The sequence below is a fragment of the Triticum aestivum genome, chromosome 5A, assembly GCF_018294505.1.
Source record: "Triticum aestivum cultivar Chinese Spring chromosome 5A, IWGSC CS RefSeq v2.1, whole genome shotgun sequence".
NCBI classification, from domain to species: Eukaryota; Viridiplantae; Streptophyta; class Magnoliopsida; order Poales; family Poaceae; genus Triticum; species Triticum aestivum.
This window is the reverse complement of record NC_057806.1, coordinates 393,944,749-394,016,837: the sequence shown is the minus strand read 5'-3', so window position 1 is coordinate 394,016,837 and position 72,089 is coordinate 393,944,749. Positions and strand designations below refer to the sequence as shown.

Below are 72,089 nucleotides of genomic sequence, written 5' to 3'. Positions count from 1 at the left end.
CCGAGCAAGAAGGCTCGCCTGGATAAAGCGGCCGAGGAAGACGCCGTCCCTGAACCTGGTAAAACACCAGATCTTGAAGCGGCTATTCATGAAGATATACCCAATGATCCACCACAGCAGGATGACGATTTTATTGCTGAAGAAATGCCTATTGACACCTCAGGCCCTGTCAACCAGCCCACAAGCCCCATCCGGATTGAGAAATCCACCAGTCCATCAAAGCCTACTGATAAGCCAACGGCCCCAGTGCAAACCGGCGATGCCAAGGATGATGAGGTTGTCATTACTGGCATTGGTCGCACAGAGCCAGGCAATCCCATTGCTTTATCCAGACACACTGCCAAGGAAGAATTTGCTGCCATTGGCAAGGGAAAATGGAATGCCGATCTGACAACTTATGCCGCTTTGAACGCCCAAGATCTCCATTCCGGCTATCTGAACCGGCTATACACCAGCCGTGACTATGAAGCTGGTCTGGTTAATATGATGAAAGAGAAATATGAGGTAACTTCCATATGCTTATCTGTGTATGTACTTCAATCTGTCAACTCTCCTAGCCCCCAAGGGCCGGTTTAGAATCTCCGTTCAAACCGGGACTTGTCAATGCAGACTTCAATGTTTTCTGAATTTGCTGATATAGCCCCCAAGGGCCGGTTCAACTTAGTGTAGTTAAACCGGGACTTTAGGTAATCAAGATTGTAGCAGCAGTATTAACTGAACAAATAGCCATTAGCCCCCAAGTGCCAAGTTGAATACTTGTATTGAGCTTGGGACTTTTCTGAATAATTGAAGAGCAAATATGCATTAGCCCCCAAGTACCAAGGGCATAACTTGTTATGTGGTTGGTACTTCAATTCTTGTACCGTTATCTAAATCGTATGACTGTCTATATGCAGGCTGAGCTGAACAAAAGGGAAAACCAAATCGCTGATCTGCAAGAAAATCTGAAGTGCCAACAAGCTGAAACCTCCAAAGCAAAAGAGGAATTAACCAGCGCTTTAAGCGCCATGGAACAACTTAAGGAGGGCTTCAAGAAGGAGCGGGCGGATTGGGCCACTGAAAAATCCACTTTAACCAAACGAGCAGAAGATGCCAAGGCTGCACTGAAACCGGTGGTGGACGAACTGACCAGCATAAAGCAGCAAGTGCATGCCATGACCGTTGCTATCTTTGGTAAGCTGGTTTGATTTTTGGATTGATTCGGCCGTCTTATAGAGCTGCCGGTTTGTTAACCCTTTGTAATATTTCAGGGACGCGCATTGATCACTTGGGGTCAGATGTGCGAAGAAATTGAAAGCCGCCTACACATTGATCGAACAACTGTACACTGGTGCACATCGGATCATCTCTACTGCATCCCACAACAATCCGGCGCCCACTTTGATTCAGGACACTCTGAAGAGACTGTCGATGCTTCCTGCCCGGGCTGAAGAGCTGAAGAAATCTGCTGCTCGAACTGGTGCGATCAATGCCTTAATCTGGGCAAAAGCTTGGGTGCCGGATTTTGATCCTGTTGAAGCGGCTCAGGGCTATCCCAGCTTGAAGGAAGACGGGTCAGAGTTTAGTGAAGCGGATCTGCGAGCAATAAACCGGGAGGTGCGTCCGCTAGCTTGTCAATTGGTTGAAGAAGTAGACTTGTCTCATTATCAAGCCCAATATGACAACCAAAACAAGCGAGTAGTTGCACCAATTCCTGAAGTGGAAAATCTTATCCCTCCAATCCGTAAGCATACTTACGCTCCTGATATTGAACCGTCGTTGCTGATCCATGATGAAGCTGTCTTTCAAGCATTAATGGGAATCGACTGGAGAACTATTGATTTCCAGCCGCTGGGTAGAGAAGCTGAAGTTGAAGCTGCACGGGATGACCCACAACCATCAGGCCAGGCTGGTGATCAAGCTTGAACCGGAAGCCGGTTTAAACTGCTTCTCCTTTGCGAAAAAACAATGATCTTATTTTGGGCACTGTGTTGCCTTGTAATAGGCTAGCCGATACTCTTGATTTTGATATGCCTTTGTGCATAATTACTGCAACTTGTTCTTCCTTTGGGTGATGAACTTTCCAAAGTATTTTCTGCAATACAAAAAATCTTAAAGTGCCACCGCGGTTGTACCGTCAGGCGGAGTATGATGTCTGCATATGTGAAATCAAAATATCTGAAATTTAAGCATATGATCAAATCTTTGGGATACATAATACCTGCCATCGTTGGGCATGAAGTTGGCTTGCCTAATCTTGAAGCGGAGGTTTATAAACCCACACTGTTGGAGGAGATAGCAACTCCTGTATATATATAATGCCGGTTTCCCATGTAAACCGTGCCGGGTTATAATAAAACACCGTGTTACTCCGTAATAGGATGTTAATAAAAAGTCAAACCGGGCAAATAGTCTCCGGATTAAAAATGGACCGTGTTCCGTCAATTGACAGTTTGAACCGGTTTAAAACTTTGTCGGTTTAAAAAACGCAACAAAAATAAAGAAATATCTATCAAAGAAAATTGTGAAGCAAAGGCAATAATAAAACCGTTTGCAAAAAGAGGCTTATTTGAGCCGATCAGATGGCGTTACCATGGTCGGACACGACCAAGCTCCCGATAGGTGTAGCTATGGTTCAAGTCAGCCAGGTCCCCAAATGAAACTGTGGCATTTATGCCGATCAAGAGGCGTGGCAATGGTTCGGGTTCGACCAAGCCCCCAAGTGATTCTGTGGCCTTAGGACGATCAAGAGGCGTGACTGGTTCAGACTTGACCATGTCCCCAAGTGATCTGGTGGCTTTCGCCTATCAAAAGGTGTTGCATTGGTTTGGATACGACCAAGCCCCCAAGTGATATTACATGATGCTTTGAAAAGCTAACTCAAGGGGTAAACCAGAGGCCGCTTTAGAACAACTCCGTGTAACCACACATGATGTAAAAGAACAGATACCCCACTTTAGCTGAGGTTCCGGTTTATTATATTAATCATAATATATACATCGTCGTAATATGCACATAAGTAGAGCCAATGGCTCAGGTATAGTAAGGCCGAAGATGAGCTATGTTCCATGGCATGTTGGTCTCCTCCTCTGATGTACGTGAGTCTTTATGCTCTCGAATATCGATCAGATAGTATGACCCGTTGTGCAGATTCTTGCTGACGATGAAAGGTCCCTCCCAAGGTGGGGATAACTTATGCATATCAGTCTGATCTTGGATGAGCCGAAGCACCAAATCTCCCTCTTGAAAGGTTTTGGTTCTAACTCGGTGACTGTGATAACGACGAAGATCCTGTTGGTAAATCGCCGAGCGAGCAGCTGCTATGTCACGCTCTTCATCCAACCGGTCCAAAGCATCTTGCCGTGTTGTCTCGTTGTCCGCTTTAACATAAGCCGCCACACGAGGTGAATCATGACAGATATCACTAGGGAGAATCGCCTCCGCTCCATAGACCATGAAGAATGGTGTGTATCCTGTTGATCTGTTGGGTGTGGTATTGATGCTCCATAACACAGACGGTAACTCTTCTACCCAACAACCCGGTGTTCTCTGCAAAGGAACCATAAGCCGGGGCTTGATGCCTCTCAAGATCTCTTGATTAGCCCTTTCTGCTTGACCATTGGACTGTGGGTGCGCTACGGATGAAACGTCAAGCCGGATGTGCTCCCGTTCGCAGAACTCCTTCATGGCACCCTTGGACAAATTGGTACCATTATCTGTGATGATACTGTGTGGAAAGCCAAACCGGAAAATCACTTTTTTGATGAACTCGCCGTGGCCGCATCACACTTGCTAACAGGTTCTGCCTCCACCCACTTTGTAAACTTGTCAACCGCCACCAGGAGGTGGGTCTTCTTATCTTTGGACCTTTTGAAAGGCCCAACCATATCCAGCCCCCAAGTCGCAAACGGCCAAGTAATTGGAATCATTCTCAATTCTTGAGCCGGCACATGAGCACGTCTTGAAAACTTTTGGCAACCATCACATCGTCTGACCAGATCCTCCGCATCAACATGAGCAGTTAACCAATAGAAGCCATGGCGGAACGCTTTAGCCACCAAAGATTTTGAACCGGCGTGGTGACCACAATCTCCTTCGTGGATCTCACGGAAAATTTCACAGCCTTCTTCAGGAGACACACAACGTTGAAACGCCCCTGATACACTGCAATGATGCAACTCGCCATTGACAATAGTCATGGACTTGGACCGCCGGATTATCTGTCGGGCCAGAGTCTCATCCTCTGGTAACTCGCCCCGGTTCATGTACGCCAGGTAAGGAAGCGTCCAATCTGGAATGACATGAAGAGTTGCCACCAATTGAGCCTTCGGATCAGGAATAGCCAAATCCGCTTCACCAGGGAGCTTGACCGACAGGTTGTGCAGCACATCCAGAAAAACATTGGGCGGGACCGGTTTGCGCTAAGAGCCCAGCCGGCTTAAAGCGTCCGCCGCTTCATTCTTCCGTCGGTCCATGTGGTCCACCTGATAGCCTTTAAAGTGACCTGCAACAATATCCACCTCAAGATGATATGCTGCCATGAGTGGGTCCTTGGAATCCCAAGTGCCAGACACTTGTTGAGCCACGAGGTCCGAGTCACCGAAGCACTTAACTCGACTTAGATTCATCTCCTTAGCCATCAGGAGACCATGGAGTAAGGCTTCATACTCACCTACATTGTTAGTACAAGGGAACATTAAGTGGAGAACGTAACAAAACTTATCACCTCGTGGGGAAGTTAATACGACTCCAGCCCCCGAGCCTTCCAATTGCCTGGATCCGTCAAAATGGATGGTCCAATATGTGTGATCCGGATTTTGTTCAGGTGCTTGCAGTTCCGTCCAATCATTGATGAAATCAACAAGTGCTTGAGACTTAACCACCGTCCGAGGCACATACTTCAACCCGTGCGGCCCAAGCTCTATAGCCCACTTGGCAATCCGGCCAGTCGCTTCCCGGTTCTGCATGATATCCCCCAAGGGAGCAGAACTGACCATCGTAATGGGGTGCCCTTGGAAGTATTGCTTAAGCTTCCGGCTTGCCATAAAAACTCCATATACCATCTTTTGCCAATGCGGATACCTTTGCTTGGACTCAATGAGTACCTCGCTAATATAATAGACCGAACATTGAACCGGATGCTCCTTGCCTGCCTCTTTTCGCTCCACCACAATAGCCACACTGACCGCACGAGCATTAGCAGCAACATATAGCAGCAACGGCTCCTTGTCAATGGGAGCGGCGAGCACAGGCGGATTGGCCAATTGCCGCTTTAAGTCCTCAAATGCTTTATCAGCAGCAGAACTCCAGACGAATTGATCCGTCTTCTTCAACATCTGATACAAAGGGATTGCCTTCTCACCAAGGCGGCTGATAAACCGGCTTAACGCGGCAATCTGGCCTGCCAGGCATTGAACATCACTGATACACTTCGGTTTAGCCAGGGAGGTGATGGTTGTGAACTTCTCCGGATTAGCCTCGATTCCCCTGTTGGACACCAGAAAACCCAATAACTTGCCTGCCGGTACACCAAAGACATACTTGGCCGGATTAAGCATCATCTTGTACGTCCTCAGGTTATCAAAGGTTTCCTTCAAGTCGTCAACCAGAGTCTCCTTCTCCCTTGACTTAACCACGATATCATCCACGTAAGCATGTATATTACGGCCAATCTGCTTGTGAAGACAATTTTGTACACACTGTTGATAAGTTCCCTGGGCACTCTTGAGCCCAAAGGGCATAGACACATAGCAGAAGGCTCCAAAGGGAGTTATGAATGCCGTCTTCTCCTGGTCCTTAACTGCCATTTTGATCTGATGATAGCCAGAATATGCATCCAAAAAACTCAAACGCTCACAACCCGCTGTAGCATCAATAATTTGATCAATACGGGGGAGGGCAAAAGGATCTGCTGGACAAGCCTTATTAAGATCCGTGTAATCCACGCACATGCGCCAGGTGCCGTTTTTCTTAAGGACCAGCACCGGATTGGCAAGCCACTCAGGGTGGAAAACTTCAATAATAAAGCCAGCTGCTAAGAGTCTGGCTACCTCTTCTCCAATTGCCTTGCGTCTTTCTTCGTTAAACCGGTGGAGGAACTGTTTCACCGGTTTGTATTTAGGATCCACATTAAGGGTGTGCTCAGCGAGTTGCCTCGGTACACCTAGCATGTCAGAGGGCTTCCATGCAAAAATGTCTCGATTCTCATGGATGAACTCGATGAGCGCGCTTTCCTATTTCGGATCCAAGTGGGCACTGATGCTAAACTGCTTGGACGAATCGCCAGGCACGAAGTCAACAAGCTTAGTTTCAGCTGCCGATTTGAACTTCAGGGCCGGATCATGTTAGCAATTGCTGCATTTTATGATTATGAAATTTGGCAAATGGATGTCAAAACTGCATTCCTGAATAGATTTCTGGAAGAAGAGTTGTATATGATGCAACCAGGAGGTTTTGTCGATCCAAAGGGAGCTAACAAAGTGTGCAAGCTCCAGCAATCCATTTATGGACTGGTGCAAGCCTCTCAGAGTTGGAATAAACGCTTTGATAGTGTGATCAAAGCATTTGGTTTTGTACAGACTTTTGGAGAAGCCTGTATTTACAAGAAAGTGAGTGGGAGCTCTGTAGCATTTCTGATATTATATGTGGATGACATATTATTGATTGGAAATGATATAGAATTTCTGGATAGCATAAAGGGATACTTGAATAAGAGTTTTTCAATGAAAGACCTCGGTGAAGCTGCTTACATATTGGGCATTAAGATCTATAGAGATAGATCAAGACGCTTAATTGGACTTTCACAAAGCACATACCTTGACAAGGTTTTGAATAAGTTCAAAATGGATCAAGCAAAGAAAGGGTTCTTGCCTGTGTTACAAGGTGTGAAGTTGAGTAAGACTCAATGTTCGACCACCGCAGAAGATAGAGAGAAAATGAAAGATGTTCCCTATCCTTCAGCCATAGGCTTTATCATGTATGCAATGCTGTGTACCAGACCTGATGTGTGCCTTGCTGTAAGTCTAGCAGGGAGGTACCAAAGTAATCCAGGAGTGGATAACTGGATAGCGGTCAAGAACATCCTGAAATACCTGAAAAGGACTAAGGATATGTTTCTCGTATATGGAGGTGACAAAGAGCTCATCGTAAATGGTTACGTTGATGCAAGCTTTGACACTGATCCGGACGATTCTAAATCGCAAACCGGATACGTGTTTTTACTGAACGATGGAGCTGTCAGTTGGTGCAGTTCTAAACAAAGCGTCGTGGTGGGATCTACATGTGAAGCAGAGTACATAGCTGCTTCGGAAGCAACAAATGAAGGAGTCTGGATGAAGGAGTTCATATCCGATCTAGGTGTCATACCTAGTGCATCGGGTCCAATGAAAATCTTTTGTGACAATACTGGGGCAATTGCCTTGGCAAAGGAATCTAGATTTCACAAGAGAACCAAGCACATCAAGAGACGCTTCAATTCCATTCGGGATTTAGTCCAAGTGGGAGAGATAGAAATTTGCAAGATACATACGGACCTGAATGTTGCAGACCCGCTGACTAAGCCTCTTCCACGAGCAAAACATGATCATCACCAAGGCTCCATGGGTGTTATAATCATTACTGTGTAATCTAGATTATTGACTCTAGTGCAAGTGGGAGACTAAAGGAAATATGCCCTAGAGGCAATAATAAAGTTATTATTTATTTCCTTATATCATGATAAATGTTTATTATTCATGCTAGAATTGTATTGACCGGAAACATAATACATGTGTGAATACATAGACAAACATAGTGTCACTAGTATGCCTCTACTTGACTAGCTCGTTGATCAAAGATGGTTATGTTTCCTAACCATAGACATGAGTTGTCCTTTGATTAACAGGATCACATCATTAGGAGAATGATGTGATTGACTTGACCCATTTCGTTAGCTTACCACTTGATCGTTTAGTTTGTTGCTATTGCTTTCTTCATGACTTATACATGTTCCTATGACTATGAGATTATGCAACTCCTGTTTACCGGAGGAACACTTTGTGTGCTACCAAACGTCACAACGTAACTGGGTGATTATAAAGGTGCTCTACAGGTGTCTCCGAAGGTACTTGTTGGGTTGGCGTATTTCGAGATTAGGATTTGTCACTCCGATTGTCGGAGAGGTATCTCTGGGCCCTCTCGGTAATGCATATCACATAAGCCTTGCAAGCATTGCAACTAATAAGTTAGTTGCGGGATGATGTATTACGGAACGAGTAAAGAGACTTGCAGGTAACGAGATTGAACTAGGTATTGAGATACCGACGATCAAATCTCGGGTAAGTAACATACCGATGACAAAGGGAACAACGTATGTTGTTATGCGGTCTGACCGATAAAAGATCTTCGTAGAATATGTAGGAGCCAATATGAGCATCCAGGTTCCGCTATTTGTTATTGACCGGAGATGTGTCTCGGTCATGTCTACATTGTTCTCGAACCCGTATGGTCCGCACGCTTAACGTTACGATGACAGTTTCATTATGAGTTTATATATTTTGATGTACCGAAGGTTGTTCGGAGTCCCGGATGTGATCACGGACATAAGGAGGAGTCTCGAAATAGTCGAGACATAAAGATTGATATATTGGACGACTATATTCAGACACAGGAATGGTTCCGGGAGTTATCGGATATAAAACAGAGTACCGGGGGTTACCGGAACCACCCCGGGGGGGTTAATGGGCCTCATGGGCCCAAAGTGGAGCAGAGGAGGGGCGGCCAGGGCAGGTTGCGCGCCCCCTCCCCCTCTAGTCCGAATTGGACAAGGAGGGAGGGGCGCCCCCCCCCTTTCCTTTCTCTCCTCTCTCCCTTCCTTCCCCCTCTCCTAGTTGGACAAGGAAAGGAGGGAGTCCTACTCCCGGTAGGAGTAGGACTCCTCCCTGGTGCGCCTCCTCCTGGCCGGCCGCCCCTCCCCCTTGCTCCTTTATATACGGGGGCAGGGGGCACCTCTAGACACGACAATTGATCCTTGAGATCTATTAGCCGTGTGCGGTGCCCTCCTCCACCATAATCCTCGATAATATTGTAGCGGTGCTTAGGCGAAGTAGAACATCAAGATCGTCGCCACGCCGTCATGCTGATGGAACTCTTCCCCGACATTCTGCTGGGTCGGAGTCCGGGGATTGTCATCGAGCTGAACGTGTGCTAGAACTCGGAGGTGCCGTAGTTTCGGTGCTTGATCGGTCAGGCCGTGAAGACGTACGACTACATCAACCGCGTTGTGCTAACGCTTCTGCTTCCGGTCTACAAGGGTACGTAGACAACACTCTCCCCTCTCGTTGCTATGCATCACCATGATCTTGCGTGTGCGTAGGAATTTTTTTGAAATTACTACGTTCCCCAACAGTTGGGAGACTGGGTTATAGGATCTATTGTCGTACTATCAAGGGGGGCTCTCGATGAGTAGCTTGATCGTATCGTTCATAGAGAGCTCAAACCATTGCATCCTTGCATCATCTTTACTGGTTCTTGTTTGGTTCGCTTTGTGAGTCTTAGAGCTTATGGTCATCTTGATGACAAGCTCGAGTTCATCGAAAACGAAGTTCACATGCATCTTCTATGATGTTTTCGATGTTGGAGGTTTTGTCGGTTCTTCTCGGTTGGAGGTTTCACTCCTCTATTTCACTCCTCTATTTGATGCTACTCGTCGTCTTGTTTCCAACAAGCTTGAGTTTGCTCAATTCGGAGCTCATATGCAGAAGTTATAGAAGTTCTTGTTTTCTTGGAAGTGGCTGTTGTCTGGTCCCAGCGGTAGTACCGTGAGCCCAAGCGGTAGTACCGCTTGGAGCTCTCAGCCGTAGTACCGCTGCAGTACTGCTCTACTTCCGCCTCGATTTTGGGTCCTGCACTTTTCGTGTCGGGTTTAGTAGTAGTTGCACGGCAGTAAGACACGGTAGTTCTGCCTAAGAGGTAGTACCGCTCCGGTCGGGCAGTAGTACTGCTACTGCATTACTGCCGCGGTACTCTGCTCTGCCCTGCCTCTTTTGGTCCCGTGTTCTGCTCCTCCAGCGGTAGTGCCGCTGGGGTGAGCGGTAGTACCGCTTATAAGCGGTACTACCGCCCCAAGGTTCATGTTTTGTTGCTCCCTTTCCCTGCTTCTTCCGTCCGAGCGGTAGTACCGCTCGTGTGCAGGCTGAGCACATAACGGTTGGTTTTTTTCCCTCGTATAAAAGGGGGTCTTCTTCCCTATTGAACCTTATCCTTTGAGCTCGTGTTCTTCCACCATTGTTGACCTTCTTCGAGCTTGCTAACTCTCAATCCCTCCATGGATTCTTGCTAGTTTTTGAGGGAAAAGAGAGAGGAGATCTAGATCCACATTTCCACCAATCACTTTCTCCTCTATGTGAGGGGAACCCCTTGGATCTAGATCTTGGAGTTCTTGGTGTTATCTTTCTTGTTCTTCCTCTCATTTTCCTCCCTAGCATTAGTTGCTTCGATGGGATTTGAGAGAGAAGGACTTGGGCACTCCGTGTGCCCTTGCCATTGCATTTGGTGCATCGGTTTGAGTTCTCCACGGTGATACGTGGAAGTTACAAGTTGAGAAGCTTATTACTCTTGGGTGCTTGGTGCCCTTGAGCTTGTTCCTCTTGGGTGCTTGGGCGCCCTAGATGGTTGGTTGTGTTTGGAGCTCAATCATTGTGGTGTAAAGCTCCGGGCAAGCGTCGGGGTCTCCAATTAGGTTGTGGAGATCGCCCCGAGCAATTTGACGGGTACCGGTGACCGTCCCCAAGGGTTGCCAAAGTGTACGAGTTCGGTGACTACCCCCAAGGGTTGCCATTTGTACGGGTTCGGTGACCGCCCTCAAGGGTTGCCATTTGTACGGGTTCGGTGACCGCCCTCAAGGGTCCCTTAGTGGAATCACGGCATCTTGCATTGTGCGAGGGAGTGAGGAGATTACGGTGGCCCTAGTGGCTTCTTGGGGAGCATTGTGCCTCCACACCGCTCCAAACGGAGATTAGCATCCGCAAGGGTGTGAACTTCGGGATACATCATCGTCTATGCGTGCCTCGGTTATCTCTTACCCGAGCCCTTTACTTATGCACTTTACTTTGTGATATATAGCCATATTGTTTCTTGTCATATAGCTTGCTATCACTTAGTAGTTTATCTTGCTTAGCATAAGTTGTTGGTGCACATAGGTGAGCCTAGTTGTTGTAGGTTTTGTGCTTGACAAATTAACCGCTAGGTTTATTCCGCATTTGTTCAAGCCTCAACCGTAAATATTTTAAAACGCCTATTCACCCCCCCTCTAGGTGACATCCATGATCTTTCAGCATGGTTCGCAAGTACCAAGTGATTCATAATCAAGTGATTCCAAAAGTCCATCAGTATGGAGTTCTTCATGCGCTTTATACCAATATGACCTAAACGGCAGTGCCACAAATAAGTTGCACTATCATTATCAACTCTGCATCTTTTGGCTTCAACATTATGAATATATGTATCACTACTATCGAGATTCAACAAAAATAGACCACTCTTCAAGGGTGCATGACCATAAAAGATATTACTCATATAAATAGAACAACCATTATTCTCAGATTTAAATGAATAACCGTCTCGCATCAAATAAGATCCAGATATAATGTTCATGCTTAACGCTGGCACCAAATAACAATTATTTAGGTCTAAAACTAATCCTGAAGGTAGATGTAGAGGTAGCATGCCGACGGCGATCACATCGACTTTGGAACCATTTCCCACGCGCATCGTCACCTCGTCCTTAGCCAGTCTTCGCTTAATCCCTAGTCCTTGTTTCGAGTTGCAAATATTAGCATTAGAACCAGTATCAAATACCCAGGTGCTATTGCGAGCTCTGGTAAGGTACACATCAACAACATGTATATCACATATACCTTTGTTCACCTTGCCATCCTTCTTATCCGCCAAATACTTGGGGCAGTTCTACTTCCAGTGACCAGTTTGTTTGTGGTAGAAACACTCAGTCTCAGGCTTAGGTCCAGACTTGGGTTTCTTCTCCTGAGCAGCAACTTGTTTGCTGTTCTTCTTAAAGTTCCCCTTCTTCTTCTTCTTCCCTTTACCCTTTTTCTTGAAATTGGTGGTCTTGTTGACCATCAACACTTGATGCTCCTTCTTGATTTCTACCTCCGCTGCTTTTAGCATTGCGAAGAGCTCGGGAATTGTCTTATTCATCCCTTGCATATTATAGTTCATCACGAAGCTCTTGTAGCTTGGTGGTAGTGATTGAAGAACTCTGTCAATGAAACTATCAACAGGAAGATTAACTCCCAGTTGAGTCAAGTGATTATGATACCCAGACATTTTGAGTATATGTTCACTGACAGAACTATTCTCCTCCATCTTGCAGCTATAGAACTTATTGGAGACTTCATATCTCTCAATCTGGGCATTTGCTTGAAATATTAACTTCAACTCCTGGAACATCTCATATGCTCCATGACGTTCAAAACGTCGTTGAAGTCCCGGTTCTAAGACGTAAAGCATGGCACACTGAACTATCGAGTAGTCATTAGCTTTACTCTGCCAGACGTTCTTAACGTCATCAGCAGCATCTGCAGTAGGCCTGGCACCCAGTGGTGCCAGTAATGAGGATAATCCTCAAGTTACGGACCCAGTCCGTGTAATTGCTACCATCATCTTTCAACTTTGCTTTCTCAAGGAACGCATTAAAATTCAACGGAACAACAACACGGGCCATCTATCTACAATCAACATAGACAAGCAAAATACTATCAGGTACTAAGTTCATGATAAATGTAAGTTCAATTAATCATATTACTTAAGAACTCCCACTTAGATAGACATCCCTCTAATCATCTAAGTGATCACGTGATCCAAATCAACTAAACCATGTCCGATCATCACGTGAGATAGAGTAGTTTTCAATGGTGAACATCACTATGTTGATCATATCTACTATATGATTCACGCTCGACCTTTCGGTCTCAGTGTTCCGAGGCCATATGTGCATATGCTAGGCTCGTCAAATTTAACCTGAGTATTCTGCGTGTGCAAAACTGGCTTGCACCCGTTGTAGATGAACGTAGAGCTTATCACACCCGATCATCACGTGGTGTCTCGGCACGACGAACTTTGGCAACGGTGCATACTCGGGAAGAACACTTTTATCTTGAAATTTAGTGAGAGATCATCTTATAATGCTACCGTCAATCAAAGCAAAATAAGATGCATAAAAGATAAACATCACATGCAATCAATATAAGTGATATGATATGGCCATCATCATCTTGTGTTTGTGATCTCCATCTCCGAAGCACCGTCATGATCACCATTGTCACCAGCGCGATACCTTGATCTCCATCGTAGCATTGTTGTCATCTCGCCAACTATTGCTTCTACGACTATCACTACCGCTTAGTGATAAAGTAAAACAATTACAGGGCGATTGCATTGCATACAATAAAGCGACAACCATATGGCTCCTGCCAGTTGCCGATAACTCGGTTACAAAACATGATCATCTCATACAACAAAATATAGCATCATTTCTTGACCATATCACATCACAACATGCCCTGCAAAAACAAGTTAGACATCCTCTACTTTGTTGTTGCAAGTTTTACGTGGCTGCTATGGGCTGAGCAAGAACCGTTCTTACATACGCATCAAAACCACAACGATAGTTTGTCAAGTTAGTGTTGTTTTAACCTTCTCAAGGACCGGGCGTAGCCACACTCGGTCCAACTAAAGTTGGAGAAACTGACACCCGCCAGCCACCTGTGAGCCAAGCACGTCGGTAGAACCAGTCTCGCGTAAGCATACGCGTAATGTCGGTCCGGGCCGCTTCATCCAACAATACTGCCGAACCAAAGTATGATATGCTGGTAAGCAGTATGACTTGTATCACCCACAACTCACTTGTGTTCTACTCGTGCATATAACATCTACGCATAAAACCTGGCTCGAATGCCACTGTTGGGGAACGTAGTAATTTCAAAAAAAATTCTACGCACACGCAAGATCATGGTGATGTATAGCAACGAGAGGGAATAGTATCGTCCACGTACCCTCGTAGACCGTAAGTGGAAGCATTATGAGAACGCGGTTGATGTAGTCGAACGTCTTCACGATCCGACCGATCCAAGTACCGAACGCATGGCACCTTCGAGTTCAGCACACGTTCAACTCGATGACGTCCCACGAACTCCGATCCTGCAGAGCTTCACAGGAGAGTTCCGTCAGCACGACGGTGATGATGTTGCTACCGACGCAGGGCTTCGCCTAAGCACCGCTACGATATGATCGAGGTGGATTATGGTGGAGGGGGGCACCGCACACGGCTAAGGGATCAATGATCAACTTGTGTGTCTAGAGGTGCCCCCTGCCCCCGTATATAAAGGAGCAAAGGGGGGAGTCCGGCCGGCCCTCTATGGCGCGCCAGGAGGAGGAGTCCTCCTCCTAGTAGGAGTAAGACTCCCCTCTTTCCTACTCCTACTAGGAGGGGGAGAGGGAGAAGGAAAGGGGGGCGCCGCCCCCCTCTCCTAGTCCAATTCAGACCAGAGGGGGAGGGGCGCACGGCCTGCCCTAGGCCAGCCCTCTCTCTCTCCACTAAGGCCCATAAGGCCCATTATTTCTCCCGGGGGGTTTCGGTAACCCTCCGACACTCCGGTTTTCTCTGAAATCACCCGGAACACTTCCGGTGTCCGAATATAGTCGTCCAATATACCGATCTTTATGTATCGACCATTTCGAGACTCCTCATCATGTCCGTGGTCATATCCGGGACTCCGAACTACCTTCGGTACATCAAAACACAAAAACTCATAATACCGATCGTCACCGAACTTTAAGCGTGCGGACCCTACAGGTTCGAGAACTATGTAGACATGACCGAGACACGTCTCCGGTCAATAACCAATAGCGGAACCTATATGTTCATATTGGATCCCACATATTCTACGAAGATCTTTATCGGTCAAACTGCATAATAGCATACGTTGTTCCCTTTGTCATCGGTATGTTACTTGCCCGAGATTCGATCGTCGGTATCTCAATACCTAGTTCAATCTCATTACCGGCAAGTCTCTTTACTCGTTCCGTAATGCATCATCCCGCAACTAACTCATTAGTCACATTGCTTGCAAGGCTTACAGTGATGTGCATTACCGAGAGGGCCCAGAGATACCTCTCCGACAATCGGAGTGACAAATCCTAATCTCAAAATACGCCAACTCAACAAGTACCTTTAGAGACACCTGTAGAGCACCTTTATAATCACCCAGTTACGTTGTAACGTTTGGTAGCACACAAAGTGTTCCTCTGGTAAACAGGAGTTGCATAATCTCATAGTCATAGGAACATGTATAAGTCATGAAGAAAGCAATAGCAACATACTAAACGATCAAGTGCTAAGCTAACGGAATGTGTCAAGTCAATCACATCATCCTTCTAATGATGTGATCCCGTTAATCAAATGACAACTCATGTCTATGGCTAGGAAACATAACCATCTTTGATCAATGAGCTAGTCAAGTAGATGCATATTAGTGATACTCTATTTGTCTATGTATTCACACATGTATTATGTTTCCGGTTAATACAATTCTATCATGAATAATAAACATTTACCATGATATAAGGAAATAAATAATAACTTTATTATTGCCGCTAGGGCATATTTCCTTCACCAAGCGCCGTCCCGCACCGAGAGTTTTATTCTACGCGCACACATGCAACTGCCGCCGCCTCCTCCAAAAAAGTTAGAGTTCCTTTGTCTCCCGCCAGAGCCACAATTGGTGCGTCTCATCTCCGGTGGCCCTAGGGCCATGGGGGTGCGATGGATCCTGGCACTTGCCGGCAAAAGGGCTCCGTTTTTAGATATTTATTTTGGTTTTGTTAGGCTTTGTGTCTTGCTTAGAAAGACGAGACAACGACGAATCCCTGAAAATGGAATAAGGTTATGCCCGTCTGGCCTCCGTTCGGGTGGTGCATCTAGCATCGTCGGAGGGTGTGTGGAGGTGTCTCTCCAACAGATCTCATAGGATTTGGCCGTTGGTTGTTTTTGGTGAATCTACTCGAATCCGGTTATCGTTCGTCTCCGTTTATGTGTCTTCAGGATGGATCCTTTCGATCTACGCGTTTCTTCATCAGTGGCGGTTGTTGTTCTGGTGCGATGGTCCTATAGGTCGTTAGTACGATGACTTTCCGACTATCTACTACAACAAGTTTTGCCCGGCTCCGGCGAAGGAGGGAATATGACGGCGGTGCGCCTTCAGCTTGTTTCATTGCTTGTAGTCGTCGCCAGGTGGTCTACGATTACAGATGTAATTTTTATTGTTTTTGTTGTTCATTATTCTAACATGATTTTAAATGAATAGATCGAAAGTTTCCTGAAAAAAAGTAACGAGAAATTTTAAGGTGTTCCAACTATTATAGATCATTCATTATTTCTAATTCAATGGCTAAGATTGAACTTACGAGCTAACAGATCACCAATGAGAGATAATAGGTTACCTACCTCTCATATTTGGTAAGCATCAGAAAAGAATTGATTATAAGATATTTCTAGTATTGCATATATCCTAGTAAAAGGAAATTATCGCATTCCTATTTGGTGCAACTAAAGCCATTAAACGTTGCGGCTAACATGGAAATGTTAGGAGGTCAGAGAATAATGTGACGACAAATTAAAATTTATTCTTTATGACAACTTTAGTTACTTGAGGGTGACAACTTCAGTTGTGAAACATGATAACTTTCTGTTTGGATGGTAAATTTTTATTTTTTATTTTTTTGGATGACAACTTTAACTGTAAAAACGTCAGGACGGTGTTATTTCGTGCTACACGTGTGGCACTCATCATTTAGGCAAAAAATTGTGAAATAGAGGTTGTAACGTGAGAGCAGATTAAGTTGGAACACAGAACTGGATAAAATATTTACACTGATATTGTAACGTGACAGTATTGATATTTTCCCTGAAGCCGCTACACATGGGTACACGACATTTGGACATGGACGCGTCTTCGGAGCACATGGTCGGATTTTATTTTAGGGTCTGTTTAGGACACATCTAGATGTGACATAGTTATGTCACATCTAAGCTGATTTTCACTTTGTTTGTGATCTATTTTTTTTGTCCTAGTTTTTTTGTTTCTTATTGCTTCATTATATATTTATGGGAGGTTAGATGTGACATCCTTAAAAAAACATCTAGATATGAATTAGACAAATTGTTTATTTTACTCCGTATTATTTTGCGCGAGAGCACATGGTTGGATTTGACGGAGAGACCAGGAATATGTAAATCCAAAAATCTCACGTACTACGATTGCGTACCGCATATTCCGATTGGTGAGCAGCAAATCATGTTTGATTGTGCTAATTAAATGCTCAAGATCACAGCGGGACCGACCGGCGCCGGCGACCGGGCTTGGGAGTAGGCACCAGCCACGCCACACTAGCGAGAAGTACTACTAGTAGGAGAATTGGCGTGCGTCATGCATGCACAGCCAGAATCCATGACTGGCTCGGCTGGCCGGGCGCGTCCGTCGGCCTGGATCCATCTGCGCGCGAGTGCGGCGGTTCACTCGATCCAACTCTATCTTGGCTGACGTGCCGCCCCCTCCATCGGCTCGGCCCAGTCAACCCGCCCCCGCTGCCTTCGCTCCATACTATACAGCGCGCGGCAGCCACCAGTGCTCCTCCCCACCCCACCCCACCCCCCGCTCGCGCTCACTCCTTCGCTCGCTCGGTCAGTGGCGGTAAGCCGGCAGGAAGGCTCCCTCCCGGCCCACTCACAGCTGCCTGCTGCCATCGACAACGCGCGCTCGCGCACGGGAAGGAGCGCGCGGCGTCCGTTCCGTTGTTTCCATGGCTCCATCCCGCGCCGGCGCCGGCGCCGTGCTGCCCGTGGTGGTGGCGCTCCTCCTCGGCGTCGTCGCGGCCGCCGCCGCCACCGGTGGCGCCAGGAAGATGGCGTCCCACGGCGAGGTGCGGTATCGATCCCTACGAGATTACTACGAAGTTGTCTAGTAGTGCTGCAGTATCCGATTGTCACACGGCGCATCCTCTGCATTTACTATTCGACTATCATGCGGCGCATCTGCTGCATGCGTCGATACCGCATGCGGCGGGGTTATTTCTTTTAGAGAGGGCTAGTTGATACTGATTAGGGAGGGCTCGTCTGTATACTACTTAAAAAAACGTAAGGTTCCTATTTTATTTTTTTTCCACCGTCCCTTCGTTCAACCTTTCATATATATAATAATCAATCACCTTAGTTTACATACCTTATGAACCAATTTCACTTTAATTTACTTACCAAACTTCTAATCAAAATATAAGATAATTCACGGGCAGAATTTGATGAACACTTATTTACACAATCGCATTATTATTGACAGATAAATCACATGCTAACGTACTAGAATATTTATATCTCGTTGCAACGCATGGGCATTGTTCTATTGATACTGATGGACGGAGACTTCACGTGGTGGTGGGCAGGTAACTCCAACTGGGGTCTATCTATCCTCTATCCCCTTGCCCGCGTGACGGCAATCAACGAATCCATCTGACATTCTGACTATATATCTATGTAATCTAGGCAACGTGCGGGCGGGTGACCCCCCTGCTGAGCTGCGAACGGAATGGGCTACTGTCCGAACCCGATTTCGCTTCAACGTACTAGCAGTAGTAGTACTTGCTACGATCTGTGTCGAATATTACCGCTGGGTGCTCTCGATCTTGATAGGCGGTAGTTCACGCTGTATTATCATCACGTGGAGCGTGGGTTCGTGTTGTACCCAATCTTTGGCTATCGCCGATAAGCTAGCTATCGCATTCTCACGTCCGGCCGGCTGGCCGGAAGGCGCAAATAACAGTTAAAAGTCGCCGCAAATCTGAAGATAATGATTGTGTCCATAGACACTAAGAGCTCCAGATTTTGTAAATGTTTTAATATTTTTTTGTAGATGTCACCAGAGGCACAACAAAGCTGGAGTGCACGTGATTCTTTCTCATAGATATTTTAACACAATAGGAGGACTATATGGGTCAAATCTTGATGTCAAACAAATACACAAAATAAGATTTATGTTTTGGTTATGAAGTATAGATTTTCCGTGTTAAAAGCATAGATTTTCCAGCCATTTCTCTAACTGATAAAATAGATATGTTACCAAATAATTAATTGTTACTTATTTGCTTCTAGTCATATATTTATTGCTATTTATATGGCCGACACTTATCAGGTTTTACCATAAGAAACAAATTTTTTATAGACCATGAATTATTGCTATACCGTAAATTGATCTCTTTTATTGGGTAAAAATTGGTTTGATAAAAACCAAAAGGGGGTGAAAAACGTAGGATAGAGTGAAATATGGAACCTTAGGTTCTTTTTAAGTAAGTAGAGAGTAGAGATAGAGATTATTAGATATTTTGATTAATTATATTGTTTATTGGATTCATTATTAGGTGTATGAAAATGGCTACCGATTTGTGAAACAGGAAGAAAACAATACAATATGCATCTTTACAACAAAAGATCAGATACACTATAAATAATATAACATCAATAGAATTTCATAATTAATAATTTGCTTTAAAATCACATCTGGATGTATTAAGTGAGTACTCTATTTTAGTGGTAATTACTAAATGTGTACATGCAATGCACATTGATGCTAGTAGGAAGTATCAATTGAGCGGAGATATTAGGTAGAATAGCTGATATTAGATAATATATTAATTGCATGTAAATAGTTGGTAGGATATTTTTACGCATTAACTACATGATTAGTGCTAACATTGATAGTAAGTTAGGTAGGATGCTTTTTACGCATTAATTACATGATTATCGCTAACATTGATACTCCCTCCGTCTAGGTAAATAAATCATTTTAGGTTGTGCACCGTGACCAAGGAGGAGGGGAAAACGAGAGAATTTAATGTTTATTTGCTAATTAATAGCATTGCATGCAATAAACTAACCACTGCATGTCGTGTTTGGTAGTCTCAAATCATTAAAAGCATGCACACCCACATCTCTTATTGGTTGATATGTCAAGAAACAAGAAACGAGGTAGACGTTAATGCATCGTGCCTAAGTGTTTTGAGATTATTTGATTTTCGTAAGATGACTTACACACATAGACGGAGGGAGTAGTAAATTGAGTGCTAAACATGTTAAACACTCGTCGTTGAAACAATCTAAGTCGTTGAATTGACCTGGTTTGATGGTTGAGATTAGTTGGATCTCCCACTTTGAGTTTTTTATATTGATATATAAATATATAGATATAGATATAGATATAGATGAAAAAGGAGAGAATTGACAAAAAAGGGAGAACATGCATTTTCGAAAATGGCGCACAAAATGTATATATTCTAATCGCAAAATAAATATTCTAGAAACAAAAGAAAATTGTAAAAGCTTTTCCCCCTTCCCTTTGCTGCTCTCGTCTTTTCTCTTCCGTCGCGCTAAACAACAACGGGCCGGATGCACACGCACGCAGGGCGCGAATCTCAAGGCATCTCCCGGCGCGCCTGCGGCGGGCGGCTCGGCGGACCAGTTCCGGGGCAAGGCGCGGCTGCCGAGCTTCGCAGCGCCGCGCCGCTACGAGCTCTTCCTCCGCCCCGACCTCGTCGCCTGCACCTTCTCCGGCTCGGTGGCCATCTCCGTCGCCGTCTCCGCGCCCACCCGCTTCCTCGTGCTCAACGCCCTCGACCTCTCCGTCAACCGCGCCTCCATCCGCTTCCAGGTAAGGAGAATGAGAAGGATTATGAAATTCCTGGAGACCTCGCCCTGTCCTCATCGTCCTTCGCCGGCACGGTTCTCGCAGGCTTTGGAGCCCACGGAGGTGGTGTTCTTCAAGGATGACGGTGTGTTGGTGCTCGGGTTCGCCAAGCAGCTGCCCCTCGGCGAGGGCCTGCTCAAGATGGACTTCAACGGCACTCTCAACGACCAGATGAGAGGTTTCTACAGGAGGTATGCAACGACTTCTTCTGGAATCTGCCGCCCTTGGTATTTACACCGCACATCATGATCAACGACCCCCCAACATTTGTAGGAAACCATGTCATGATTTGTTCCAAAAGATACCAATAGAAAATGACAAAAGGGGAAAAGTTGAACTGTGTTCTGTATTAACTACTCCCGATTAGTTACTCACCGACCAACCAAGTGACCAGTTCCAACTCCCGAGAATGCACTTACTATGAATTCGACGAATTTTTGCACTAGTTTGTGCTTAGGAAGTTCACTGTGAAGCCATTATAGTATTATATGATCTATTTCTAAAACTAGTAAATGAGCATGTGCAATGCACATTGATATTAGGGAGAAAATTAACTGCATGTTGATATTAGGTAGGATATCAATTACATGTTAATTATAAGATTAATATAGATGTTGATGTTTGGTATGCTATCAATTGCATGCTCAACATGTTGAGAGCTCACCATTGGAGCAATCTAGGTCGTTGGATTGACATGGTTTGATGGCTGAGATTAATTGGATCTGCCCCTTTGGGTCTTTTTATATTGGTATAGATATAGATAGATATATAGATATAGATATAGATAAGAGTTCAATCGAGCAATTTGGTATGAATTTCTTTCCTGCTATTTATGATTTTCTGATTCTATTTGATTGCAGTAAGTACCAGTATAAAGGAAAGGAGAGAAATATGGCGGTGACGCAGTTTGAGTCCGTGGATGCACGGCGGTGCTTCCCCTGCTGGGACGAGCCCGCATTCAAGGTGAATATATATGATAGCTGGAAGGAGTGTTCACGTAATTAGATTTTTCCCGCTCCGATCAACTATTTTGGTACTCTTGATTGACATTCTTAGTCCCTTATAAGTTGAGTATGTATATAATTAAATATATGTGGAAGCATATTCTCCCTGCCCAGCACACGACTTTATGTTCCTCAAATATGTGCACATAGAGCATGGGTGAGGTCAGATATATTTTCTAACATTTCTTGTTTTGCCGTTTCGATTTTCCAGGCTAAGTTCAAGCTTACACTTGAAGTTCCATCTGAGCTGGTAGCACTGTCCAACATGCCAGTAGCTAACGCGACATTTGCTGGTCCTATCAAAACTGTGCGTTACCAGGAATCGCCACCTATGTCAACTTATTTAGTGGCCATAGTTGTCGGTTTGTTTGAATATGTAGAGGGTATGACAACAAAAGGTATCATCTCTGTTTCTGAAATCATCCATTCAAAGAGTGTGCATGAGACCTTTCTCTTTCCCTTTATTTTATTTGTTTGTTTAATTTTATTCAGGCACGAGAGTTCGTGTGTACACTCAAATTGGTAAGAGTAACCAAGGGAAGTTTGCACTAGATGTTGGAGTGAAGTCGTTGAATCTCTATAAAGAGTAAGATATCTACCCGTGCTTCCACACTTTGGTTTCTAAAGAATAGACATGATTGATGTTAATGAAATACTGTGTCAAAGCCACGGTTGTTGCTGAAACAGTAACATTAACAAAAAAACTCATTTCCTCAATTGTTCAGTTACTTTGACACTCCTTATCCACTCCCCAAGTTGGATATGATTGCTATCCCCGATTTTGCTGCTGGAGCCATGGAGAACTACGGATTGGTCACTTACCGGGAAGTAGCTTTGCTTTTCGATGACAAGTCTTCATCAGCATCCAGCAAACAGAGTGTATCTATCATAGCTCAGAAACTTATTTAACTTATCTTTTCATCGTTTACAGTTCACCTCTTAACTAACCGTGCTATGTTACTATACATAAATCGGTTCAGTAAGAAAAACTAAACTATCTCATGATCATCTATAATTCACTAATAATTCTTAACATTTTTTCGTCATTAAACCTTTTATATGTGTAAACATCCTTTTTATATTGACCTCAGCATGTATTTTGTTAGGTTGCAATTACTGTGGCACATGAATTGGCTCATCAATGGTTTGGCAATCTTGTAACCATGGAATGGTGGACTCACTTGTGGTTAAATGAGGGATTTGCTACATGGGTAAAACAATTTGATCACTCAAAAGTTAAAAGAATGAAATATCAGGTTACCAATGTATACTGAATGAATAGGCTTTTTGTTTTCCCAGATGAGCCATCTAGCAGTAGATTCTTTTTTTCCACAATGGAATATCTGGACACAGTTTCTCGATAGCACAACCACTGCTCTCAGGCTGGATTCACTAGAGGCGTCTCATCCTATTGAGGTAATCTCATTGTTTATAGGGAAACAGCAGGATTCTGCTGCGTATTTTTATTAATTTTTGTAAAATGAATACAAGAAGTTCCACAAAAAATAAGAAGAGCTATACAAAAACATGCGTCTCATCCTATTGAGGTAATCTCATTGTCTATTACTGTGCAATAGCCTGCTTCGGTGGTTGGATATGTTGTGCACTACATTCTCCGGAACCATAGTTGTCATTTGTCAATGTCGTGCACTCTACTATCATACCGAAAAAGGCTTTCGCCCCGCTTTATATATAAAGCAAAGATCAACAACAACCCGGTACAAACGCACTCCACCACAACACACACACCCAAGACAGGATACATAGGCGCCAAGCGCAGCAACACGACCCCTAGCACTACAAGAGCAATCGGGGGCTCCAACAATGAACACGCCACCGTGAAGATATGAAGCCACATATGACGAACCGTGGACTCCAAGACAGTGCCTTCAGGAAGGTTACGACACTGGAGTGCCGACACCGCCCGATTCGAGGATTAGAGTTTCCCCTGGAGCCAAACGACGAGCAATGAGAGATGTGACGACGCCTTCAAGAAGGGAACGAGCTACGCCGCCGCCGGTCTGTCCGAAGATAGAGTAGGTTTTCACCCCGGCCAACACTCACCGCCACCGAGAGGCACTCCCCGACAACCACGCCGCCCATGCGGCCATGGCCATCAGGCAGTACTGAGCGTCGGGCTCTGCCCATGAGCACCGTGCTACCACTACCAGGGCCACCGCCCCGGCATCCAAGACCTAGATCCGCCTCACCCAATACCCACCGCTACCCCAACCGAAGAGATGATCGGATCCTGGGGCAAACAAGGCTCCATCGATTTGTCCTGCAACACCGGGCGTGTGACGAGCATGGTCCTGCTGCCGGGCGCAAGACAGGCTCGGTCCTGCTGCCGGGCGCAAGACGAGCGTGGTCCTGCTGCCGGGCGCGAGACGAGTGTGTTCCTGCAGCCGAGCACGAGACAAGCTCGGTCCTGCAGCCCGAGCGCGAGACTAGCGATGGGCCGCAGTTGGGAGAGGGCCATCCGTTCAACGGAAATAGCACCCGGACGACGAGGAGACAGATCGAAGGCCGACACAAGCCGCCAACAGACAAGCCGATGCCGAAACATGCCCACCGCTGCCGCTGCCGACCTGCCAAGCTACCGTGGAGCCACCCACGGCCAGGCCGCAACCACACCGGGCCACGGCCCAACCCGCGCCGCCCGGCGAGCTCCAAGCGTCGGAGCCGCCGGGCACACACCCGCGCAACCAACCTATGCTGCAAGCCACTACAGGGCCACCACGGACCGGCGCTGGGGGGGGGGAGTAGCGCTAGACCCACCATCGGCAGAACCACCTACACCACGTAGAGGCCACTGGCACGGGGAGACCAGTCGCCCCAGCCAGCACCACGCTAGCCAGGGCACACCGCAGAACCTCGCCAGACAAGCCCGGCCGAGTAGGCCGTCTTCGGCCAGGCAGGATGGGATCAGCAACTCCACCCGCCGCCAACCAGAGCCGCCAGGGCCTCCACCACGTGCATCCGCCCTGCCACCCACGCGGCCAGGACGGCCAGCACCGCCACGTCTCGCCGACGATGTGCGCCCACTGGATCCGAGCAAAGGAGCGCAGATCCACCGCCAAAACGGCCAGCCGCCGCTCCCCATGGCGAGGAAGGAGAGGAGGGGGCCACCGCTTCCTGGGGCCGCCGCCCCAATGCCCAGCGCCGCCGCGCCGCAGAAGAGGCCGGAGGGCCTGATCCGCCCCGGCGCGCAGCTCTGTGACGCACGCCTTGCCGTCCAGGGCCGGCCTCCGCGTGCGACCAGAGAGAGAGGCCCGCCGCCGCCATCTGCTGCACGGGCTTTGCCCGGCGGCGTCTCCCGACGGCGGCGAGGGGGGCGGGAGTAGGTGGGGGTGGCGGCGGCGTTAGGTTTCACTCTACTATCATAGAAGTGCAAGAATCTATTTTAAACTGTAAATTTTGACAATGTTATGTTTAAGTAACGATGGTGCACACTGCGTAATATGTTATTACCAACAAATTATTGGCCGATTCATGATTGACTCATGAAATTTCTATGGAATATTAAAATTGATGCCTAAATCTCTACTTTGACAAGTGGCATCTTACTTTGGGGAGCAACTTCAGTCAATGCATCAACAGAGATTCAGTTCGTGGCATTAATATTTTCACTTCTCTAATGCTAACTTGTGATTCATTTTATACTTTCCGCTATTCGTTTTCCTGGATGCTCAGGTTGAAATACACCATGCCAGTGAAGTTGATCAGATTTTTGATGCTATTAGCTATGACAAGGGTGCTTCTGTTATTCGCATGCTACAAAGTTACCTTGGCGCAGAGCGTTTTCAGGTCTAATACTGCCTCTACTTGAACTCCAGAAACTTGTCACCGACTCACTCTTCTTGCCTAGACTTGGCATTCTTTTTCTCGTCACGTTGCTTAAAACTATACAAGATCACTTTCAGCCAGTTTATTTTGTTCTTTAACGAAACAGTGATACTTTGATGTCATTTCCCCACTATTCCATGTAGTGGAAACACTAGACAACTCCATGGCTTGTCCATTGCATAAAATGTTTGTATGCTCTTGAATCATACTAGTTGGTAAACATGCTTTTGTCAGCGGTGCTTTAGGGAGAGATTGCTGTTCTTTGAAGACATATTCTAGGAGCAAAATAGCCATTTCTTCGTAGATTATCCTGCCCTTGTTTAATGCATACAAGCATCATATGTGACAATTTGTACTTCACCGGTCACATGATTTAAGGCGGATGGTTTGATAAATTAGCATATAGAGACAGATTTATCGATATGGGTGTGATGGTGATCTTATGTATTGTTGTAGCATGTGTCATTCTCACAGGATAACATTACTTGTTCACAGAAAAAAAAGGAGTAAAATTTAACGATCTTTGACTCTTTTGTTGATCATATAATGAATCTATCAAACTGCACAGTAGCTTATTATGTTAAAATTCATTTTTCAATTAATTACATTATTTAGTGAAACGAATTGCTGCACTCTCCTTTTTGTGTAATTTCCCCCTGCTCCTCTTTTAACTCCACGTCGTTCTCCTAGTGTATTCTCATATGCTATATATATGAAACTGTGTTCTTGCAGAAAGCGATGGCTTCATATATGAAGAAATATGCATACTCAAATGCTAAAACCGAGGACCTGTGGGCTGTTCTTGAAAAGGAAACTGGTGAACCTGTCAAGGATTTGATGACTACATGGACGAAGCAAAAAGGTTATCCTGTTATTAATGCGAAAATTAAAGGGAATGACATAGAGATTGAGCAGGTAATAGGTTATCTTACATACCATCCTTCGTATCTATCATGCATTTATCATCACACGAACAACCAAGTACACATTTGTTTGGTTAATATTCCCTTGCTATTTTGTTAAGTTCTAGTCGTGCCATGCCATTTGGAGTTTCTTGTTTAAGAAAATCATCTGCTAACTGGTTATGGCAAAAGCTTGACCAAACCTTTGTTTTTGTTCCATACCATTTTGTGGACGTATAACTGACTGTTGTAACTGGTCCTCTGAGAATAGTGTACTCAATGATGGGCAAAACTGGAAATGTTGTACTGCCTGTATGGCCATTGATCTGTCACTTGTTGCATTCACGTATTTACGTAGCAGCCCTAGTATCTGATCATATATTCTGGGGTATGGCTGAACGGTATCAACAACAACTTACATGAATCTCATAGAAGAACTGAATTAGATCTTGTTCTGAAGTTGGAGCTCTTTTAGGGTGCTCTATCTTACCACATTAGAGGTAAGAGCTGGTTTCAATCTGAGTCGTTGGTTGATGAAAGTTTGAAGGTTATTTTGGGCCCTAGTCCAGATAAGGCTAATAAGGAAACCTACAATTAATTTGGTAAGGTAGATAGGCACGGAAGTTCCCCTACAAATCACGAGAGACATGTTTAAATGCACATTACTTCCCATGTTCCCATCTCAGCCCAGGGATATACATCCTGCATGACTATTGATTTAAATCAGATGGTTGCAAAAAGATCTAGACCACAGTTTTCTGCAGTTTCAGTTATGTATTGCTAATTTGAATGTTCAAATAATTTATATTTGGGAGCAATGTTTAGTGTTAAATTTTATAACAGCTTGAAATGGAAGCGTCAGATTCGGACTTACAGATGACGTTAGTATTATACGGCGATAGGCATGAATTAGTTATCAAACTTTAATCATGAAGTATGCTTTTTCTGTAGTAATGTACTTGCATGTTTAATGGTGACAATTTGGGATAATGTTTGAATTTCTTTACTTTTCTTTCAGTTTTCTGAGAGGATGTTTATTTCTAATAAATCTAGACAAGCAATTCAAAAAATAATCATTACATTTGTCCTGTCAAATGTGAGTCTCCATGTATAATTTGATGTGCAGTGATAAATTATGGTATTAGGTCAGACTGGCTTCCTTTCCTTAAATATGTTGATTTTTTACAGTTATTTGCCAATTATTTCATGTATTGCCGTACCCAATTCCCTCTACGAGTTAATAGACCACCCTTAGCCACTAGACCAAAGCAAATAGAGGGTTCTCACAGAAGTGCGTCTTAAAAGCGGATATTTTATATTGGTTAAAGTGAAAATTCTAATAAATGAAAATGTTAAATACTTGATCTCGTTGACCGATAGATCTTCATGTATAGCATTTTTCTCCGTGAACTTAATGATTTCTGTTTGTTCCAGGCCCAGTTTTTGTTAGATGGGTCCTCTGGCTCTGGCATGTGGATTGTCCCTGTAACTTCAGGCTGTGGTGCATATGATACACAGAAAAAGTTCTTGTTGAAACTTAAACGTGATAAGCTGGTCATTGATTCACAATGTGGTGACCGAAAGAAGGGCGGAAACTTTTGGACTAAGTTGAATATAAATGGAACTGGATTTTACAGAGTTAAATATGACGATGAGCTTGCAGCTGCACTTCAAAATGCGTTGGAGACCAAGAAGCTCTCACTAATGGATAAAATTGGTAAACGCAACATGTGACCGTTGAATCTGCTTGTAATATTTTGGTGTCAGGTATTATAACATTACCATTGCAGGCATTGTGGATGACTTATATGCGCTTTCTATTGCCCGCCAGCAAACATTTGCGTCGTTGCTACGTTTACTCTACGGTTATCGTGGGGAAGCTGATTATAGTGTTCTTTCACACATAAACACTGTACGTAAATCCTGTAGGTCCAGTTGATTCTATCGTGTTCTATTGTTCATGAAGATAAATCGCCTATATCTTTTACTTTGGATTGGCAGGTAACCGCAAGTATTGCTAAAGTATCTGCCGATGCTATTCCTGCCTTGGCTGGTGACATCAAGCAACTTTTGATCAAGATTCTTTTGTCACCTGCAGAGTATGCCTCACCATAACTGCTATGAGTTTCTTAATGTGTTACACTCACAATAGATCATCTCTTTTGTTTCACAAAAAGGAAAAGGAAACATAATATGTCATTAATCTTCTTCCTAACTTCTCATATTGCTTGAACATTCCTTCTTTTGAGGCCAATGCATGACAATCGCATGATTCTTTCACATTATTACTGTATATTTGCTACATTTTCCTATGTTTCTTCTTTTTGACTATGTGATACTTATCTTTCAGAAAGTTAGGCTGGGACCCCAAGAAGGGTGAGAGCCACCTGGATGTAATGCTTAGACCACTGCTGTTGACTGCACTTGTCCAACTTGGATATGGTAAGACCATCAATGAAGGAGTTAGGCGCTTTAACATCTTCACACGTGATCGCAGCACTTCTCTTCTTCCTCCGGATACTAGAAAGGTCCTACCTTTTGCTATCACTTCACGTGGTACTCCTATGATTATTTCTTCCATTTGTAACTTGCGCTGTTCTGCAGGCCGCATACCTCTCTGTGATGCAGAATGTTAGTAGTTCAAACAGATCCGGTTATGATGCTCTCCGAAAAATCTACAAGGAGTCAGCTGAAGGGGAGGAAAGATTACAAGTCTTAGGTGTGCAGCCCTTTGACCATGTTAAACTAACAAAGCTTGCCCATGTTTTTGGTTGCTCTAAAAGCATTTTTTTTATTGTTTGAAGGCATATTATCTTCTTGCCGGGATAAGAGTATCGTCCTTGAATCACTGAATTTAATTTTCACTAATGAGGTAAATGCAAATATCATTACTTTCTTCCACATTTATAGTCGAAGGTCTCTATGAGCTTACTTGTGTGTCAAGGGCAAGCTGTACTCAGGTCTCATATGCCTCTCTTGCTTGTCAGGTTCGCAATCAAGATGCATCTATGCTCCTTAGAGGTATTCAACCAGAGGCACGTGAAATTTCGTGGAACTGGTTGAAGGTACGATCTCTTTTAACAATGAGGACCCTTTTATCTCTGTGTGTTGACATGTTGATGCGTAAAAGTCGTTATTTCTGGGTCCTGTCTGGAACATCAGATTCTTGTAGGTATTCTAAACAAATTGGAATATCCAATCATGAGATGTTTCCTTTTCTACCAACTTCATTGAGATTTCTGCATTACAAAGAGGACCCAGGGTTCTTCTGTTTTTGTCTACAAGATCTCAAGTCAAGTGGCATATTTGCAAACAGCTGAACTATGTTTGTGAATTTGTTTCGGGATCCTGATCTCTGTATATGGATTTCCCTTGTGAATGTATTTTAAATAGAGTGAATTTGAGGCAGCAGCACCCAACCATCTATTTTTTGTGGTTCCTTCATCTGACACCTTAGGAGATGACTGATGGTTCATACTTAGTGTTAGCAGACTGAAACATTTCAAAACATGGTGCTAACATTTGTCCCGTTCTGTCTGTCTGCAGGAAAACTGGGAGCGCATCTCAAGGACATTTTCTGGGAGCTTGGAGGCGAGTTTTGTTAAAAACATTGTTCCATTGGTACATTTAATCACAGTTCTATTGCCCTATTTCCGTGATCATATTCCCCAGTTTTGCAGGTATTATTTCCATAAGGCCATAGCTAATGTGGACTTCCTTGTTTCTTGTCAGTTCACCTCCAACGAGAAGGCGGCAGAGATCTCCAAGTTCTTTGCAACGCGCACAAAGCCCGGATTCGAGAGGACACTGAAGCAGAGCCTTGAAAGCGTGCGGATCAGCGCGAGATGGGCCGAGGGCATCAGGAGTGAGCCCGGGCTTGCACAGACGGTGCGCGAGCTCCTGGCCAAGCCCTGACGTGCTGCAGCTAGAGTGCTAGGTTACAGTTGTTGTTGGCAATAAGAATGCATTTGTGCCTTATCATAGAAACTGTGGCTTGAGATGGTATTTGGTTGTACATTTGTAGTGGTGGTGGTAGTGAGTCAGCTGATGCCAGTTTGTAGCCAAATCATTGATTGTTATGAATGCATGTGGTGCAAACGGGTTGTATGAACAATGAGAATGTCAAGTTGGAACTAGGTAGCATATCCATTAAGAGGAAATTCAGGCAAAACAAAGAAATTTTTGGAAAAGCTCCAATCTCAGTGTCATTAGAACAAGCCTCCTTGATGTATCTTTTTTGGTAAACTGAATGTACGAGGAGACTTCACGTGTGTGGTTATAAAGCCGAGCCGACGGAATATACGGGACAACTCTTGATGCAAAGCAAATACACAAAAAAAAGATTGTGTTTGGTTATAAAGTATAGATTTTCCAGCTCTCTTTGTCCTTAATATAAGATGGTTTTTTGCAGTGACTGTTGTAGTGTTCCTTAAACTGATAAAATAGGTATGTGCCCAATTAATATTTGGTTACCAAATAGTATAAGAGATTTATCGGGTTACCAGATATAGTATTAGATATTGATTGATACTTATCAAGTATGTAAGATATTGATTGATAATTATCTGCTTCTGGGTTGTGAATTTACTACTAGTACTACTTATTGGGTTACCAAAGATGGGGCCGCTCCATCCATACCCCCCGCTGCCTCCGCTCCATATTTATACAGCGGCAGCCGCCAGTGCTCCTCCCCACCCCCTCGCTCGCTCGCTCACTAGCTCGCTCGCTCAGTAGTGGTAGGCCGGCAGGAAGGCTCCCGGCCCGCTCACAGCTGCCTGCCATCGACAACGCGCGCGCGCGCGCACGGGAGCGCGCGTCGTCCGTTGTTTCCATGGCTCCACCCCGCGTCGGCGCCGGCGCCGTGCTGCCCGTGGTGGTGGCGCTCCTCCTCGTCGTCGCAGCAGCGGCCGCCGGCGGCGGCATGAAGACGGCGACACACGGCGAGGTGCTGTATCGATCCCCTGCCCACGAGATTACAAATTGACTGTTTGTTTGTGATGCGCCGCATCTGCTGCATGCGTTGCAGGATGGTGCTGTAGTATTTCATTTTTGAGAGAGCTAGTTGAAACTGATAGGAGGAGACTTCACGTGGTGGGTAGCCGGGTAGGTAGGTCCAGCCGGAGTCTATCTGTATCCCATTGCCTCCGTCTGGGACTGAAACGGCTAGATGTATATATGGAAACGGCTACATATTGGTGTAACTGAAACAAAATATGCATATTTAAACAAACTGGTAGTAAATGCTTGCACGTCAATATTAGGAAGGAAATTAATACATGTTTATAATAGATAGGGATATCAATTGTGTATTAATTACACGTTTATATTCAATAGAATATCGATTACATTTTAATTGCACGCTTATATTGGATATGATGTCAATTACACCTGAATAATGTGATTAGCATAAAGGTTGTTGTTTTTTTTTGAGATTTTTTTCATTCAAATCACGAACCAGTACAAAGTAGTTGACCCTTACAAGCACACTGAAACGCAAACACAAAGGACCATGAACACCTAGAGTACCCTAAGGCAACCATAACACAAGAAGATCTCCGGAGCCCTGTGTCATCATCCCTGAATCTTGACAGAAGACCCCTGCAACAGAAGGATCTGCAACCAGTCGCAAATAGGTCATCATCTTCGACCACGGTATAATTGCCACCATGCTGCCTCCTCCTTTCTTAACACCAGCGCTGAGAGGGTATGGACATCAATCCAACACACCTGCAACAGCCGTCGCCATTTTTGGCTTTGAGTACCGTGAAAAGTGTCCCTTCCGGAAGGAAGAGAACTCGAGTCATCCAACCGGTCCAGCACCGCGGCCGGGTCATCCGTCCGGACAAAGCAGGATCTCCCACCAGCATCAGCGCAGAGCAAGAAGAAGAAGAACAACAACAACAACAAATCATACCAACAAGGAAGAAGAAAGGTCCTCATCTTCCTGCATCCATCGCCCATCTGAGGATCCAAACGGCCAGTGCCGATGGATCTCTAGCCACCATAGCCCGCGACCTCGACGAAATCCGGAGATCCCCAACCCTGTTGGCTCCTAGACAAAGGCAAAAGCCTCGCCTGACCGTGAACGGAGCCCAGAGAAACTTATTCCGACGCGACACCACCGCAACGGCCTCGACAGCGTCTCCCTCACCCCTAACCCTACCACACACCCACCTAGCGAACAGACCCGAGGTTCCCCCTCCCTCCCGCCGTCGAAGCGACCGACGGAGAGAGAGGGAACCGGCGGCGCGCAAGGGATCCCTCGTCGCCTCCTTGATCGCCTCGTGCGATCCTACTTTTCCGGGCGACTTGCGGTCTGTCTCCGCCAACTGTTCATAAAGGTTGTTACTACTTGGTAGTATGATATTAATTTCATGCTAAACATGTTGAGTGATGACCATTGAGACAATTTTTTGATGGTCGAGATTAACTGAGCTTTTTATATCGAAAAAACTAACTGGCCAATGTTCTTCGGGAGGGGTTGGCAAACAAACGCATTTTCTTGACAGTTTCAGTTGCGACTCGAGATAAAATGGCGACAGTTTTTAAGAAGAAAAATGCATTTCTTGAAGAAACTGTCATGTTATTATAAAAAATTGTCACGCGGTTCACAAAATGTCACTCCCTTCCAGCGAACATGCGCTGGCTATTGGCGTTCTTTTATATTGGTGTACACATAGATATAGATATGATATGGATATACAATATATTAAATTCGTGATTAATATTTTGCTTTAAAATCACATTTGGATGTATAAAGTTTTTTTTAGCAAAATTTGGATGTATAAAGTGAGTACGCTATTTTAGTGGTACTGAAAAAGGAGATAATCCATTTTCGGAAAGTCCCTTAAAGTGTGCAAGTTTGTAATAAGAAAAGAAAAATGTAAAAGCTTGTTTTTTTTTCCGCTTCTCTCGTCTTTTCTCTTCCCTCGCGCTAAACAACAACGGGATATACGCGCACGTAGGGCGCGAATCTCAAGGCATCTCACGGCGCGTCCGCGCCGCCTGCGACCGGCGGCTCGGCGGAGCAGTTCCGGGGCAAAGCGCGGCTGCCGAGCTTCGCCGCGCCGCGCCGCTACGAGCTCTTCCTCCGCCCCGACCTGGTCACCTGCACCTTCTCCGGCTCGGTGGCCATCTCCGTCGCCGTCTCCGCGCCCACCCGCTTCCTCGTGCTCAACGCGCTCGACCTCTCCGTCAACCGCGCCTCCATCCGCTTCCAGGTAAGGAGAAAGAAGGAGAAGAAATATGAAATTCGTTGAGACCTCCTCGCCCTCTTCTAACCATCCTTCGCCGATACGGTTCTCGCAGGCTTTGGCGCCCACGGAGGTGGTGTTCTTCAAGGATGACGGTGTGTTGGTGCTCGGGTTTGCCAAGCAGCTGCCCCTCGGCGAGGGCGTGCTCAAGATGGACTTCAACGGCATTCTCAACGACCAAATGAGAGGCTTCTACAGGAGGTATGCGACGACTTCTTTCTGGACTCTACCACCCTTGGTATTTGCACCGTACATCAACACAGCACTTGTGATAATCTATATATAGGAAATCATGCCATGATTTGTTGAAATTTTAAGCAGGAAATTACAAAAAGGGGAAAAGTTGAACTATGGTTTCTCTTTACTACTCCCGATTAGTTACTCACCGACCAACCAAGTGACCAGTCCCGAAAATGCACTGGCTACGAATTCGATGATACGTGGTTTGGAAGTTCACTGTGAAGGCATTACAGTGTTATGATCTATTTCTGAAATAAGAGTTTGATCGAGCACTTTGGTATGAATGCCTGTCCTGCTATTTATGCTTTTCTGATTTCATTTGGTTGCAGTAAATACCTGTATAAGGGGAAAGAGAGAAACATGGCGGTGACGCAGTTTGAGTCCGTGGATGCGCGGCGGTGCTTCCCCTGCTGGGATGAGCCCGCATTCAAGGTGATTATATATGATAGCTGGAAGGATGACTTTATGTTCCTCAAATATGTGCGCATAGAGCATCAGTGAAGTTAGATATATTTCATAACATTCCTTGTTTTGCCATTTTGATTTTCCAGGCTAAGTTCAAGCTAACACTTGAAGTTCCATCTGAGCTGGTAGCACTGTCCAACATGCCAGTAGCTAACGCAACATTTGCTGGTCCTCTCAAAACTGTGCGTTACCAGGAATCGCCACGTATGTCAACTTATTTAGTGGCCATAGTTGTCGGTTTGTTTGAATATGTAGAGGGTATGACAACAAAAGGTATCATCTCTGTTTCTGAAATCATCCATTCAAAGAGTGTTCATGAGACCTTTCTCTTTCCCTTTATTTTATTTGTTTGTTTAATTTTATTCAGGCACGAGAGTTCGTGTGTACACTCAAATTGGTAAGAGTAACCAAGGGAAGTTTGCACTAGATGTTGGAGTGAAGTCGTTGAATCTCTATAAAGAGTAAGATCACAATCTAGCCGTGCTTCCACACTTTGGTTTCTAACGGATATGCATGATTGATGTTAATGAAATACTGTGTCAAGCCGTGGTTGTTGCTGAAACAGTAACATTAACAAAAAAACTCTTTTCCTCAATTGTTCAGTTACTTTGCCACTCCTTATCCACTCCCCAAGTTGGATATGGTTGCTATCCCTGATTTTGCTCCTGGAGCCATGGAGAACTACGGATTGGTCACTTACCGGGAAGTAGCTTTGCTTTTCGATGACAAGTCTTCATCAGCATCCAGCAAACAGAATGTATGTATCATAGCTCACTTATCTTTTCATCGTTTACAGTTCACCTCTTAACTAACTGTGTGATGTTACTATACATAAATCGGTTTAGGAAAAAAGCTACACTATATCATGATCATCAATAATTCACTAATAATTCCTAACAATTTTTCGTAATTAAACCTTTTATATGTGTAAACCCTTTTTATATTAACCACAGCATGTATTTTGTTTAGATTGCAATTACTGTGGCACACGAATTGGCTCATCAATGGTTTGGCAATCTTGTAACCATGGAATGGTGGACTCACTTGTGGTTAAATGAGGGATTTGCTACATGGGTAAATCAATTCGATCACTCAAAAGTTAAAAGAATGAGATATCAGGTTACCAATGTATACTGAATGAATAGGCCTTTTGTTTTCCCAGATGAGCCATCTAGCAGTAGATTCTTTTTTTCCACAATGGAATATCTGGGCACAGTTTCTTGATCGCACAACCACTGCTCTCAGGCTGGATTCACTCGAGGCGTCTCATCCTATTGAGGTAATCTCATTGTTTATTACTGTGCCATAGCCTGCTCCGGTGGTTGGATATGTTGTGGACTACATTCTCCAAAACCATAGTTGTCAATGTCATTCACTCTACTATCATAGAAGTTCAAGAATCTATTTTAAATTGTAAATTTTGACAATGGTATGTTCAAGTAACGATAGTGCATAGTGCGCAATATGCTATTACCAACACATTATTGGCCGATTCATGATTGACTCATAAAATTTCTATGGAATATTAAAATTGATGCTTAAGTATCTCTACTCTGACAAGTGGCATCTTACTTTGGGGAGCAACTTCAGTCAATGCATCAACAGAGATTCAGTTCATGGCATTAACATTTTCACTTCTCTAATTCTAACTTGTGATTCATTTTTACTTTCCACTATCCTTTTTCCTGGATGCTCAGGTTGAAATACACCATGCCAGTGAAGTTGATCAGATTTTTGATGCTATTAGCTATGACAAGGGTGCTTCTGTTATTCGCATGCTACAAAGTTATCTTGGCGCAGAGCGTTTTCAGGTCTAGTACTGCCTCTACCTGAACTCTAGAAACTCGTCACCGACTCACTCTTCTTGCCTAGATTTCGCATTCTTTTTCTCGTCATGTAGCTTAAAAGTATACAAGATCACTTTCAGCCAGTTTATTTTCTTCTTTATGGAAACAGTGATACTTTGATGTCATTTCCCCGCTATTCCATCTAGTGGAAACACTAGACGACTCCATGGCTTGTCCATTGCATAAAATGTCTGTATGCTCTTGAATCATACTAGTTGGTAAACATGCTTTTGGTCAGCAGTGTTTTAGGGAGAGATTGTTCTCTGAAGACATATTCTAGGAGCAAAATGACCATTTCTTCATAGATTATCCTGCCCTTGTTTAATGCATACAAGCATCATGTGACCATTTGTACTTCACCGATCGCATGATTTAAGGGGGATGGTTTGATAAATTAGCATATAGAGACAGATTTGTCGATATAGGTGTGATGGTCATCTTATATATTGTTGTAGCATGTGTCATGCTCACAGGATAACATTACTTGTTCACAAAAAAAGGAGTAAAATTTAGTGATCGTTGACTCTTTTCTTGATCATATAATGAATCTATCAAACTGCACACTAGCTTATTATGTTAAAAGTCAATTTTTAATTAATTACATTATTTAGTGAAACGAATTGCTGCACTCTCCTTTCTGTATAATTTCCCCCTGCTACTCTTTAACTCCACGTCGTTCTCCTAGTGTATTCTCATATGCTATAAATATGAAACTGTGTTCTTTCAGAAAGCAATGGCTTCATATATGAAGAAATATGCATACTCAAATGCTAAAACCGAGGACCTTTGGGCTGTTCTTGAAAAGGAAACTGGTGAATCTGTCAAGGATTTGATGACTACATGGACGAAGCAAAAAGGTTATCCTGTTATTAATGCGAAAATTAAAGGGAATGACATAGAGATTGAGCAGGTAATATTTTTTTTTGCGGGTGAGCAGGTAATAGGTTATCTTACATACCATCCTTCGTATCTATCATGCATTCATCATCACACGACTAACCAAGTATGCATTTGTTTGGTTAATATGTCCTTGCTATTTAGTTAAGTTCTAGTCGTGGCATGCCATTTAGAGTTTCTTCTTTAAGAAAATCATCTGCTAACTGGTTGTGGCAAAAGCTTGACCAAACCTCGATTTTTGTTCCATACCATTTTGTGAATGTATAACTGACTGTTATAACTGGTCCTCTGAGAATACTGTACTCAATGATGTCAAAAACTGGAAATATTTTACTGCCCCTACGGCCATTGATCTGTCACTTGATGCATTCACGTATTTACACAGCAGCCCTAGTATCTGATCATATATTCTGGGGTATGGTGAACAGTATCAAGAACAACTTACATGAATCTCGTAGAAGAACTGAATTAGATCTTGTTCTGAAGTTGGAGCTCTTTTAGGGTGCTCTATCTTACCACATTAGAGGTAAGAGGTGGTTTAAATCTGAGTCGTTGGTTGATGAAAGTTTGAAGGTTATTTTGGGCCCTAGTGCAGATAAGGCTAATAAGGAAACCTACAATTAATTTGGTAAGGTAGATAGGCACAGACGTTTCCCTACAAATCACGAGAGACATGTTTAAATGCACATTACTTCCCATGTTCCCATCTCAGCCCAGGGATACACATCCTGCATGACTATTGATCAAATCAGATGGTTGCAAAAAGATCTAGACCACAGTTTTCTGCAGTTTCAGTTATGTATTGCTAATTTGAATGATCAAATAATATTTGAGAGCAATATTTAGTGTTAAATTTTATGACAGCTTGAAATGGAAGTGTCAGATTCAGACTTACATATAAAGTTAGTATTATAAGGCAATAGGCATAAATTAATTATCAAATTTTAATCATGAAGTTTGTTTTTTTCTGTAGTAATGTACTTGTATGTTTAATAGTGATAATTTGGTATATATCTTTGAATTTCTTTAGTTTTCTTTCATTTTTCTGAAAGGATGTTTATTTTTAATAAATCCAGACATACAATTCAAGAAATATCATTACATTTGTCCTGTCAAATGTGAGTCTCGATGTATAATTTTATGTACAATGATAAATTATGGTATTAGATCAGACTGGCTTCCTTTTCTTAAATATGTTGATTATTTACAATTATTTGCCAATTATTTCATGTATTGCTGTGCCCACTTCCCTCTACGAGTTAATAGATCACCCTTAGCCACTAGACCAAGGCAAAGAGAGGGTTCTCATAAAAGTGTTTCTTATTTTATATTGGTTAAAGTGAAAAATCTAATAAATAAAAATGTTAAAAACTTGATCTCGTTGACTGATAGATCTCCGAGTATAGTATTTTTCTCCACGAACTTGATGATTTCTGTTTGTTGCAGGCCCAGTTTTTGTTAGATGGGTCCTCTGGCTCTGGCATGTGGATTGTCCCTATAACTTCAGGCTGTGGTGCATATGATACACAGAAAAAGTTGTTGAAACTTAAACGTGATAAGCTGGTCATTGGTTCACAATGTGGTGACCGAAAGAAGGGCGGAAACTTTTGGACTAAGTTGAATATAAATGGAACTGGATTTTACAGAGTTAAATATGACGATGAGCTTGCAGCTGCACTTCAAAATGCATTGGAGACCAAGAAGCTCTCACTAATGGATAAAATTGGTAAACGCAACATGTGACCGTTGAATCTGCTTGTAATATTTTTGTGGCAGGTATTATAACATTACCATTGCAGGCATCATGGATGACTTATATGCGCTTTCTATTGCCCGACAACAAACATTTGCGTCGTTGCTACATTTACTCTACGGTTATCGTGGGGAAGCTGATTATAGTGTTCTTTCACACATAAACACTGTACGTAAATCCTGTAGGTCCAGTTGATTCTATCGTGTTCAATTGTTCATGAAGATAGATCGCCTATATCTATACTTTGGATTGGCAGGTAACCACAAGTATTGCTAAAATATCTGCTGATGCTACTCCTGCCTTGGCTGGTGACGTCAAGCAACTTTTGATCAAGATTCTTTTGTCACCTGCAGAGTATGCCTCACCATAACTGCTATGAGTTTCTTAATGTGTTACACTTACAATATATCATCTCTTTTGTTTCACAAAAAGGAAAAGGAAACATAATATGTCATTAATCTTCTTCCTAACTTCTCATGTTGCTTGAACATTCCTTCTTTTGTGGCCGATGCATGACAATTGCATGATTCTTTCACGTCATTACTGTATATTTGCTACATTTTCCTATGTTTCTTCTTTTTGACTATGTGACACTTATCTTTCAGAAAGTTAGGCTGGGACCCCAAGAAGGGTGAGAGCCACCTGGATGTAATGCTTAGACCACTGCTGTTGACTGCACTTGTCCAACTTGGACATGGTAAGACCATTAATGAAGGAGTTAGGCGCTTTAACATCTTCACACGTGATCGCGGCACTTCTCTTCTTCCTCCGGATACTAGAAAGGTCCTACCTTTTGCTATCATTTCACGTGGTACCTATGATTACTTCTTCCATTTGTAACTTCCGCTGTTCTGCAGGCCGCATACCTCGCTGTGATGCAGAATGTTAGTAGTTCAAACAGATCCGGTTATGATGCTCTCCGAAAAATCTACAAGGAGTCAGCTGAAGGGGAGGAAAGATTACAAGTCTTAGGTGTGTAGCCCTTTGACCATGTTAAACTAACAAAGCTTGCCCATGTTTTTGGTTGTTCTAAAAGCAATTTCTTATTGTTTCAAGGCATATTATCTTCTTGCCGGGACAAGGGTATCGTCCTTGAATCACTGAATTTAATTTTCACTAGCGAGGTAAATAATGCAAATATCGTTACTTTCTTCCACAATTATAGTCGAAGGTTTCTATGAGCTTACTTGTGTGTCAAGGGCAAGCTGTACCCAGGTCTCATATGCCTCTCTTGCTTGTCAGGTTCGCAATCAAGATGCATATATTCTCCTTAGAGGTATTCAACCAGAGGCACGTGAAATTTCCTGGAACTGGTTGAAGGTACAATCTCTTTTAACAATGAGGACCCTTTTATCTATGTGTGTTGACGTGTTGTTGATGCGTAAAAATCGTTATTTCTGGGACCTGTCTGGAACATCAGATTCTTGTAGGTATTCTAAACAAATTTGAATATCCATCCATGAGATGTTTCTTTTTCTACCAACTTCATTGATATTTCTGCATTACAAAGAGGACCCAGGGTTCTTCTGTATTTGTCAACAAGAACTCAAGTCAAGTGGCATATTTGCACACAGCTGAACCATATTTGTGAATTTATTTCGGTATCCCGATCTCTTTAAATGGATTTCCCTTGTAAATGTATTTTAACTAGAGTGAATTTGAGGCAGCACCCAACCATCTATTTTTTGTAGTTCCTTCATATGACACCTTAGGAGATGACTGATGGTTCATACTTAGTGTTAGCAGACTGAAACATTTGAAAACATGGTGCTAACATTTGTCCCGTTCTGTCTGTCTGCAGGAAAACTGGGAGCGCATCTCAAAGACATTTGCCGGGAGCTTGGTTACGAATTTTGTTAAAACCATTGTTCCATTGGTACATTTAATCACAGTTCTATTGCCCCATTCCCGTGATCCATATTCCCCGCTTTTGCAGGTATTATTTCCATGAGGCCATGCTAATGTGGACTTCCTTGTTTCTTGTCAGTTCACCTCCAACGAGAAGGCGGCAGAGATCTCCAAGTTCTTTGTAACGCGCACAAAGCCCGGATTTGAGAGGACGCTGAAGCAGAGCCTTGAAAACGTGCGGATCAGCGCGAGATGGGCCGAGGGCATCAGGAGTGAGCCCGGGCTTTCACAGACGGTGCGTGAGCTCCTGGCCAAGCCCTGACGTGCTGCAGCTAGAGTGCTAGGTTACAGTTGTTGTTGGCAATAAGAATGCATTTGTGCCTTGTCATGTGTGGTGAAGAATGCATTTGTGGCTTGAGATGGTATTTGGTTGTACATCTGTAGTGGTGGTGGTAGTGAGTCAGCTGATGCCAGTTTGTAGCCAAATCATTGATTGTTATGAATGCATGTGGTGCAAACGGGTTGTATGAAGAATGAGAATGTCAAGGCGAAACTAGGTACTCCCTCGGTTCACTTTTATAAGTCGTTTCAGACAAGTGAAATTGAGCTGTTTTGCACTGTGTCTAAAACATCTACAAAGCCTTATAAAAGTGAACAGAGGGAGTAGCATATATCCATTCAAAGGAAATTCAGGCAAAATAAAGAAAATTTTGGAAAAGCTCGAATCTCAGTGTCATTAGAACAAGCCTCCTTGATGTATCTTTTTTTTGGTAAACTAAATGTATGAGTTGACTTCACGTGGGTGGTACTGATGGGCGGAGATTTCACGTGGGTGGTAGCTGGGTAGTAAGAGCATCTCCAGCCGCGCCCCCAACAGGTCCTTCCCAGGCGAATTTTCAGCACCGGCGGGCGGAAATCAGCCCAATCGCGCCCCCAGGAGTCAGTTTTCCGCCGGGTTGGGACGAAATAACAGCCGGCGCACCCGAGCCGAATCCGGCGTGCTGGGGGCGCGACACAAGCGAAAAGGGGCGTGGGGCCGCTCCGTCGGCGAGAGGAGGGCCTTTTCCCGCCGAATCTTCCCGCTTCCCCCCGGCTTCCCTCCCATTCTCTCCACTCCTCCCGCCAATCTTCCTCCTCCTTCCCTCCCAGTCGGTCGTCATGCCGCCGAAGGACGCCCCATGCCGCGACGGCTGCGACCACCGCCGTAGCCCAGCCGAAGCAGAGGAAGCCGAGGGTGCCGCCCTCCAAGCCTCCGGGCATGTCCAACGCCGACTGGAGGGCTGAAGTTCAGCGCCGGGAGGCTGTCACCACCGACCAGCGGAATACGGCCAACGCCAAGAAGGCCCGGGACAGCGCGGCGTGGCTCGTGGCTATGGCGGCTGCGGAACAGGTGGAGCGGTCGGCCGAACAAGAGGCGGCTCGCGTGAGGATGATGAACCCGCCGGCGGCCACGGCCAGTACGCGCCCTGGAGCCAGCAGAGCGTCGGTTCGCCGGCCGGCTTCTCGTCGTCGCCGCAACCCTGGGGCTGCACGTCGTCACCGGGCTACGCCGATGGTGACGCGCATGGCGGGTTCAACCCCAACATCACCTTCCCCCATGGTCACCCGGCATAGCGCACGCCCTCGCCTGCCTTCGTCGGCGTGCAGTACCCCCTCGTACAACTACTCCCCGCCGGCATATGCATCCTCCCCGACACCCCTCTCCACCGTGGCGCACTGCCCTTCTCCCAAGCCTCCACGTCGCATCTCAGCGACACCGACGCGACCGAAGCCGACATGGACGACATCATCACGGCAGGCTCGGCCGCCGCCGCCGCGTCCCCCGGCTTTACTACCCAGGACGACACAGTGGACCTCAACGGCGACATGGACGGCGAGCTTGAGTACGGCGAGGACAAGCCGGAGCCGGAGGAGGATGAGGATGAGGAGGAGGTGGAGGAACCGGCGCCTGCTCCGGCAAGGAAACGGAAGAAGAGGAAGGGGGCGACCAGGACCGGCGAGCTGCGCATCAAGTGGGCGTCCAAGGAGGATGAGTGCCTCGCCGAAGCGTGGAAAGTCATCTGCCTCGACCCGATCACCGGCACGAACCAGAGTATCGACATGTATTGGGACCGCATCAAGGCCGAGTTCGACGAGCGCAAACTCGTCGACCCCTACTTCAAAGGCGTGTACATGCAGCGCGGGGCGAAGGCAATGGCGAACCATTGGGGGCTCATTCAATCGGCGTGTAACAAATGGCATGGGATCGTCGAGGAGATCGCGGCTCGTCCGGAGAGCGGCACCAGCGTCGAGGATCAGGTATGGATCGCCGGCCTCTCCTTTTCCATTTTGCCGGGTGCACGCCGCTCACTGGTAGTCCCTCGGCGCAGCTTGTGCGGATGTTCGGCATGTTCCGGTAGGACAGCAACGACCAAGATTTCAAAAACCTCCACGTCTTCAAACAGATCGAGAAGTGCGACAAGTGGGCGTATGTCTGGCGCACCCTCGCCAAGGCCAAGGAGACCTACAAGCCGGACACGCCGATGCCGGGCACGGGCGAAGGGCGCCCCGAGGGCAACAAGGGGGCCAAGAAGGGGAAACACGCCGACTCGGCTACCACGTGCGTGCAGGAGTCCATCGAGCATTGCCTCGCCGACGCACAGGCCCGGGCCGCCCTACGTGAAGAGAAGACCGAGGTACGGTGGTCGGCGTTGATGACGAGCAGCGCCGTCAAGCTCTACCTACTCCGGATGAACATCGCCGCTGTAGCGACCCGACCTCAGATGGTTAAGTCTCTGTGCTTCAGTGTCATCCCTGGATCGGTAATGCTGACACACACAGTACTCTAAGGATTTATAACAGAGTAGCAATCACACACTTATTACATCGAATGTCTCAAGAGAGAACTTATTATAGTAATATGGCTTAAGGCCATCTAATGCGATAGCAGCGGAAGACTTGGAAGATAAAGTGAGTCCATCAACTCCAACAGCATAGCTGAGCTGCACGACAACGACCTAACGAACCTTACTCTTCATCTGAAAAGTCTGCAACATAATACGTTGCAGCCCGAAAATGGGCCAGCACATGGAATATGCTGGCAAGGTAACACAATAGAGTAAGAACATAATAATACTATCACTACATGCATATTTGGTTGGTGGAAAGCTCTATGGGTTCCCCAGGTGCCTCAATCCACCCAGATGTTTGATTTAAGTTGCCACTTAAGTTGAACCATTAATTAACAAACTCACATCTGTCATGGATTTCACTCAAACCCAAACCACGTCTACGAGCATAGCATAGTATAGTAATATAAGCAACCGTAGAAGTAACTCCCCAGGGTTTGAATATAACAGGGCAATAGGTTCTACCTCAACAACTACTTCCCAACCCACATGTTAATGACATCCTAATCATGCAATGTTTGAGGGGTGGAACTAATGCATAAAAACTGGGTATGAGAAGAGTATGATCAATGTGTTACTTGCCTTGCTGACGATCTGCGAAACCTAGGGACTTGTAGTAGCACGCTTCACACTCCGGGTGTTCTATCGCAAACAAACAATAACATACATAAGCAACAAGGAAAGATGCGCAAGCAAAACTCAAATAAAATAGGTTGACCGGAAACTTCAACTTAAGAACTCCGGTTAGCAAAAAGAATCAAATCAAACGGAGCAAGGAAACTCAAATGGCGAAAGAAACAAGATCCGTTTACTAATCTGAACCTAGGTCAAATTTTATAGTAGCAAAAGCTTGTTCAAGTTGATTAAACAGAAAGAGGATCTCGAGACGAAGATCTAGGCACTTGAATCGCCTGATTCCGACTAACGAGCGAAAAGATAAACATAAACTAAGATCGGATCAGAAATCGCGATCGAGAATAATCGCAGATAAATCCGATAAAAGAAAACTGACGAACAGACTAACGAACGAGCGTTCGTTTGCTGTAACTAATGGACGAAGAACCGTTCATTAAACGAACGTACGGACGAACGTCCGCTAACTAGAAGAACCGAGAAAAACCGGCGATCCGAAAAAAACGAATCTAGGGTTTTCTAAAAAAAGCGAACGGTTCAAAAAAAAACCAGCGGCTTGAATTCCGGCGCGGTACCTCCGGCGAGGTGGGGGCTGCGGGACGGTGGCTACGAGGCGACGGCGGCAAGCGCGGGCGGCGGCGGCTGCGGGCGGCGGGGTTGGCGGCGGCTGCGGTGGTGTGGTGTTGGGGCTTAGGGGGGTATATAAAGGGGCGGGGGCGGTGACTTGGAGGAGGGGGCAAGGCGCGCACGCGCAGGAGGCGGCGGCGGCCTGGCTCGGCTGGGCCTTAGGCCCAGTCGGGCGCGGAAACTTTTTTTTTAAATAATAACGCCGACAGAAATAAAATCCTAGAAAAATAAATAAAAAATCTAAAAAATGCCAAAATAAATTTTCACAGTCTAAATAAAATATTTAGAACGAGATGAACATTTTCTTGGCCCTAAAATGCAATTTTGAAAACGTGCAATTTTTCTAATGCAAATAAAGTCCGAATAAAATCAAATAAATCCAACAAATGATTTTAATATTTTTCCTCCAATATTTCAATTATTGTGGAGAAATCATATTATCTCCTCTCATTTAATTTTAATATGGAATATTTTTCGGAGAGAAAAAATATTAAAATAAAAAATCCCCGTTTCATTATTTGATAAAAATCAAATATGAAAACCGGGAAATCCCCAACTCTCTCCGAGGGTCCTTGAGTTGCTTAGGATTTCGAGGATTGCGGAACGGAAATGCAATAAAATATGATATGCATGGATGACCTATGTATAACATTCCAAATTGAAATTTTGGGATGTTACAAACCTACCCCCTTAAGATGAATCTCGCCCTCGAGATTCGGGTTGGCTAGAAAATAGGCGCGGGTGGTCTTTGCGGAGATTATCCTCTCGTTCCCAGGTGGCTTCATCCTCAGTATGGTGGCTCCACTGAACTTTGCAAAACTTGATAACCTTACTGCGAGTGACTCTACTGGCAAACTCAAGAATCTTAACTGGCTTCTCTTCGTAAGTCAAATCACTGTCCAACTGAATCGCCTCCAAGGGTACTGTATCCCTTAATGGTATATTGGCCATCTCAGCATGACACTTCTTCAACTGTGAAATGTGGAACACATCATGAACTCCTGACAATCCCTCGGATAATTCTAACTTGTAGGCAACTTCTCCCATCCGTTCCAAAACACGATACGGTCCTACAAATCTCGGAGCTAACTTTCCCTTAACTCCAAAACATTTCGATACTCGCAGATATGCTCTGTCTCCAGTTTCGTAAATTACCTCCTTGCGTTTTGAGTCTGCATAACTCTTCTGCCTAGACTGAGCAATCTTCAGTCTATCGCGAATCAATTTAACCTTCTCCTCAGACTCCTTAATCAAGTCTGGTCCAAACAATTGTCGGTCTCCTACCTCATCCCACATCAACGGTGTTCTGCACCTTCGTCCATATAGGACTTCAAACGGTGCCATCTTCAAACTGGCTTGGTAGCTATTGTTATATGAGAACTCCGCGTAAGGCAAATTGTCATCCCAACTAGATCCATAATCTAGCGCACAGGCTCTCAACATGTCCTCCAGAATTTGGTTGACTCTCTCGGTCTGCCCATTTGTCTGTGGGTGAAATGCTGTACTGAACTCCAATCTCGTTCCCAAAGTCTGGTATAACCGATGCCAAAACTTTGAAGTAAATTGTGTTCCTCTATCTGATACGATGGTCCTCGAGACTCCATGCAGACATACGATCCGTGACATGTATATCTTGGGCAACTTTGCACTGGTATAAGTGGTTTTCCCTGGGATGAAGTGAGCCACTTTGGTCAAGCGATCAACTACTACACATATAGAATCATATCCTGCTTTGGTCCTGGGCAATCCGGTGATAAAGTCCATGCCCAGTTTATCCCACTTCCATTCAGGTATCGGCATAGGCTGTAACAGTCCTGCTGGCTTCTGATGCTCTGCTTTCACTCTCTGACATACATCACATACAACTACGTACTCAGCAATATCCTTCTTCATACCAGTCCACCAGAAATGTTCCTTCAAATCCAGATACATCTTGGTGTTTCTGGGGTGTATCGAGTATGGTGAGTCATGAGCCTCCTGAAGTATTAACTTCCTGATCTCTGGGTTATTGGGCACATAAACTCGGTCCTCAAATCATAAGGTATCGTGCTCATCCTCACGAAAACCTTTGGCCTTTCCTTTGCTCATCTTCTCCTTTATCTCGGCAATCTCCTTGTCATCCTTTTGAGCTTCCCGAATCTTGTCCAGCAACCTCGACTGGACCTCCACTGTTGCAACGAATCCTCTAGGAACTATCTCTAACCGTAGTTCCATGATGTCCTTTGCTAACTCCTTCGGTAGTCCCTTACTTTCAAGGATATTAGCATAACTCTTCTGGCTCAAAGCGTCTTCTACGACATTGGCCTTTCCTGGATGATGGTGTAGCTTCATGTCATAATCCTTTATAAGCTCTAACCATCTCCTCTGTCTAAGGTTCAGTTCCTTCTGAGTGAAAATGTACTTCAATCTCTTATGATCTGTGTACACATCACAACGGTTTCCTATGAGATAATGTCTCCAGGTCTTCAATGCATGCACTACGGCTGCTAACTCCAAATCATGCGTGATATAGTTCAACTCATGAGGTTTTAGTTGTCATGAGGCATAAGAAACAACTCTTCCGTCTTGCATAAGCACACATCCAAGTCCTAAGCGAGAGGCATCGCAATACACTTGGAACTCCTTATGTATATCTGGCAGTGTTAGCACTGGCGCTGTAGTTAAACGTTTCTTCAACTCCTGGAAACTTGCCTCGCAATCGTCTGTCCATTTAAACTTAGTATCCTTCTTCAATAGTTCAGTCATTGGCTTCGCAATCTTGGAAAAGTTCTCAATGAATCTCCGATAGTACCCTGCGAGTCCAAGGAAACTGCGGATCTCGCTAACTGAAGTGGGTGCTAACCATTCAGTGACTGACTGAACTTTGCTGGGGTCTACTGCTATACCTTCTCCTGATATAACATGTCCAAGGAACCTGACTTCCTTCAACCAAAACTCGCATTTGCTAAATTTAGCATACAACTGGTGTTCCCTGAGTTTCTCGAGAACTAAGCGCAAATGTTCCTTGTGCTCCTCCTCGTCCTTCGAGTATACCATAATATCATCAATAAACACCACCACAAACTTGTCCAAATACTCGATGAACACCTTGTTCATCATGCTCATGAAATAAGCAGGGGCATTAGTCAGTCCAAATGACATGACCGTGTACTCGTATAATCCATACCGCATTGTGAACTCTGTCTTTGGTATATCCTTCTCTCGTATCTTCAACTGATGGTACCCCGATCGCAAGTCGATCTTTAAAATACCTTAGCTCCTTGTAACTGATCGAACAGATCATTGATCATCGGCAGTGGGTACTTGTTCTTAATCGTTACTTCATTCAAGGCTCAATAATCAACAACCATCCTTAGGGATTTATCCTTCTTCTCAACCAAAAGCACAGGGGCTCCCCAAGGTGATGAACTTCTTCGAATGTATCCTTTCTCCAACAACTCCTTGATCTTTTTCTTGATTTCCTCCAGATCATTTGCGGGCATCCGATAGGGTCTCTTGGATATTGGCCCTGTACCTGGCAATAGCTCTATTAGAAACTCAATGTCTCTATCCGGTGGCATGCCTGGTAACTCCTCTGGAAAACATCCGGATAATCCTTCACTACAGGCACTTCCTCCTGAACAACTCCCGTGAGGGTATTCACTTGGCTCCTCCTAGGCACATGCCTAGATACATACTTAATCCTTTTTCCCTCCGGGTGGTGAGATAAATTGATTTACTAGCACAGTCAATGCTTCCTCCATACTTTGACATCCAGTCCATACCTAATATTACATCCAATCCTTGGGACTCCAAGATAATTAGGTCGGACGGAAAGACATGGGTGCCAATGGTTAGGGGTATCTGGTTGCACCATCGGCTGGCCATGTATTCTGCTCCAGGTGAGCTTACTAACAGAGGGGTCCTAAGGGTTTGGGTTGGTAGTTTAAACTTATCCACGAATCCCCTTGATATGTATGAATGCGATGCACCAGTATCGAAAAGAACAAGAGCGGTAAATGACTTAACCAAAAACTTACCTATTACCGCGTCCGGCTGCTCTTCAACCTCCTCCATGTTAACGTGGTTCACTTGTCCTTTATTGAATGGATTGGGCTTCTTCCCAGCACTCCCATTTTCGTTTCCATTCTTTCCTTCAGGGCACTCCATGGCGTAGTGTCCAGTCTTCCCGCACTTGAAACAAGTAACGTGACTTAAGTCCCTTTTTGCGGGTGTGGCTGGATTGGGGTGGTTCTGATTATTGTTGGCTCCGTTCCCATTCCCATTCTTAGAACCATTGTGGTTATGCGATCCTCCTCCAGTGTGGTTGTGACCTCCATGGTTATGAACAAGTCCTCCCAAGTTCGGGGTTAGGCGAGGCTTTTGCTGAGCTCCTGAGTTATACTTCCCTTGTCCATACTTCCTCTTGCGGCTCTTAATCTGCTGCTGCTTCCCTTCAATCATAAGAGCCTTATCTACCAACTCATGGCAGTTGTTAAAGGTTGCTACCATCAACTGCATGCTCATCTCATCATTCAGCCCTTCCATAAACTTCTCCTGCTTCGCGGCATCTGTGGCCACATCATCAGGGGCATAGCATGATAATTTGCTAAAATCATCCACGTACTGAGCCACAGTACAGTTCCCCTGGCGTAGGTTGCGGAACTCTCGCTTCTTTATTTGCATAGCTCTAGTTGAGACATGGGCTATGCGGGAAGCTTGCTGAAACTGGTCCCAAGTGATATTGGCTATAGTAAAGGTGGCTGTGTAATTATCCCACCATGAGGCTACAGGTCCATCCAATTGGTGTGCGACAAAGCGCACTCTTTCAGCATCTGTGCAACCAGCGGTGGTCAACTCCCTTCCAATACGGCGTAGCCAATCATCAGCAACTATAGACTCGGTGCTACTGGAAAACACCAGCGGCTGTAACCTTAGAAAACGGGCTAGGTTGTCCACTGGCGTCGGGTTGTTGTTGTTGTTGCCCTGGTTCTGAACTAGCAATTGCATCAAAGTATTCTGCTGCTGGATCAACTGGGTGAGCTCCGGTGGGAAAGCAAAACCGGTGTCACGTCTCGGAGGCATCTAATGGGTTTAGATGGAAGAGATCAGAATAGAAAAGGGGTCTAATGAGAAAGCACTACCCATATGCACATGAGACAAACACAAACATTTCACTCAATCAAATCAAGCAAGGGCATACAAAGGGTCTAGAACTATCGCAAAAGTGCTCAACTACTACTAAATACATGGGGGAATACTACTAATCATTTGATGGTCATCTAGAAATTTTGATCGGTGGAAGACTCCATGATATCTGCTCCAGCTTCATCTTCAAAGTCATCTTCACTAGGGTCGGAGTCGGTGTCGTTGATGATGATGTAGTTGTCTGGGCAAGTGGGATCGTCGTCTTCTTCTCCCGGTGCTGGTCCTCCCATGAACACTCCGATCTTCTTAACTAGGTCGTCATTCTTCTCTAGTAGTGTCTTGATTTCCTCCTCATATCCATCGCGTGTGAACTTGAGTTCTTCCTCCAGTTCGATGATTCTAGTCTTCGCCTTCTTCAAGTCCATCATATCCGTGCACATCTGGTTCTCCTGACGTCGAATGTGCTGGTTTAACTCCTGGATGAAACCTGCAATGGATCTATCCTTCTTGGTGCTGATTACTTCCCATTGCTCGTCTCGGCGCCCACATATCTGGTAGATAGTGTCCTTAAGTTCCCTGTTGTAGACTTCTCCAATGCATCCCATGGTAATATGGGCTGCCATGCTCTTTCCTAGACTCCAGGTGGGTGCTTTGAAAGAAAATTCTATGGGTTTAGAGGTTGGCGAGAACGTCCTTCCTGGAACTTGTACTTGAATCATCCAGCACTCCTGACGGTGTTCTGGACTAGGGGGTACTCACCACGTCGTCTCCCGATCTGTTAGATTGGGCCGAGGACCCCCATGGCCCTATACTCATGGGCCAGTTCAGACAGCTGCCGCATACATGGAAGATTCCACAAGACTTGGTGATCAAGACAAGGACTCCTCCCCACCGGCATATTCGGCTAGGACTCTTGTTATCCTAGGCCTCTGGTGCATTATATAAACTGAGACTAGGCTAGTCGATAGAACATATACAACAATCATACCATAGGCTAGCTTCTAGGGTTTAGCCTCTCCGATCTCGTGGTAGATCAACTCTTGTAATACTCATATCATCAAGAATAAATCAAGCAGGAAGTAGGGTTTTACCTCCATCAAGAGGGCCCGAACATGGGTAAAACGTCGTGTCCCCTGCCTCCTGTTACCATCCGCCTTAGATGCACAGTTCGGGACCCCCTACCCGAGATCCGCCGGTTTTGACACCGACATTGGTGCTTTCATTGAGAGTTCCGCTGTGTGTTCGGCAAAAGGTCGATGACTCGCTTGCAGATCAACTGCGACTTCGGCATCTTCGTCACCGGCTCGACTGGTCACCTTGGCTCAACCAAGGACTGTGCCCTACCTCCGATCATCATGTTCAGATGAGCGCCTTCATCAACATCAACTCCGATCTCTATAAAGATCATGGAGGAATCATCCAGGGAGCCCGGGGGCTCAACATCAACATTGCCCTTGGGCGACCGTGCTGTTTTTCTGGACAGCGAACTTGTGTCCGCCGCCACCGCCTCCTCAAGTGTCGTTTTAACGATTGCTTCAGTGGAATTGAGTCTACAACAACCCTGGAAAATTTCGTCGAGTTCCGATGGAGGAATCTCTAGCAATCTGCGATATACCGGAGCCCTGTCAAATCTGGACGAGAATCTGGACGAGTTTAGGGCGTGGTCTCCAGAGCCTAGCTCGGAGGTCCTTTGGAAGATCCAACCGTTCATCTTGTGCGGAATTCCCATATCTACCACCCCTCCAAATTTCAGCTCGATCCGACGGTTCAAACTCGGGGAACCTTCCGATGAGTAGACCAATTTTCGGATCCGTTTTCTGCGCGAATACGGATCCGACCCGAAATTATGTTTCTTTATGAACGTGATATGTGACAACCTTTTTAGAGGGATTCTCTTCTAGGGTATTGTGCATTAATTTTAAACACGTGCCCGTAAATTTTTAAGCCTCCCCTGAGGTCATCTTGATCATCATGCTGGTGTCAAACCAGTCCGGCAATATTGCTCCAAGGCTGCCGACCCGCGCTAGACACGTCGTCACTTTGTTGAACCGAGCTCAACTTCTTCGGATCATCATCTCGGCAAGCCGAACAAGAGTCCGGCATCGCGAAGGATAAATCATCACCAACTTCGCCGCCCCACGGATTACACGGAGCGGGCATACCGGCATCGCCGCACGGTCACTTCATCAAGCTGGCATCGACCATGTCACGACCTGCATCGGCAGGGCTGCACTATTGCTTCTTCAAGCTGGTGTCCATCATGCCGACCCACTCCGACATGTCGGCTGGACCGGGGGCTTCACCATCTCTTCATCAACCTACTCCGGAGACTTCGGCGTCACTAGCCGACCAGCTCCGTCACGTTAGACGGACCGAGAGCTTTGCCTCGGTAAGACAACCTTTGCCAGCATCACCATGCCATCTCTTTATCGCCCATCAGGCAATGGGTGTGCGGATCGAGTCCCAATTTTGGTAATCATCTTTCTTAGGATTGCTACAACAAATAAACCAGGTGCTATTAATCCTAGTATTTTTTGCTTGTTTGGGTTCATTTTTCCCAAGGAATTATTACTCTGGTTTTTCAATCATATGTACGCAGGTCTATCAAATGGTGGCCGCATTAACGATGGTCACATGGTGGTTCGGTCAGTTTCCGTATATAGTACGGTGAACGCCGCATCCGGAACTCGGACCGACCTGTGAATTCAGGCTTTGCCACGCCTTTACCGCATCACGCCGATGCCCTGCATCAACATCGACTTCGGCGCCAGACCATATTTATTTTATTACTCACTTTGCATAAATTATTCATTATGCAATGATTTTTTAATTATTATTATTACTATTATCTCCGGTTTGCACTATTTTTTGTGCACAGGAAAATGATCCGGGTTGGGCAGTATCGTCAACTCGGCATACTTACATACCACGTCACCTCGGCTGGACGGGGGACTTCGTCAACACTTCATTACCCCATGCCGAGGATTTCGGCATCACTCTGCCGGCCTGCATTGACCGTGCTATGTCACCACTTTGGAGTGCCGAGCTCTTTGCTCTGCCACCTTGGGACCGGCTTGGGGGATGGAACCTTGTCCCGCATCAAGCTCGGACCGCGTCATCAATACCAAACACATTAACCAGCTAAGTTGCCTTCATGCTCAAAGTTCTAAATTTTTAACTTGTGTTCGGTTCGACCAAGCATTATACTTTTTTGGAAAAAAGTTGCTTGTAAAAAATTTCCTTGTCCAAACTTTGTTTGTGACGCACAAATTCAAATACAACGTTTATTTGGGGGCTTCCTTTATGAAGCTTTTCCTCTTGCATATGATTATACTTGTACGGCTTCGTTCCTTGTTCGTGTATTACGCCACAATATGCACCATATTGACTTAAGCGATTTGCAAGCTGGGTTGCCTGGCTCCTGTGCTTACCCCTACGTTCCCGATTGTTCTGCTAGGGAGTAAAGGGAGCACCTCTGCGATTGTCACGACCGGGTCCTCCGAGCTCTGACCTCAGACTGGGTGAATCCAAAAGCTAGCGCTCTTATTGTTTTCAATCATGGTCGGCACACAACGGAACTCATGAGCACAAAAATCTATTGCACAAGTCTCATAGTAATAATGAGCACCGAAGAAAGGTATTGGTGGGGGTACTATTTTCTTCGAAGATGCTTCTTACACTTTGTCTGTAATATAGCATAAGTTCCTTGAGCGCGCTTTGTCTGTTATAGCCTTATGGCCCGGTTGCCTGGTTATCGGAAACACTGTCGATATTCTCGACAGGCGGAGTACATAACACTTTTCGGTCCTTGACCGAAGAGGGAGAAGCGTTTAAAGTTCGGGTGAACAAAGATATGATATTAGTACTTCGATACATACAATCATTATACATAAAATTATTTTACCCAAGTCACTTGGGGGCTCTTAAATTTATATGAGCCGTTTTATAATTAGTGTTCTTCTTGTTAGTTGTTGCAAAGTTTTATTACTATTATTATTAATCACTCCTTTTTTCGACACGAGTGTGTGGTCACTAGCCGGGGAGCCTAATTTCTCTCTCAAAGCTGCTAGAGTTTAGTTTGCTAAACTGGCCTAATGAGAAGCACTCCACCTTCGGGATAGGAGGTTGAAGCCGTAGGCTGACCCGCTTGAAGTCTTGAGATAGGATGTGTCATGTTAAAGCATGGTAGGAGCACTCTTTTTTTTCTAAGACCAATTTTCGGATTGACACCGAACACTTGATCTTGTTCGGACGTCAAGTTTGTACTGACGTTTTTTGGTTTCCCAAGCTTATGGCACTTTTAAACTATTTGTGTGTTTTCAGCACAAATCTCGCAGTGCAACACCGGACACCTTTAGAGATTCGGCAAAAATATTCTCGGATATTGCTATATATGCATCGGTTTCGAATTGTGTCTTCGGTCAAAAGTTGGGTTGCCCGGCTCCTGCACTTGCTTCCTACGTTCCGCTTTGTTCGGCTAGGCGTGCAAAGGGAGAACCACTACGATTGTGCTTCCAGCTCACATGGTTAAGCACCTCAGTGGAGAAAGCCGAAAACTGACTGTCACAATAAGCGTAAACTGGTCAGCGATCCGATGACTGTGTTAAATGACGGGCCATTCATAACAATGGCCGAAGTGTTTACGGCTTGACCTCGATTGTTGCTGAACACTACCGGGGGCTATTAACTGGCCTCCCAAACTAAATCCTCGATATTTTGCTCTTACATTAGAGCTGAGGTTTCATGATCATGCTTAGCATGACAACCCAAAGAAAGGAACCAATAGCGGGACTATTTTCTTTGGAAGACATTTATTATGTTAAACAGTAATATAACATATCTCTTTGCGTACCTTTGTTTATAAAACCGTATGGCCAGATTGCCTTGTTTGTCGTAAATCTTTGCCCTCATAAAGGCTTTATAAAGTAGGACAAACACTCCTCGGCTACTGGCCGAGGAGGTGGAAGCCGATGGTCGGTCAACAAAGTTTTGTACAATGCGGATCCGAGCATTAATGATGTAAAATACTGGGATACATAGAATCATTACACATAATTTGTGATTTTACTCTGGATATCGATCCTTAATTCGGCCACCCGTGCCCGCATTAAACCTCGGGGGCTACTGGGCTTCGGGCTTATCGTTTACTAATATTAAAGGGGCGTATCGATCCCCTGATCTGTTGTTGCCACCCGAGCAGTGTCTCGGGGGCTACTGCATTGGCAATCCAGTGCAGAAAATTTAAGTGCAATATAGTTTTCGAGGAGATTATGATCCTCAGGTTGGTCAGCCGCACCCAACCCGAGTCTCGAGGACTCTGCACACCGCCTTTTGTGTCCCGAAGTATTCTGCCGAGCTAGGAGTTGATCCTCAGACCGATTTTGCAAATCAACCTGAGTCTCAGCGGCTACTGGAATCAGCGGTCTTATGTCATCCTTCAGGTCAATCTCAGATTTTAGACCGATACACACCTTGAGGGCTACTAGCTATATATCTCGGCAGAGAATAAATTGCACCAATAAAAAATATTGACAAAAAATCGGCCCATAGTCAGGGTGGTGCACCACCTCAGAAGCAGTCCGGCATAAAGCTCGGGCGCTGGTGGCTGGCTCCATAGAGGGCATTTCCGGCATTAAGCTCGACTAAACTCCTTCAACCGTTTTGAACCAATGTGATTTATGACACCTCGGATATAGTCCGGCGTTGGAGCTCGGATACAGTCCGGCGTTGGAGCTTGGACACAGTCCGGCGTTGGAGCTCAGATACATTTCGGTGTTGGAGCTCAGAAGCAGTCCGACATTGGTGCTCGGCTGCAAAAGATACCTCGAATGCAGTCCGGTGTTAGAGCTCGCACGCGAGAGGACACTGCCTCCCGGGAACAACTTCAAACCCGAGGTGTGGCATAAAAATAACAAGGTATTGATAAAGGCCGGAAACTTAAAGGGGCTCCTCGGATACCCGACGTGTAAACTCGTCGAATGCATTTCGGCGATCCTCAAGATCGAAGATGAGAAGATTTGTTGAACCAGTTTTCAAGATCGGCAACCGAAGATGAAGAACAGTTCGGAAGAATCGAGGAGCATACCTAACTTGAAGACTGGTTCAGGGGCTACTGATGGTGTCCTGGACTAGGGGGTACTCACCACGTCGTCTCCCGATCTGTTAGATTGGGCCGAGGACCCCCATGGCCGTATACTCATGGGCCAGTTCGAACAGCTGCCACATACATGGAAGATTCCACAAGACTTGGTGATCAAGACAAGGACTCCTCCCCACCGGCGTATTTGGCTAGGACTCTTGTTATCCTAGGCCTCTGGTGCATTATATAAACTGAGGCCAGGCTAGTCGATAGAACATATACAACAATCATACCATAGGCTAGCTTCTAGGGTTTAGCCTCTCCAATCTCGTGGTAGATCAACTCTTGTAATACTCATATCATCAAGAATAAATCAAGCAGGACGTAGGGTTTTACCTCCATCAAGAGGGCCCGAACCTGGGTAAAACATCATGTCCCCTGCCTCATGTTACCATCCGCCTTAGACGCACAGTTCGGGACCCCCTACCCAAGATCCGCCGGTTTTGACTGTTGGAAATATGCCCTAGAGGCAATAATAAAAGCATTATTATTATATTTCTTTGTTCATGATAATTGTCTTTATTCATGTTATAATTGTATTATCCGAAAATCGTAATACATGTGTGAATAACAGACACCAACATGTCCCTAGTAAGCCTCTAGTTGACTAGCTTGTTGATCAATAGATAGTCATGGTTTCCTGGCTATGGACATTGGATGTCATTGATAACAGGGTCACATCATTAGGATAATGATGTGATGGACAAGACCCAATCCTAAGCATAGCATGAGATCGTGTAGTTCGTTTGCTAGAGCTTTTCTAATGTCAAGTATCTTTTCCTTTGACCATGAGATCGTGTAACTCCCGGATACCGTAGGAGTGCTTTGGGTGTATCAAACGTCACAACGTAACTGGGTGACTATAAAGGTGCATTACAGGTATCTCCGAAAGTGTCTGTTGGGTTGACACGGATCGAGACTGGGATTTGTCACTCCGTATGACGGAGAGATATCACTGGGCCCACTCGGTAATGCATCATCATAATGAGCTCAAAGTGACCAAGTGTCTGGTCACGGGATCATGCATTACGGTACGAGTAAAGTGACTTGCCGGTAACGAGATTGAACGAGGTATTGGGATACCGACGATCGGATCTCGGGCAAGTAACATATCGATTGACAAAGGGAATTGCATACGGGGTTGATTAAATCCTCGACATCGTGGTTCATCCGATGAGATCATCGTGGAGCATGTGGGAGCCAACATGGGTATCCAGATCCCGCTGTTGGTTATTGACCGGAGAGCGATCTCGGTCATGTCTACATGTCTCCCGAACCCGTAGGGTCTACACACTTAAGGTTCAGTGACGCTAGGGTTGTAGGGATATGTATATGCAGTAACCCGAATGTTGTTCGGAGTCCCGGATGAGATCCCGGACGTCAGAGGAGTTCCGGAATGGTCCGGAGGTAAAGATTTATATATGGGAAGTCCTGTTTCGGGCATCGGGACAAGTTTCGGGGTTATCGGTATTGTACCGGGACCACCGGAAGGGTCCCGGGGGTCCACCGGGTGGGTCCACCTGTCCCGGGGGGCCACATGGGCTGTAGGGGGTGCGCCTTGGCCTACATGGGCCAAGGGCACCAGCCCCACATAGGCCCATGCGCCTAGGGTTTGAAGGGGGAAGAGTCCTAGGAGGGGAAGGCACCTCCTAGGTGCCTTGGGGGGGAGGGAAACCCCCCTTGGCCGCCGCCCCCCTAGGAGATTGGATCTCCTAGGGCCGGCCACCCCCCCTTGGCCCTCCTATATATAGTGGGGAAAGGAGGGACTTCAGACCTTGGCTTTTGGTTGCCTCCTTCTCCCTCTCCAACACCTCCTCCTCCTCCATAGTGCTTGGCGTAGCCCTGCCGGAGTACTGCAGCTCCATCAACACCACGCCGTCGTGCTGCTGCTGGTGCCATCTCCCTCAACCTCTCCTCCCCCCTTGCTGGATCAAGAAGGAGGAGACGTGGCTGTTCCGTACGTGTGTTGAACGCGGAGGTGCCGTCCGTTTGGTGCTAGGATCTCCGGTGATTTGGATCACGTCGTGTTCGACTACATCATCCCCGTTCTTTGAACGCTTCCACTCGCGATCTACAAGGTACGTAGATGCATCTAATCACTCGTTGCTAGATGAACTCATAGATGGATCTTGGTGAAACCGTAGGAAAATTTTGTTTTCTGCAACGTTCCCCAACAGTGGCATCATGAGCTAGGTCTATGCGTAGTTCTTCTTGCACGAGTAGAACACAATTTGTTGTGGGCGTAGATTTGTCAACTTTCTTGCCGCTACTAGTCTTATCTTGCTTCAGCGGTATTGTGGGATGAAGCGGCCTGGACCAACCTTACACGTACGCTTACGTGAGACCGGTTCCACCGACTAACATGCACTAGTTGCATAAGGTGGCTGGCGGGTGTCTGTCTCTCCTACTTTAGTTGAAGCGGATTCGATGAAAAGGGTCCTTATGAAGGGTAAATAGAAGTTGACAAATCACGTTGTGGCTTTCACGTAGGTAAGAAAACGTTCTTGCTAGAACCCTACTTCAGCCACGTAAAACTTGCAACAACAATTAGAGAACGTCTAACTTGTTTTTGCAGCAAGTGCTTTGTGATATGATATGGCCAAAGTTGTGATGAATGATGAATGATCTATATGTCATGTATGAGATGTTCATGCTATTGTAATAGGAATCACGACTTGCATGTCGATGAGTATGACAACCGGCAGGAGCCATAGGAGTTGTCTTTATTTTTTGTATGACCTGCGTGTCATTGAAGAACGCCATGTAAACTACTTTACTTTATTACTAAACGCGTTAGTCATAGAAGTAGAAGTAGTCGTTGGCGTGACAACTTCATGAAGACACGATGATGGAGATCATGATGATGGAGATCATGGTGTCATGCCGGTGACAAGATGATCATGGAGCCCCGAAGATGAAGATCAAAGGAGCTATATGATATTGGCCATATCATGTCACTACTTTATATAATTGCATGTGATGTTTATTATGTTTTATGCATCTTGTTTACTTAGGACGACGGTAGTAAATAAGATGATCCCTTACAAAATTTCAAGAAGTGTTCTCCCCTAACTGTGCACCGTTGCTACAGTTCGTCGTTTCGAAGCACCACGTGATGATCGGGTGTGATAGATTCTTACGTTCACATACAACGGGTGTAAGACAGTTTTACACAGCGAAAACACTTAGGGTTAACTTGACGAGCCTAGCATGTACAGACATGGCCTCGGAACACGGAGACCGAAAGGTCGAACACGAGTCGTATGGAAGATACGATCAACATGAGAATGTTCACCGACGATGACTAGTCCGTCTCACGTGATGATCGGACACGGCCTAGTCGACTCGGATCGTGTAACACTTAGATGACCAAAGGGATGTCAAATCTGAGTGGGAGTTCATTATAATTTGATTAGATGAACTTAATTATCATGAACTTAGTCTAAATATTTTACAATATGTCTTGTAGATCAAATGGCCAACGTAGTCCTCAACTTCAACGCGTTCCTAGAGAAAACCAAGCTGAAAGACGATGGCAGCAACTATACGGACTGGGTCCGGAACCTGAGGATCATCCTCATAGCTGCCAAGAAAGATTATGTCCTACAAGCACCGCTGGGTGACGCACCTGTCCTCCCTGCAGAACAAGACGTTATGAACGCTTGGCAGGCACGTTCCGATGACTACTCCCTCGTTCAGTGCGGCATGCTTTACAGCTTAGAGCCGGGGCTCCAAAAGCGTTTTGAGAGACATGGAGCATATGAGATGTTCGAAGAGCTGAAAATGGTTTTCCAAGCTCATGCCCGGGTCGAGAGATATGAAGTCTCCGACAAATTCTTCAGCTGTAAGATGGAGGAAAATAGTTCTGTCAGTGAGCACATACTCACTATGTCTGGGTTACATAACCGCTTGACTCAGCTGGGAGTTAATCTCCCGGATGATGCGGTCATTGACAGAATCCTCCAGTCGCTTCCACCAAGCTACAAGAGCTTTGTGATGAACTTCAATATGCAGGGGATGGAAAAGACCATTCCTGAAGTATTTGCTATGCTGAAATCAGCAGAGGTAGAAGTCAAGAAGGAACATCAAGTGTTGATGGTCAATAAAACCACTAAGTTCAAGAAGGGCAAGGGTAAAAAGAACTTCAAGAAGGACGGCAAGGTAGTTGCCGCGCCCAGCAAGCAAGCTGCCGGGAAGAAGCCAAAGAATGGACCCAAGCCCGAGACTGAGTGCTTTTATTGCAAGGAAAGTGGTCACTGGAAGCGGAACTGCCCCAAATACTTAGCGGACAAGAAGGCCGGCAAAACCAAAGGTATATTTGATATACATGTAATTGATGTGTACCTTACCAGTAATCGTAGTGACTCCTGGGTATTTGATACCGGTGCCGTTGCTCATATTTGTAACACACAGCAGGAGCTGCGGAATAAACGGAGACTGGCGAAGGACGAGGTGACGATGCGCGTCGGGAATGGTTCCAAGGTCGATGTGATCGCCGTCGGCACGCTACCTCTACATTTACCTACGGGATTAGTTTTGAACCTCAATAATTGTTATTTTGTGCCAAGTTTGAGCATGAACATTGTATCAGGATCTCGTTTAATTCGAGATGGCTACTCATTTAAATCCGAGAATAATGGTTGTTCTATTTATATGAGAGATATGTTTTATGGTCATGCTCCGATGGTGAATGGTTTATTCTTTATGAATCTCGAGCGTAATGCTACACATATTCATAGTGTAAGTACCAAAAGATGTAAGATTGATAGTGATAGTCCCACATACTTGTGGCACTGCCGCCTTGGTCACATAGGTGTCAAACGCATGAAGAAGCTCCATGCTGATGGACTTTTAGAGTCTCTTGATTACGAATCATTTGACACGTGCGAACCATGCCTCATGGGTAAAATGACCAAGACTCCATTCTCAGGAACAATGGAGCGAGCAACCAACTTATTGGAAATCATACATACTGATGTGTGCGGTCCAATGAGTGTTGAGGCTCGCGGTGGCTATCGTTATGTTCTCACCCTCACTGATGACTTGAGTAGATATGGGTATGTCTACTTAATGAAACACAAGTCTGAGACCTTTGAAAAGTTCAAGGAATTTCAGAGTGAAGTTGAGAATCAACGTGACAGGAAAATCAAGTTTCTACGATCAGATCGTGGAGGAGAATACTTGAGTCACGAGTTTGGTACACACTTAAGAAAATGTGGAATAGTTTCACAACTCACGCCGCCTGGAACACCTCAGCGTAATGGTGTGTCCGAACGTCGTAATCGCACTCTATTAGATATGGTACGATCTATGATGTCTCTTGCCGATTTACCACTATCTTTTTGGGGCTATGCTTTAGAGACTGCCGCATTCACTTTAAATAGGGCACCGTCGAAATCCGTTGAGACGACACCGTATGAATTGTGGTTTGGGAAGAAACCTAAGCTGTCGTTTCTAAAAGTTTGGGGATGCGATGCTTATGTCAGGAAACTTCAACCTGAAAAGCTCGAACCCAAATCGGAAAAATGCGTCTTCATAGGATACCCTAAAGAAACTGTTGGGTATATCTTCTACCTCAGATCCGAAGGCAAGATCTTTGTTGCCAAGAATGGGTCCTTTCTGGAGAAAGAGTTTCTCTCGAAAGAAGTAAGTGGGAGGAAAGTAGAGCTTGATGAAGTATTACCTCCTGAACCGGAAAATGGCGCAACTCAAGAAAATGTTCCTGAGGTGCCTGCACCGGCTAGAGAGGAAGTTAATGATAATGATCAAGATACTTCTGATCAAGCTCCTACTGAAATTCGAAGGTCCACAAGGACACGTTCCACACCAGAGTGGTACGGCAACCCTGTCTTGGAAATCATGTTGTTAGACAACAGTGAACCTTCGAACTATGAAGAAGCGATGGCGGGCCCGGATTCCGACAAATGGCTAGAAGCCATGAAATCCGAGATAGGATCCATGTATGAAAACGAAGTATGGACTTTGACTGACTTGCCCGTAGAACGGCGAGCCATAGAAAATAAATGGATCTTTAAGAAGAAGACAGACGCGGATGGTAATGTGACCATCTATAAAGCTCGGCTTGTCGCTAAGGGTTATCGACAAGTTCAAGGGGTTGACTACGATGAGACTTTCTCACCGGTAGCGAAGCTGAAGTCCGTCCGAATCATGTTAGCAATTGCCGCATTTTATGATTATGAAATTTGGCAAATGGACGTCAAAACGGCATTCCTTAATGGTTTCCTTAAGGAAGAATTGTATATGATGCAGCCGGAAGGTTTTGTCGATCCTAAAAATGCTGACAAGGTGTGCAGGCTCCAACGCTCGATTTATGGGCTGGTGCAAGCATCTCGGAGTTGGAACATTCGTTTTGATGAGATGATCAAAGCGTTTGGGTTTACACAGACTTATGGAGAAGCCTGTGTTTACAAGAAAGTGAGTGGGAGCTCTATAGCATTTCTCATACTATATGTAGATGACATACTTTTGATGGGAAATGATATAGAACTTTTGGACAGCATTAAGGCCTACTTGAATAAGAGTTTTTCAATGAAGGACCTTGGAGAAGCTGCTTATATATTAGGCATCAAGATCTATAGGGATAGATCGAGACGCCTCATAGGTCTTTCACAAAGCACATATCTTGATAAGATTTTGAAGAAGTTCAAAATGGATCAGTCCAAGAAAGGGTTCTTGCCTGTTTTGCAAGGTGTGAAATTGAGCTCAGCTCAATGTCCGACCACGGCAGAAGATATAGAAGAGATGAGTGTCATCCCCTATGCCTCAGCCATAGGTTCTATTATGTATGCCATGCTGTGTACCAGACCTGATGTAAACCTTGCCGTAAGTTTGGTAGGAAGGTACCAAAGTAATCCCGGCAAGGAACACTGGACAGCGGTCAAGAATATCCTGAAGTACCTGAAAAGGACTAAGGAAATGTTTCTCGTTTATGGAGGTGACGAAGAACTCGTCGTAAAGGGTTACGTCGACGCTAGCTTCGACACAGATCTGGATGACTCTAAGTCACAAACCGGATACGTGTATATTTTGAATGGTGGGGCAGTAAGCTGGTGCAGTTGCAAGCAGAGCGTCGTGGCGGGATCTACATGTGAAGCGGAGTACATGGCAGCCTCGGAGGCAGCACATGAAGCAATTTGGATGAAGGAGTTCATCACCGACCTAGGAGTCATACCCAATGCGTCGGGGCCGATCAAGCTCTTCTGTGACAACACTGGAGCTATTGCACTTGCCAAGGAGTCCAGGTTTCACAAGAAGACAAGGCACATCAAGCGTCGCTTCAACTCCATTCGTGAAAATGTTCAAGATGGAGACATAGAGATTTGTAAAGTACATACGGACCTGAATGTAGCGGATCCGTTGACTAAACCTCTCCCTAGAGCAAAACATGATCAACACCAGAATTCCATGGGTGTTCGATTCATCACAATGTAACTAGATTATTGACTCTAGTGCAAGTGGGAGACTGTTGGAAATATGCCCTAGAGGCAATAATAAAAGCATTATTATTATATTTCTTTATTCATGATAATTGTCTTTATTCATGCTATAATTGTATTATCCGGAAATCGTAATACATGTGTGAATAACAGACACCAACATGTCCCTAGTAAGCCTCTAGTTGACTAGCTCGTTGATCAATAGATAGTCATGGTTTCCTGGCTATGGACATTGGATGTCATTGATAACGGGATCACATCATTAGGATAATGATGTGATGGACAAGACCCAATCCTAAGCATAGCGTGAGATCGTGTAGTTCGTTTGCTAGAGCTTTTCTAATGTCAAGTATCTTTTCCTTTGACCATGAGATCGTGTAACTCCCGGATACCGTAGGAGTGCTTTGGGTGTATCAAACGTCACAACGTAACTGGGTGACTATAAAGGTGCATTACAGGTATCTCCGAAAGTGTCTGTTGGGTTGACACGGATCGAGACTGGGATTTGTCACTCCGTATGACGGAGAGATATCACTGGGCCCACTCGGTAATGCATCATCATAATGAGCTCAAAGTGACCAAGTGTCTGGTCACGGGATCATGCATTACGGTACGAGTAAAGTGACTTGCCGGTAACGAGATTGAACGAGGTATTGGGATACCAACGATCGAATCTCGGGCAAGTAACATATCGATTGACAAAGGGAATTGCATACGGGGTTGATTAAATCCTCGACATCGTGGTTCATCCGATGAGATCATCGTGGAGCATGTGGGAGCCAACATGGGTATCCAGATCCCGCTGTTGGTTATTGACCGGAGAGCGATCTCGGTCATGTCTACATGTCTCCCGAACCCGTAGGGTCTACACACTTAAGGTTCAGTGACGCTAGGGTTGTAGGGATATGTATATGCAGTAACCCGAATGTTGTTCGGAGTCCCGGATGAGATCCCGGACGTCACGAGGAGTTCCAGAATGGTCCGGAGGTAAAGATTTATATATGGGAAGTCCTGTTTCGGGCATCGGGACAAGTTTCGGGGTTATCGGTATTGTACCGGGACCACCGGAAGGGTCCCGGGGGTCCACCGGGTGGGTCCACCTGTCCCGGGGGGCCACATGGGCTGTAGGGGGTGCGCCTTGGCCTACATGGGCCAAGGGCACCAGCCCCACATAGGCCCATGCGCCTAGGGTTTGAAGAGGGAAGAGTCCTAGGAGGGGAAGGCACCTCCTAGGTGCCTTGGGGGGAAGGGAAACCCCCCTTGGCCGCCGCCCCCCTAGGAGATTGGATCTCCTAGGGCCGGCCACCCCCCTTGGCCCTCCTATATATAGTGGGGAAAGGAGGGACTTCAGACCTTGGCTTTTGGTTGCCTCCTTCTCCCTTTCCAACACCTCCTCCTCCTCCATAGTGCTTGGCGTAGCCCTGCCGGAGTACTGCAGCTCCATCAACACCACGCCGTCGTGCTGCTACTGGTGCCATCTCCCTCAACCTCTCCTCCCCCCTTGCTGGATCAAGAAGGAGGAGACGTGGTTGTTCCGTATGTGTGTTGAACGAGGTGCCGTCCGTTTGGTGCTAGGATCTCCGGTGATTTGGATCACGTCGTGTTCAGATGGCGTCCAAATGGTGTGTCTTCATCCGGTTGTGCAAACTTGTTCTTCATCTCCGCCATCCTAAAGAGTAGAAAATGGAGAGGAATCAGAAATGAGTAGAGAAGTGTGGCCTATGGTTTATCTTAGTGGTCATGTCCTACACTCAGCGTGTGCTCTGATACCATCTTGTAGCGACCCGACCTCAGATGGTCAAGTCTCTGTGCTTCAGTGTCATCCTTGGATCGGTAATGCTGACACACACAGTACTCGAAGGATTTATAACAGAGTAGCAATCACACACTTATTACATCGAATGTCTCAAGAGAGAACTTATTACAATAATATGGCTTAAGGCCATCTAATGCGATAATAGCGGAAGGCTTGGAAGATAAAGTGAGTCCATCAACTCCAACAACATAGCTGAGCTGCACGGCAACGACCTAACGAACCTTACTCTTCGTCTGAAAAGTCTGCAACATAATACGTTGCAGCCCGAAAACGGGTCAGCACATGGAATATGCTAGCAAGGTAACACAGTAGAGCAAGAACAGAATAATACTATCACTACATGCATATTTGGCTGGTGGAAAGCTCTATGGTTATAGTTTTTGCGAAAAGCCAATTTTTCCCTACAACAAAGGAATATATTTTAATTTAACTATCATGGTAGTTGAAACATTATTGAGAAGGTTCATCCAACTCAATCCCAATTAAAGTGATTAACATCCCAACAATATTAATTAAGAGTGATGAGATACATGTGATAACCCAAGAACTAGATACTCAAGATTTGTCCATAACCGGGGACACGGCTAACCATGATTAGTTTGTACACTCTGCAGAGGTTTGTGCACTTTTCCCCACAAGACTCGATCGCCTCCGTTGGATTTCTCGCACTACAAGGTGTTTGAGAAATGGATGACCAAGACACAGTCTTTCAGAAACATTAACTCTCTACTCCGGACTGACCATACCAAACCTACATCCCACTACCTACTGATCTGCCTCTTCGAGAGCTTCACGTAACTTACTCAACCATGCTTGAGCCCATAATAGCTTGTGGCTGCACACGGAAGTTTCTAGCATGAATCATCTCAGTTCCCTTTGAGCCTGGGTGGCGGTCCATAGGAAGATCACATGGTTACTCCGGGATTTCCAAAAAAATACAGACAACACTAGGTTCCCCAGGTGCCTCAATCCACCCAGATGTTTGATTTAAGTTGCCACTTAAGTTGAACCATTAATTAACAAACTCACATCTGTCATGGATTTCACTCAAACCCAAACCACGTCTACAAGCATAGCATAGCATAGTAATATAAGCAAGCGTAGAAGTAACTCCCCAGGGTTTGAATATAACAGGGCAATAGGTTCTACCTCAACAACTACTTCCCAACCCACATGTTAATGACATCCTAATCATGCAATGTTTGAGGGGTGGAACTAATGCATAAAAACTGGGTATGAGAAGAGTATGATCAATGTGTTACTTGCCTTGCTGACGATCTGCGAAACCTAGGTACTTGTAGTAGCACGCTTCGCACTCCGGGTGTTCTATCGCAACAAACAATAACATACGTAAGCAACAAGCAAATATGCACAAGAAAAACTCAAATAAAAGAGGTTGACCGGAAAGTTCAACTTAAGAACTCCGGTTAGCAAAAAGAATCAAATCAAACGGAGCAACGAAACTCAAACGGCGAAAGAAACAAGATCCGTTTACTAATCTGAACCTAGGTCAAATTTTACAGTAGCAAAAGCTTGTTCAAGTTGATTAAACAGAAAGAGGATCTCGAGACGAAGATCTAGGCGCTTGAATCGCCTGATTCCGACTAACAAGCGAAAAGATAAACATAAACTAAGATCGGATCATAAATCGCGATCGAGAATAATCGCAGATAAATCCGATAAAAGAAAACTGACGAATAGACTAACGAACGAGCGTTCGTTAGCTGTAACTAACGGGCGAAGAACCGTTTATTAAACGAATGTACGGACGAACGTCCGCTAAGTAGAAGAACCGAGAAAAACCGGCGATCCAAAAAAACGAATCTAGGGTTTTCTAAAAAAACTGAACGGTTCAAAAAAAACTGGCGGCTTGGATTCTGGCGCGGTACCTCCGGCGAGGGGCTCCGGTGAGGCGGGGGCTACGGGGCGGCGGCTGCAGGGCGATGGCAGCTAGCGCGGGCGGCGGGGTTGGCGGCGGCTGCGGTGGTGTGGTGTTGGGGCTCGGGGGGGTATATAAAGGGGTGGGGGCGGCGACTTGGAGGAGGGGGCAAGGCGCAGCGGAGGCGGAGTCCGACTCGGACCCGGTCTGAGCGGCGGCGGCGGCGGCTAGCGGCGGCCTGGCTCGGCTGGGCTTTAGGTCTAGTCGGGCGCGGAAACTTTTTTTAAATAATAACGCCGATAGAAATAAAATCCTAGAAAAATGCCAAAATAATTTTCCATCGTCTGAATAAAATATTTAGAACAAGATGAACATTTTCTTGGCCCTAAAATGCAATTTTGAAAACGTGCAATTTTTCTAATGTAAATAAAGTCCGAATAAAATCAAATAAATCCAACAAATGATTTTAATATTTTTCCTCCAATATTTCAATTATTTTGGAGAAATCATATTATCTCCTCTCATTTAATTTTAATATGAAATATTTTTCGGAGAGAAAAATTATTAAAATAAAAAAAATCCTCGTTTCATTATTTGATAAAAATCAAATATGAAAACCGGGAAATCCCCAACTCTCTCCGAGGGTCCTTGAGTTGCTTAGGATTTCGAGGATTGCGGAACGGAAATGCAATAAAATATGATATGCATGGATGACCTATGTATAACATTCCAAATTGAAAATTTGGAATGTTACAGCCGCAAAGAAGAGGAACACCGACCTGGCTTTCCTGCTGGGCAGGGCGGACATGCTCCAGAGCAATGACGAGGCGGTCAAGGCGTGGTACTTGGCGGAGCGCGTCCTCATCCTGAACTAGCTACCGTCGATGGCGCCACCAACTTCCACCCCCACGCCGACGACTCCGCCAAGCCCGAGCGATGATGCCTCCACGACGCCCAGCAACACAGAAGCCGTGCCGACGCCGCCCAGCAACACAGAAGCCACGCCGACGCCGCCCAACACAGAAGCAGCTCCGACACCGCCTAGCCCGCGCACCCCCACGCCGACGACGCTGGAGGACGAGCCCGCCGTGTGATGCGGTGTACGCCCGCCCTCTCTTTTTTGTACGCCGAACTTTTCCATTCGATCGCCGAACTATGGCAAGGTGATCGCCGAACTGGGCTGATGTGATTGCCAGACATGTGGCATTTTTTTGTGAGCGGGAATGATCAAGTTGGAATTTTTCGCGGCTTGGGGGCACCACCTGGGGGCGTGGCTGGGAGCTAGGTCGGCCCCAGGGGCCAATCTAGCGTCGGTTCGCCCCCATGCCGCTCTTTTTCGGCGCCCAGGGGGGCCGAATGGCTGGAGATGCTCTAACTCCAACTGGAGTCTCTACGGGCGTGTTTGGTTGCCGTAGGAGCCGGGCCTGGCTAGCTTAGTCTGGCTTGACTGAGCGTTGAAGGTAAACAGGCTAATAGTTGATATCTGCACATTGTTTGGTTGCCCGCATCCACTCTTCTCGCTTTGGGGGGTGGGGGTGTCAATTTTTGCTTAGTGTTTGGTTGCCTGCATTTGCTGGGCTCACGCAACTACATGGTTTTTGGTTCCATGTAGCAACTGTTGTCTGGTAACCTCTTCTGCGAGGTGGTGACATTACCAGCAGACAACGGCTTGAAAAAAAATTATACACACACAACAGAAGATAGTTGTACACCATAACTAACCACAGTGAAATAAAGTGCCACACTTAAACATATCAGTTCAAATGCAAAACAAAGAAACTAAACCAGCCGGAGCATAGGAAGGGCAATCGTAAGACGTTGAGGGCGAAGGCGTCGTCATGCTTGACGCACTTCGTCACCACTTCAATGCCTTCGTCGTCGAAGACGATGACCTTCAGTGTGTCCGGAGTGAGTAGCTTGAATGTTACCAAGTAGCCGATCCTGATTTGATGGATGGCGGCAAGGGGGGCCCAACCCTGATTGAGGGTCACCCTGTCGTCCATCAGCCGGACAGTCACCCTCCACGAGCAGCCGATGTTCGTCCTTAGCTTGAACTCTTGCGGCACCGTCGGGAAGTGTTTGGTGAAGTCCAGAGGCATCGGGATGCACTCAAGCTGAGGAGCAAGGATCACCTTCCAGAATTGGTTTGGACCTCCCTCCTCTTGGTAGTGGCGCCGTAGTTATGGCGCTTGCCTCTAGGGGGCTCCTCCGGCACAATGTCCTCATCCCTGGCCACCTCCTCAGGCATGGTCGGCGCAACCTCCATGGGCGGCACCACCTCCTTGTCCTTGTTGTCTATGTCGATCTGCATTGCAAAGAGAGCGCATTATGAAGAGCACAATAAAGTTTCGAGGTTGATTGCAATTAAAACTGATCGTCCATAACCCCTTTATTTACCCATCCTCACAGTCAGTACTTATCCACCATCTCACTCGGTCATCTCTCTCAATCTTCCTTTGATGGGGAACGAAGCATGAAAATTAAAAAAATTCCTACGGAACACCTAGGATCTAATCTAGGAGATGCATAGCAACGAGAGGGGACCGTGTCTACATACCCTTGTAGACCGAAAGCGTTAGTGTCGTAACGTGGTTGATGTAGTCGTACTCTTCATGATCCAATCGCGATCCAATCTGATCTAATACCACACGTGCGACACCTCTGAGTTTAGCACACGTACGACTCGGCAGCGTCCTCTCCTTCGCACAACGTGGTGGTGGCAGCAGCGAAATTGCAGAGGGCTTCACCAAGTGTCTGTGCGAGGTGGAGGAAGTGTAATAGGAGGGAGACGGGCAAGGGTCGAAGGGGGGACTGCCCCCAACGCCTCCCCACCTTTATATAGGCATGGAGGGGGTGGTGCTTGCCCTCCAAGCCCCTAGGGTCGTTGGCCAAGGGGGAGGAAGGAAATCCCTCCTTTCCTTCCAAAACCGATCGATATCGCCTTTTTTAGGATCCTGATCTTATCCCTTCGAGATATGATACTATTTCTTTTAAGGGAGGATCTTGGTGCGCCTAGACTAGGGGTGTGGGGACTTTCCCCACTACCCACTTTCATGTGCCCCCATGTAGGTGGCCCCACTCCGGAACCTTCTAGAACCTTCTCGATACAATGCCGATAAACCTGAACTTTTCTCGGAACCCCGATAACAACTTTCCATATATGAATCTTTTCCTCTGGGCCATTCCAAAGCTCCTCTTGATTTTCATAGATGGGCTCCTCTTGATGTTCCGGATCCAAATCTAGGCTCCAAACAACCTTCAGACTTTCCACTATCAATATCTCAATACCACCCTAGCGCTACCAAACTTTAAGCGCGCGATCCTACGGGTTCGGAACATGCATACATGACCGAGGCTCCTCTCCAGTCGATAACCAATAGCAGGACCTGGATGTCCATATTGATTCCTACACAATCAGCAAAGATCTTTATCTATTGAATCACGATGTCAAGGATTCAGTCAACCCCGTATGCAATTCCCTTTGTCCGATGATATATTACTTGTCCGAGATTCGATTGTCGGTATCTCCATATCTAGTTCAATCTCATCCCGTTATTAAACTAATTAGTCATATGCTTGCAAGCTTCTTGTGATGTTGATTACTGAGAGGTCCCAGAGATATCTCTCTGTCACAGGGAGCGACAAATCCCAGTCTCGATCCATGCCAACCCAACAGACACCTTCGGAGATACTTGTAGAGCACATTTATGATCACCCAATTACGAAGTGACGTTTGATAGCACATAAGGCATTCCTATAGTATCCGGGATTTGCATGATCTCATGGTCTTAGGAATAGATACTTGACATGAAGAAAGTTGTAGCAAATAACTAAACGATCTGATGCTAAGCTTACGGTTGGGTCTGTCCATCACATCATTCTCCTAATGATGTGATCCCGTTATCAAATGACAACTCATGTCTATGGTTAGTAAACCTTAACCATCTTTGATCAACGAGCTAGTCTAGTAGAGGCTTATGAGGGACATGATGTTGTCTATGTATTCACACATGTATTTAAGTTTCCGTTCAATATAATTCTAGCATGAATAATAAACATTTATCATGAACAGGAAATATGATAATAACCATTTTATTATTGCCTCTTGGGCATATTTCCAACAGTCTCCCACTTGCACTAGAGTGAGTAATCTAGTTCACATCACCATGTGATTAACACCCAATGAGTTCTGGGGTTTGATCATGTTTTGCTTGTGAGAGAGGTTTTAGTCAATGGGGTTTGCAACATTCAGATCCGTGTGTACTTTGCAAATCTCTATGTCATGCTATAGATGCTGCTACCACGCTCCATTGGAGCTATTCCAAATGAATGCTCCACTATACGTGTCCGGTTTGCGACTCAAAGTCATCTGGATCGGTGTCAACGCTTGCATCGATGTAACCCTTTACGACGAACACTTTATCACCTCCATAACCGAGAAACATTTCCTTAGTCCTCTTTAGGTACCTAAGGATAATCTTGAACACTTCCAATGATCCACTCCTGGACCACTCTTATACCCCCTTGTCAAACTCATGGCGAGGCATACATCAGGTATGGTACACAAGATGACATACATTATAGAGCCTATGGCTGAGGCATAGGGGACGACCTTCATCCTTTCCCTTTCTTCTGCCGTGGTCGATCTTTGAGTATTACTCAATTTCACACCTTACAATATAGGAAAGAACTCCTTCTTTGACTGA

At 45.4% G+C, this 72,089-nt stretch overlaps 2 protein-coding genes across 4 annotated transcripts; both read left to right on the top strand.

The window, feature by feature from the left end:
• Positions 1–17,624: 17,624 nt before the first annotated feature.
• LOC123103575 (aminopeptidase M1-C) lies at positions 17,625–30,628 on the top strand. 3 transcript variants are annotated; one of them, XM_044525210.1, is made up of 20 exons: positions 17,625–17,952; positions 20,481–20,726; positions 20,808–20,953; positions 21,623–21,725; positions 21,978–22,164; positions 22,259–22,352; positions 22,492–22,645; positions 22,873–22,977; positions 23,066–23,182; positions 25,460–25,573; positions 26,345–26,527; positions 27,949–28,231; positions 28,305–28,426; positions 28,516–28,613; positions 28,865–29,042; positions 29,119–29,233; positions 29,319–29,386; positions 29,502–29,579; positions 30,061–30,105; positions 30,247–30,628. In XM_044525210.1, the coding sequence occupies exons 1-20, from the start codon at positions 17,833–17,835 to the stop codon at positions 30,427–30,429; spliced, it is 2,739 nt and encodes a 912-aa protein (XP_044381145.1). In that variant the 5' UTR covers positions 17,625–17,832; the 3' UTR covers positions 30,430–30,628. The 3 variants fall into 3 exon arrangements, with proteins under 3 accessions (XP_044381145.1, XP_044381144.1, XP_044381143.1); XM_044525209.1 differs by having other exon boundaries at positions 30,061–30,135; XM_044525208.1 differs by having other exon boundaries at positions 30,061–30,628.
• A 531-nt stretch (positions 30,629–31,159) lies between these two features.
• LOC123103574 (aminopeptidase M1-C) lies at positions 31,160–41,535 on the top strand. Its single transcript, XM_044525207.1, has 20 exons — positions 31,160–31,459; positions 33,480–33,734; positions 33,823–33,968; positions 34,337–34,439; positions 34,559–34,745; positions 34,840–34,933; positions 35,076–35,229; positions 35,442–35,546; positions 35,635–35,751; positions 36,170–36,283; positions 37,047–37,229; positions 38,663–38,942; positions 39,016–39,137; positions 39,226–39,323; positions 39,575–39,752; positions 39,827–39,941; positions 40,026–40,093; positions 40,212–40,289; positions 40,771–40,845; positions 40,957–41,535. The coding sequence occupies exons 1-20, from the start codon at positions 31,346–31,348 to the stop codon at positions 41,137–41,139; spliced, it is 2,769 nt and encodes a 922-aa protein (XP_044381142.1). The 5' UTR covers positions 31,160–31,345; the 3' UTR covers positions 41,140–41,535.
• The last annotated feature ends 30,554 nt before the right edge of the window (positions 41,536–72,089 follow it).

Bases quoted from the DNA above. Each gene is read 5' to 3' on its own strand.
- LOC123103575 (XM_044525208.1), top strand. From the start codon at position 17,833: ATGGCTCCATCCCGCGCCGGCGCCGGCGCCGTGCTGCCCGTGGTGGTG. The intron at 22,353-22,491 runs GTAAGATATCTA...TCAATTGTTCAG, and splicing joins TCGTTGAATCTCTATAAAGA to TTACTTTGACACTCCTTATC. The intron at 29,580-30,060 runs GTACGATCTCTT...GTCTGTCTGCAG, and splicing joins TTTCGTGGAACTGGTTGAAG to GAAAACTGGGAGCGCATCTC.
- LOC123103574 (XM_044525207.1), top strand. From the start codon at position 31,346: ATGGCTCCACCCCGCGTCGGCGCCGGCGCCGTGCTGCCCGTGGTGGTG. The intron at 31,460-33,479 runs GTGCTGTATCGA...ACGCGCACGTAG, and splicing joins AGACGGCGACACACGGCGAG to GGCGCGAATCTCAAGGCATC. The intron at 40,290-40,770 runs GTACAATCTCTT...GTCTGTCTGCAG, and splicing joins TTTCCTGGAACTGGTTGAAG to GAAAACTGGGAGCGCATCTC.